Source organism: Macaca mulatta, chromosome 9 (assembly GCF_049350105.2).
Source record: "Macaca mulatta isolate MMU2019108-1 chromosome 9, T2T-MMU8v2.0, whole genome shotgun sequence".
Classification (NCBI taxonomy): Eukaryota; Metazoa; Chordata; class Mammalia; order Primates; family Cercopithecidae; genus Macaca; species Macaca mulatta.
Window position 1 is genome coordinate 79,952,845 of NC_133414.1, and position 71,233 is coordinate 80,024,077.

The following is a 71,233-nucleotide window of genomic DNA, read 5'->3' on the forward strand; positions in this document are numbered from 1 at the left end:
CTTGGGTCGATCTTCCTGTTCTGCAGAGTTGGTAAGTGAGGCCCAAGGAATTCCAGTGGTCTGGGAAGGTTGCAAAGGGAGACTGCCATAGAGCTGGAACTAGAAGCCGCAGTGGTGCCCCTGCTCTCACCTCTCTTAGCTGGTGTGATATGAAAGACAGCAGTGCAGCCCAGTCCAGCTGGGGGAATCAACAGACAGGCTTCCACCTACCCTCTGCCTGGGATGGGCCTCGTCTCCTCCACACCCACCCTCTCTTTATCCAGCTCCTTTGCCACCAGGGCTCCAAGATGAATATGTCTTTGCCTTAGAAAAGACACAGGAACTAATCAAAGATGGTGCCTGGGAGGCAACTCCCCCAAAACGAACTCCCAGCTCTGTGTTTCTGTGGCATTCAACAGGTTACTGAGGCCGTCGATTGCAATGACAGATTGTGAAATAAGTGATACCACTCAAAGCACTTTCATTATCCTGCCACAGATTTTTGGCAATTCCTCAAGTCTGGCTCATTTTATGTCTAATTACATATCGCCATTCATATCCCCTGTATCTTATGTTTCACATAATAAATACATGGAAAATCTTTCTCTTTTTCCGTCAGCCGCTGCCCAGAAATGAACGGATTCCTGGTGTGTGCTTACGCAATAAAGAAGCAGTTGTTTCAGACACTGTGACACTTCATAACCTGGACTTTATGGGCCCCTGTCGCTCTGATTCGGAGGGCTCGAAGGAGGGTTTTCTGCAGGCTATTCCTGCGCTGGAAGCAAAAGGCGATTGTCCGGAGCAATGTCCTGGGATGGCTGGAAAGGCAGCCAGAGCCCCAATCTGGGAAGACAGAGGGGCTGCCAGGCTATTGGAGGGTAACTTGCTTGACTTCTGGAGATGAGGCCTGGCTGCAAAGGTTTTCCTGTACCTCTCGGTGTTAACAGAAAGGCTAGGGTCATTGATCAATCACGGGATACCTCACCTAGCAATGAATCTACAGGCATTATTTAAGCACCTTCTAGGTGCCCAGGCCTGTTCTAGATGCTGAGTTGGGGAGGGGAGGGATGAAGAGTGAGAGAATACTAAAGAGCAGAGGTGTGGAAATAGTTGATGTCATGGTAACAAGAGCGGGTTTTAGGGTTAAACCAGACTTCTCTGCCTACCAGCTGTGAGATGCAACTGAAAACCTCTTTGAATCTCAATTTACACATCCCTGAAGTGGGGATGCCAACATATGGCCCTCCTCATGGGGTTGTTGTGAGAATTAAAATAAATAATTCATGTAGGCCGGGTGCAGTGGCTCACACCTGTAATCCCAGCATTCTGGGAGGTCAAAGTGGGTGGATTGCTTGAACCCAGGAGTTTGAGACCAGCCTGGCCAACGTGGTGAAACTCCATCTCTACAAAAAATGCAAACGGTAGACCGGCATGGTGAGGCACACCTGTAATCCCAGGTGCTCAGGAGGATAAGGCAGGAAGATGGCAGAGGTTGCAGTGAACTGAGATTGTGCCACTGTACTCCAGCCTGGGAGACAGAGCAAGACTCCATCTCAAAAAACAAACAAAGAGAAAGAAAGGAATAAGTCATGGAATGGAAAGGGTTCTGTGTGGGCTCAGATGGTTCATTATTACGATCACTATTATTATTATCATTGTTCTCACATCATCTACTCTGAGGGCAGGCAGTGGGGTGTTGGGAACAAATGAAATAAAAGATGAGGCCCCTAAATTCATGGCCCTGGGTTTCAAGCCCAGCTCATGACTGGCCGAGGAGGTGAGTGGCACACATGGGGGACAATTAGGAAACGATCTGGCACTGGACTGGAACCCACTGTTGTCACCACGGAAGGGCTGGTTGCTATGGGCTGGTGTCCGTGAGGTCTTCCTGGGAAAGCAGTACTTGGACAAAAGACATAGCAAAAAGACAGGAGAAGGATAAAGGGGGATATGGCCAAAAACAGGAAGACAAGAAAGCATGATGTTTTTGTGGGAGAATAAAAGCATTTGCTATCCGTTCCTCAAATACCTACCGAGTGTCTCCTGTTACTGGCACTTATTAAGTGCCAGGCAGACTTCAAGGCATGGGACACAGAGCTCCAATGGTCCTGGCTCCCATGCACAGGAAGCTACAGCACAGTCACCTCAATAAGTCAGCCTCGAACAAAGCTTGGCTATGCAGAGGGTGGGATGCACAATGGGCTGGTCAGGAAAAGGGGGCATGGAGGTTGGGGGCAGCCTTTTGTACTGGCCCCGTTGGTGATGAGAATGTTCACTGGGGACAGAGGGAGGCTAGGCTGGGTATTTACTCCAAACTCAAAGGCCATCCCAACACATTCAACAGAAATGCATCACACGTACACTGCATGAGGGCTGGCATGCAAGAACATTAGTTAGCAGGACATCGATGCTCAAAACCATGTGCTGTGTGGATGAATTAATGGCAATGGGATCCTGTGCCTTCTGTTCTCCTTCCAGGTCCACTCTCCTTCCCACTCCACCTTGCTCTCTGCCCAGGAGACAAATGGGTGTGAACCACCTCAGTAGACTCCCCTGCCCTGACTGTGCTTGGGTTTGGCCAATTGTGAGCCCAGGCAGGAGACCGAAAGAAGGGAAGAGAGTGAGACCCAGGTACCTGGCTCCCTCCCTGCAGCATTGCCTCTGCTGGCCGGGACCCTCCACAGGAGTCTCCTCCTGAGGCAGCCTCTGCTACACAAATATCGTCTCTCCTGAGTGCTTGTAACGGATCCGTGATGGTCAATTTTATGTATCAACCTGAGTAGGCCAGGAAGTGCCCAGACTAAGCATTGTTTCTGGGTGTGTCCATGAGAGGGTTTCCAGATGAGATTAGCATTTGAATATGTGGACTCAGTAGACTGTCCTCCCCAGCATGAGTGGGCACCATCCAATCTGCAGATAGCTTGAATAGAACAAAAGGTAGAGGAAGAAGGAATTAATTGGCCCCTTTTTTTCTTCCTACTTGCCTGCTGGAGCTGGGACATCAGTTCCTGCCCTTGGACGGGGATTAGTACCATCAGCAACCCTGGTTCTTAGGCCTTTGCACTTGGGACTGAATTACACCATTGGTTTTCCTGGGTCTCCAGCTCACAGACAGCAACTCCGACTTCTCAGCCTTGAGTAAGTAAATTCCTCATATAAATCTCTTCCTATATATACATCCTATTGGCTCTGTTTCGCTAAAGAACCCTAATACACTCTCCCTCTTGTAAGCAAGCCTAGGATGGTAACCCTTGTTTTTTAGCCCAGGCTTCTGTACCTTCCATTATGGTTCCCCTCTACCCTGGCCACACTCTATATTCCTTTGCAAATTAAACCTCCTTGAATTATCCTAATTTAGTGCACCATCTGTTTCTTTTTGGGACTCTGATTTACATATTCCCCAATTTCAAATGTTCTTACAGCAAAATTCTAATACAGCGCTATCCTTTTCATGTCAATTCTGGGAGCTGGTAGAAGCCATCAAAGTCTGATGGACTCTTGGCCAAACATAACCTCCCTGATCAAATCTTTTTTCCTACTCCACAAATACTAGAGAACAAGACTCCTAGTGCCCCAAACACAGATCTTACAAAGAGAATTCAAGTGGGTGAAAACTCTCAACAATGCCAATTTTGAATCTTTTCCTTTCCCCTCCGTTTCACTGATCGCCCCAGTGGACAACCCACTGACCACACAAATGGCAGCAGAAATCAAAGAACATAGAATAGTGGACCTGAGAGGAACCTAGAGACCACCTAGGCCAACCCTCCTTGACCACTAGCTCTCTGTCCATTTCCATCCCCTCTACCACCACTACCATCACCACCATGACCACCATCACCACCACCATTTCATTCCACAACCATCATCACCATGTCCACCACCATCACAGCCATCAGAACCATGCTTACCACCACTACATCCTATTACATTACATCCTACATTACATCCTACACCACCAGCAACAACACCTCCACCACAACACAAGCCAACACCAACACCATCATCACTGCACCAAACCAACCACTATCATGACCACTACCACCACTACTACACCACACACCACCATTGTGTAGGAGAGAAGTATATGATGCCCAGGGAGACATGTAATTTACAAAGGGTAGGACACTTAGTTGGTGGTGTAATTAAACTAGAACTCAAGCCTTTTAACTTTTAGTCAGAGAGGCTGATTCTTAAGTAAACAAGTGACTTCAACTGCAACTTAAAATTGAAAACAAAATAAAGTATGAGGAGGATAGTGTGGTATCAGAAGACAATATTGATTTTTTTCATTGATTTGCCACAAACCTGTCTTTAACACAAAGACAAAATTGATATTAAAAACTAGAATCCTTTGGGAGGCCAAGGCAGGCAGATCACTTGAGGCCAGGAGTTCCAGACCAGCCTAGCCAACATGGTGAAACCCCATCTCCACTGAAAATTCAAAAATTAGCTGGGTGTGGTGATGTGCACCTGTAGTCTCAGCTACTCTGGAGGTTGAGGCATGAGAATCACTTGAAGACGGTAGGCAGAAGTTGCAGTGAGCCAAGATCGTGCCACTGCACTCCAGCCTGGGCAACAAAGTAAGACTCTGTCTCAAAAACAAAACAAAACAAAACTAGAATCCTGTTTTTCAGTTATGGTTCTGGTGAGCTTTTAAAGAAATCACAGCTTGGTACATTCTCCTATTTATGCCCCAATTTCCAAATTCAAGCTTCGGTTTTTTTGAAATTCAGTTTTCTGCCCTGATCACTGGTGTTAGCTTGCAAGTCAATAAAGCGTTCTCCCTTGGGTTGAAGTGTGAGCCGTGAAATTCACATGCAAGTTCCCATCAAGAATGATCACAGTCATAAACCTGATAGGTGAATTGCGCTTGACTTGATGTGTAATTGGAAGAAAACAATTATTTGCCAAGTAATAATAATGCTAGCTTACTCATATTTTTCAAAAGGGTTGTATATCCATTATTTTGGTCCTTGAAATAGCCCCAAGAAGATGGTGTCATTGTCATCCTTTTACAGGCAAGGAAACTGAGATGAGAATGTTCAGAGTCACAATGTGAACAGATGACAGAGGCAAGCTTAGAGCAGGACAATGACAATACCAACGCTGGCTGACGTCTGCTGATTTCATCCTCTGTGCTAAGCTCTTCATATGCCTGATCACATTTAATGAGAACTGGGTGTCTTTTTCAATTTCTCTGAACCCATATAACAAATGTGATCATCTGCTAGTCATTCTGCTATGTCAGGCTCAGCCCAACACCTTTGAGTCCTACGAAAGTAAGCTACAAAGAGCTCATGAGTGGAAAGCAGGAAAGTAACGGAAGTGGGGTTAACACTGCTGCTTCTTTGTTTTTGTTTTGTTTTTTGTTTGTTTGTTTTTGTTTGTTTGAGACAGGGTCTCACTCTGTCACCCAGGCTAACATGCAGTGGTGTGATCTCAGCTCACTGCAAATTTTGCCTCCTGGGCTCAAGCAATCCTCCCATGTAAGCCTCCCTAGTAGCTGGGATTACAGGTGTGCACCACCATGCCCAGCTAATTTTTGTATATTTTGTAGGGACACGGTTTTGCCATGTTGCCCAGGCTGGTCTTGAACTCCTTGGCTCAAGTGACCTGCCTGCCTCGGCCTCCCAAAGTGCTAGAATTACAGGTGTAAGCCATTGCGCCAGGCCAGCATTGCTTCTTAAATGTGTCTTGACTGCCCTTTGCCTGAAGAGTTGTCTGCAGGTTCCTTTCAAAGGAGCACTGGAGCAAGAGTCAAAGCCTTCTCTGCCACGTACTAGCCATGTGACAAAGGAAGACATTAACTCTCTTGGTGCTCTGTTTCAGTCTCTATAGTGAAGGGGTTGGAGGAGAGCAAGGGTTTTCAACCGTGCTCTGAGGAAGCCTAGAATCACCCTAGAAGAGCCCTGGGGACAGAGAAAGGGGAGGCCAGGGGGAGTTATTCAGCACACCTACCCTCCGCTGCTCCAGCCTCCAGATCCAGGGCACCCTCTTTCTCCAGGCATACATTGGGCTTCCACAGATTTTATGAGGAAGGAGCTTCATGGATAAAATTGTTTGAGGTTCATGGAAAAAAAGACTAGCATTTACAACTTGGGATGGACGTAAATCGTAATTTCTTGAACAGCAGCATTCATGGTTGTGCCGAAGTTTGCAGCCACGGCCTCCTCTGCTGGCTCCAAGTCATGGTTCAGAAGGTGTTAAAAACAGAGTCCGAAGATGCCCCCTTGATAAAGGCTTCTTATTAACAATGTGTGAGAATAGTGACAGCCTGATACCCATTTCACTCTAGAACAATGCAGACAATGCTAAACCAACATCTGCAGCCATGTTGGTTGGGCAAGTGTGATACCAGGGTGTGTCATTGTCACCATGGGTTGAAGCACATGGAAGTACAGGAGGGTCATCCCACTAGCAGGGCTGAGTCTCAAGAATTTATTCTTCATCCATTTCTCTGTATATTATACTGAGGGAAACCAATTTTAAATGTGTTGGTTTGCAGTAAACCAGCTTAATACACTCTGGGTCAAGTCATCGGTCATTTAACCGAAGTGTTTTTGGTTAAATGGGCACAGAAATTGAAATCAGAAGAAGTAATGTGAATTTTAATTCTGCTCCTTACCATCCATGCCACCCGAGATAAGTCTTTCGGTGTCTCTCGGTGCTATGTATCCCTGAAAATTCACGTATTGAAATCCTAACACCCAGTGTGATGGTATTGGGAGATGGGGTTTTTGGTGATTAGGTCATGAGGGTGGAGCCCTCAGGAATGGAATTAGTACCTTCATAAAAGGGACCCGAGAGAGCTGCCCTGCCCCTTCTACCTTGTGAAGGCGCAGCGAGAAGACGGCCATCTGTGAGGAAGCAGGTCCTCACCAAACACCGAATATACCACTGCCTTATCTTGGAATTCCCAGCCTCCAGCACTGTGAGAAGTAAATTTCTGTTGTGTATCATCCACCTGGTCTATGGCATTCTCTTTTATTATTATTATTATTCTTTAAGTTCTGGGATACATGTGCAGAACGTGCAGGTTTGTTACATAGGTATACACATGCCATGGTGGTTTACTGCACCCATCAACCCATCATCTACATTAGGTATTTCTCCTAATGCTATCCGTCCCCTAGCCCCCCACCCCCTGACAGACTGCAGTGTGTGATGTTCCCCTCCCTGTGCCCATATGTTCTCATTGCTCAACTCCCACTTATGAGTGAGAACGTGTAGTGTTTGGATTTCTGTTCCTGAGTTAGTTTGCTGAGAATGATGGTTTTCAGCTTCATCCATGTCCTTGCAAAGGACACTTTTTTATGGCTGCATACTATTCCGTGGTGTATATGTGCCACATTTTCTTTATCCAGTCTATCATTGATGGGCATTTGGGTTGGTTCCAAGTCTTTGCTATTGTGAACAGTGCTGCAATAAACATAGGTGTGCATATGTCTTTATAGTAGATTGATTTATAATCCTTTGGGTATATAGCCAGTAATGGTGTTGCTGGATCAAATGATATTTCTGGTTCTAGGTCCTTGAGGAATTGCCACACTGTCATCCACAATGATTGAACTACTTTACACTCCCATCAATAGTATAAAAGTGTTCCTATTTCTCCACATCCTCTCCAGCATTTGTTGTTTCCTGACTTTTTAATGATCACCATTCTAACTGGTGTGAGATGGTCAGGTTTGTCAACAATTAGATGGTTGTAGACGTGTAGCATTATTTTTGAGGGCATTTTCTTATAGCAGCTCAAATGAACTAAGACACTCTGCCTCAGTGGTCCCATCTGTGAAATGAGGATAAAAATAACTAGGGCAAAGGGTTATCAATAAAATCTTAAAAGAAACTCTCTGAAAAGCCTAAACAGCATCTGACATTCATTCATGCAACCATTCACTCAAAATATAGATGTAGGCACTACTTTGCACCATATGCCCTGGTGGAACCTGGGATTCCAAAGGAGCAAAAGTAGACCCGATCCTACCTCAGGGAGCTCCTATCTGGTGCAGGGGACAAATAAAAATGTAACTTTACCTTGGGATGAGTGCTCAGAAGGAGAAGAGCCAGGTGCTTTGTGAGAGAATAGCTAGGTGGAGGGCTATCACAGATTGAGGACTCTGGAGGGCCTCTTTGATACCTAAAAGAGAGGGAGCCAGCAAGGGATCAAGTTAGGGAAGAATGTTCCAGATGGGAGGGAAAAGGTTGGTGAGGCAGAATCACAGTGAGAGTGACAGGTGCCATTATTTGCCCATCCAATACCCGTCCCCTTCCTTACTCCAACACAAACACTTCTTGCTAGCACAGCCTCTGTTTCACTGAGTTATTGGGTAGCCATGTTCTTCCATGGTGGGCACATAGCCCCTGTGCAGTCCCATGGATGAACTTCAGTGGTCTAGGCTAATCACAGAGCTTCCCTCCTGGCTTGGGCACATGCTGCAATTCAGACCAATGAGCCAGAGCAGTACTCTGAGGGAGGCTTCTGGAAGAGGTTTCATGACTGATGGAGAGAGACCGTGGAGGAAATGCTTTCTTCTGCCTCTGGATGTTGTCATCCACAGGTGGCCTTGGGACTGTGGCAGCCTAAGAGGCCATCTTGATGGGCTGAGGATGACAGGGGAAAGAGTCGCAATATCGGGATCTTTGATGCTGTGGAGTCTAAGCTAAGCAACCCTGGCACTGCCCTGCCCCAGACGTCTTGCTCCAGGAGATGACATGGTCTCCTTTGTGATAACGCTAGTTGAATCCACTTCTCTGTCACTTGCAGCCTCAAATATGCTGAGTGATGTGGTGAGTGAGGGGGAGTGTTAAAGATGAGAGCAGAAGCCAGGACCAGGTCACTTGGGCCAGGCTGATGTGTGTAAACTCCATGCTAAAAAAAGTTTTGGAAACCAGTGGAAAAAGATGAAGCAAGGGCAGAAAGTCCATGCTGGCTGCTCTGCCGGGAGTGGATTATGGGGCCAGGAGTGAAGGCAGTTAGGAGAGTTTGGCATGAGTCTTGGTGAGAGAGCGTCTAGATGGAGCACACCAGGTAGGCTGGGGGTGACTTGGAACATGCAGCTGGCAAGTGTCTCCGGTGCTGGTTGTGAACTCTGCTGTCTATAATTCCAACCAAATTAGCCTGACTCACCACTGGTCACCACTGTGCAGAGAGAGCCCCGAGTATGGCTCAGGAAAGCTCTGAAATTGGAAATCAAATGCTTGTGCAAAGATTCCTATTTTGACCTTTCTGTTCGCCTTTGGGCAAGTTCCCCTCTTGCCCCCACCCCCATCGCCAGCCTCAGTTTCCTCCCTAGTGAAATGGTAGAGCAGTTGTCAAGGTCATGTGAAAGGACACGTGAATGTCTGTTAGAAGCTCTGGAGACAGCCTGGTAGGGGAAGTGGAGAACAGCATGTGCTTCTCACTCTCCCATCCCTTTCCCTCACCGTTCCTCTGAGATGACTCAGACTAGTTCCTGCTGGGTTTTTTCCACTCTGTCTCTGATGCTCAACCCCGCAGCAAGGGCCCTCTCCTCTCCCCATGCCCTCACAAGTCATGGGTATCAAATCAGCTGCTCTTATGGCCTTCCCCCACGCTGCTGCTGCTCTACGGCTCCGGAGTGTGCTGAAGAGATGTCCAAAGGGCTGACCCACTCCTCCTCGCCTCGGGGAGATGGTGGGACAAAATCAAAGATCCCCCGTTCCACCCCATGCTTTCCCCACCTATCACTGCTTCCCATACCCGTTAAATAAAGGTCTGTGCTCTTCATGGTTCCGTGATGTCTGGTGACACTTTGGTGCCCATCTTTGGGTTCTCATGAAATTTCTGCATGTCTTTACAATAAATTTCCCTTATTTGAGATGGCTTGGGTGGCCCACCCAAGCCATCTCAACCAAACTGGATGAATGCATGACAGTGATGGTTATTGTATGTGTCGACTTGGCTGGGCCACAGTGCCCAGATATATGGTCAAACATTCTTCTGGATGTTTCTCTGAGAGTGTATTTGAATGGGTGTGTTTGAATATTTAAATTGATAGACTTTGAATACAGCAAATTGCCCTCCCTAATGGGGGTGGCCTCATTCCGTCAGGCAAAGACTGATCTCTCGGAGCAAGAGAATTCTGCAGCAGTCGGCTTTCAAACTGAAGCTGCAATGCCGACTCTCCCCTGGCAGCCTTTGGACGTGAACTGCAGTAGCAGCAGCAGCAACCCTTTCCTGACCACTCCCCATACAGGTTTTGGACTTGCCAGCCTCCATAATCACAGGTGCCACTTCCTTAAAAGAAACCTCCTTCTGTATATGCACACATCCTGTTGGCTCTGTGTCTCCGGAAAGCCCTGACTAATATGACGACATTTCAGGCAGATCAGCCCCATGAATGAGAATGAAGCCTGGATTCTCAGGTGAGGACGCTCAGGTGGGGTCCAGGTGGGTACAGAAAACTCCATATTCAACCCCCCAGCAGCTTTTTTTAGAGGCTTTGGCAGAGTCCTGTTCTGGGAGATTATCTGTTGACCCGATTGAGCTACCCCTTCCCAGATAAGATGGATGCCTGCTGGCTGTGGCCGTGGCCTCCCAGGACTCCAGAGTGAGAGCAGGGTGAGCTGAGGCCCCTTCCAGAAGCAGAAATGGCACTCACCTGGGCTGGCTCCTCCCCATGGCTCTGGTGAACTCAGGCTAGGCTATCTTCAGAGTTCTCTGTGTTTTCCAGGCTAGGGCAGGACAAAATTGAGGCCCATCTTCCCAGAGAATGCTCCATGATCACTGCGTCTGAGGCTGTGCCAGACGTCAGGCTGAAAGCTCCAGGTCTCAGGGTCTAGGGAGAAGGAGAGAGATGCTTGTGGAGGTGGTTGGGAGAAGGAGAGGATGGTCATATTCAGATCTCAGGCAGCTTGGGAAGCACCAGAAGCCGAGTGGCCGCTCACACACCCTTTCGGAAGGACAGCCACCCACCTGATGCCCTCAGCAGGGAAGGTGACCGGGACCTGATAGAGAGTCCCAGCTCAGCATCCCATCCGGCTCTGGGACCACCACGGCATCCCAACCACATGGGACACAGCAGCCAGAACCTGGTGGTGCCCAGCACTGTGCGAACTCCTTTGCATGAATGTGTAAGCAGCACAACTCTCAGTTCATAAATTCAAGTGTGCAAGACACAGGACGGTCTTCATTCTCTGTGACTCAGCCTTATTTTCATTTTGAATTCCCTGCCAGTAGTGGGCGAATCTTGAGCTCAGACCACTCAACTTAAAGCCATTTTCCCCAGGAGGCTGTCTGAGTTTCTGTGGGTAGGCATGAGGTTGTCAGAGTGACAAGGTACTGAGTGAGACCTCAGTGTCGTGAGTCCACTTGGTCACCATTGAGCTGCCCTGTGATCCTGTCTCAGGAACCCTCCAGTCTTGTGGGGGGCGGTGCAGGGTGGGGGGGCGGTGTCTCTCCACTTCTTCTGGGCCATGGTTGCATCAGGACCCATCTGCTGCTTCCACAGTCTGGTGGGGGAGGAAAGCCCATAATGAGGCTCTCTAAGGTCCATGACCTCGTCACACTGCTCTGTTCCCTTCTCTGGGCCTGCCTGCCTCCTCAGGGCTCTCACCAGGACAGGAGGCATGAGTGTCCTCTGCTCTCACACGTAGCCCTCAGGTGGGACTGCAACCCTTCCCCAGGCTCCAGTCGTGAGCCGGTGCTCCCCATCTCCTCACTGCCCTCCTCCCCCTCAGGGAGCGCTTTTTTGGTTGGTTGGGCGGGAGGGCTGCTCTTACTCATTCAGGATGTTTGTTCTCAATCTGCCGCCCTACAGCTTCCCCTAAAGCCAAGGCTTTTGCACACAAAATTCAGGAAGAGGCTCCTTCCATTTCCCTTTGCCCTCTTCTGCCATGTCCTTTCCCAGAAGCCAAGGAACACACCGCCGAGGAGCCTGGCTGCAGACCCTGAGAAGGGTGGGGAAGGAAATCCAGATGGGAAAATACCAGTTGATATTTCAAAATGTTATGCATCAGATGTCGTCTCACTGTGCGTCACCACACTGCTGCGATGTAAATGCCACTGTCATGCCCATTTTATCGATGAGGAAACCAAGGCTTGGAAAGAGTGAGCAACATGCCCGAGGTCTGTGTGGGGCGTGGCTGGTGTTTGAACCCTGGTGCTCCCAGCAGCCAGTGCCCTAACCTCATGCTGTGCTTCTCTCCTGCCTCCTTCAGGCTGTTCCTGTGCAGTGTGTGGGCATGGAGCAGGTCTGTAGGGTCTCCGGTCCCCACATCCCACGGCTCCCCCAGCCTCAGCTGCACTCCTGGTGCGGGTCCTCTGGAGGCCCCAAGGTCGCATCTGGCTCAGCAGTGTTCACCACGCAGCACTAACACACCATTTTTCTTCAGGAGCAGATGTTTGATCTGACTGGGACTTCCTGCCTGGTTCAAGGCCAGTAATCAATAAAACAAATATTGGCTGCCATTATTTATAATCTCCTTTGAGCCTCACAACAACCTAGTGAGAAAACTACTCTGATGTTCCTTGTTGGACAAAGGTTAAACTACTTGCCGGCAGTCACAGGCAGGAGGGCAATTGAAATCCTCTGGCGAGGCCCCCAGAGGGTGCCCTGTCTGCCACACCATCATCACCCAGAACAGGAGCCACTCAGGGTCATCCCTCCCAATGATTAAGGCCACGAAGCTGCTCCCTCGACGGCTGTGGGTAACTGGATTCCACATCCGCACCCACACACCACACGGCAGAGGCCCTCTTCCTCTCTTCCACAGTGTTGCTTTCCAAGGCTTTCCAGCAAGAACAGGTGCATAGGACACGGGACTGCGGATCCTCTGGGTCAGAAGAGAGAGTCCCTTCAGCCCTAACAGAGGATCCTCTCCCGCTCCCCAGTCAAACTACAGCAGCCGGGGGCACTCTGCAAACTGCCCTGAGGCTGTCCTCACCCCTGCCCAGCCACCTGCGGCTACAGAAAACCTGGGTTCAGGCTCTGCCAAAGGAGACTCCGTGGAGTTGTTGGCAGCGGGATGGAGAGATGGGGAAGGCAGCAGCTGACTTGGCCTCGGATGTGCTCCTGACAGGGCTTCCTCGCCACCCTGGGGCCTTGGTGATCAGAGCTCCCGGTCATGGCCTTGAGCCCTGACACTAGAGGAAGACCCCCTCCTCCTCCTCCTCTAGCCTCTAATCGGGCTGGAGTTTAGGAGCTCAGCACTTCGGGGAAAGCTGCCCCCTTCCCAGAAAAAACCTATGACTCTCCCAATCCTTACCCTCCTGAATGAGGTGGGTGGGGGTAGGGATCTCATAAGTCCCTACAGAGGTGAATTCCCCTGGCCTAGCTGCGAAGGCACTTACCTCTGCCACCCCAGTCATCAGGCACACACCCACCCCCACCCATCACGTACCTGGGCCAGCCTTCCCCAGAAGACGGACCCCACAGAGCACCCATGAGGACTGTCCCCGCCCAAAGCATCAGTTCCAGGGTCACAGCCTCACTGGCTCCAGTGCCAGGCAAGTGACCAAAGTTAAGGCAGTGAGCTGGAGGGATGCTGATGGGCAAGGAGCTCCAGAGGGGCACCTGCCACTCAGTTGCAGCCCAGGTCTTCTGATTTTTCCAGAGAACCTGGAAATCCAGATTTGTATGTAAAAGATTCTCAAATTTAAGTGCCGACAGCGAATTCAAAATTCAAAACAAAAGTGCACAGCAAAAACAAAACAAAACAAAACAAAACAAAAACCCACACTGCATGGGCCTATTAAAAACCATTTTGTCCCACAGGCTATTGATTTGGAAGTCCCACTCTTTTTTTTTTTTTTTTTTTTTTTTGAGACGGAGTCTCGCTCTGTCGCCCAGGCTGGGGTGCAGTGGCCGGATCTCAGCTCACTGCAAGCTCCGCCTCCCAGGTTTATGCCATTCTCCTGTCTCAGCCTCCCGAGTAGCTGGGACTACAGGCGCCCGCCACCTCACTCGGCAAGTTTTTTGTATTTTTTAGTAGAGACGGGGTTTCACCGTGTTAGCCAGGATGGTCTCGATCTCCTGACCTCGTGATCCGCCCGTTTCGGCCTCCCAGAGTGCTAGGATTACAGGTGTGAGCCACTGCACCTGGGCACGGAAGTCCCACTCTTGATGCCCCCGAACCACCAGCTTGGTCAAAGCACCAGCCTTCTATCCCTCCTAATGGCCTAAGCCACTTCTCGTTAGAAAGCCCAGTGGGCTCTGAGAGGCAGAGCCCGGCATGCCTGCATCCCTCTCCCGTGCATGCCATGGAGCCTTGTGGGTTACCCTTGTCAAGGAAGGGCTTGCCCTTGGCAGAAAAGGAAAGCAGGCTACTTCCCACCTTCTTGGGGCACTGGCTCAGGGGATGGCAGATCCCACCAAGCATGCTGGCAGACCCTGCCACCATCCTTGTCCATTCATGGAATCCAGGGTTGGATTAGAACCCATAGCCGGGGTTCTGCATCTGCCTGGCTTCCCATTATGAGCACAAGGCCATCAGGACATGCAGTCCCTGCTGGCCACATACCTGAGAGGCATTCTCTTAGGCCAGGTCACTGGGCTGGAGAGTGGGATAAGAAGAAGCCAAGGGGCAGAGGTGGGAGGTTAGACTCTAGCCCAACCTTCCTTCAACAGATAGAATTCTGTCCATCAGGGTAGGTTGGGCGCCATCCCTACAGCCAGGGGCCTGCAAGTTAACTCTGTCTCACCCCCAGCTTGCACCCTAGCTGCGCAGAGAGGTGCAATGGTCGGGAGGGTTGGCCCTCATTGGCCCAGCTCACCTGGACCCCCAGGGGAGCCCCAGACAGGAGGACCGGGGTCCTGGCACATTGGACATCTGTCTATTTTCAGGAACCTGGCAGCTCAGGATGACATGTAGACACACAGCAGGACCCAGCAATTCCTTATATAAACCTTCATCCTGCAAGGGGCAGTGTCGAGGGCCGGGGGCAGCTGGAGCTCTTCCAGAAGAGCCAGGCTGAAGCTTGCCTCTGACAACCAAAGCTTTCTGCTGAGATTCACAAGCAGGCTCCAGGAGGACACGGAGACACTTTGGAGAGCAGACCTTAAGCACTCTGACCCAAGGAAGGCTCAGGTTACCTTCCTACAACATTCATTCATAAGATACTAATGACAGCCATTCTCTATTCCTTAGGGCAGGTCCCGGAGGGACTTCTAGTGTCTTGTTTGAATATGCCTTTCACGCATTCCCTCTCCAGGGTAAACTCTAACTCAGACTGGCCTCCCTTTCTGCTACTCAGTCAACAGATATTTAGGAAGCCTCTCCAGCTGGCGGGGCAGGCTAGCCTACTTGGCAGTGGTGTGGTGACCTAGCCACCCCTAGCACCCTCTTCCCCCAGAGCTTTCCATTCCCCTACTGAGAAGACACCTGTGGTGGCAGGAGCCCACAGACAGGCCTCCCCCTTCTGCAGGCCCCATAAAGCTTCAGAATCCCCACCCTCCAACCAAGAGAGGCAGCTGAGAGGGCCGGTGAGTGGTTCTGGAACTATGGCTGCGTGGAGCTGGATACAGGGAGTGCCCATCCTGGTGGCAGGGCACCCACCACTGGGTCCTGCGCATGGCCCCTTAAGTCCTGGAGCCTGCACCAGGTCTGTGAACAGCCCTCCCCGTACCTTCTCCCTGGACCAGGCCCAGTCCCTGGCCCCTTGAATATCTTTATGTCCCTGGAGTTTGCTTCCCATCCAGGCCCGAAGCCTGATAAAGAGCCCTCCAACCCTCACAGTGCCAAGCCCTGATCCCCATTTGGCAAGGCGAGAGTTGGTCTGCAGTCTGTCTCCTCTCAAGAACCTACCTATACTCACCAAGGTTCTATTATGGGCTGACTTGAGGAATCTGGAAGAGCTTCCTCCAAGAGCGTTAAGGGGATGCATTCATTTGAGGAATCACAAGACCAGCAGAAATGGCCCAGGGGCTTGGGTGAGGTGAAAGGGCCACGTGGCATCCAAGCCCCAAGGCTAAAGTGTGGAAGTGGGTTTCAGCAAGACAAGCCATGGGCATGGAGCCAAATGGAACAGACGCCACCAAGATGCTCACGAGTCTCCTGCAGCATCTAGGACTTCTCTCAGCTTCCTCCTCTGTAAATGGGATCAAGTCCGGAACAGTGGGTCAGACCTAGGTACAGAGCCAGATAGATCTGGTCTTTTATGTTGGGTGAGTTCCTTAAACTGCCCAATCTGCAGGTACATGGTCTGTAAAAGGGTCATACTTATCCTTTGTGGCTGTTGACAGGGCTACAGGAAATGTACATACAGCACCTGGCATCCAGCAGGGCTCCATATGTGGGAGTGAACTATGACTTCATAGGCCGGGTTTGAGGACTAAATCAAATGAGATAACATATGCGGGGGCTTGGTGAATTACGGTGCACAAATGGTAGCAATTAATCACTTACCGGTGTGTCTCCCTCTCCCGGGACCTCATGGCGCTCCTTCTTTCTTTCTTTCTCACTCTAGTTTATCTTTTCTTCTCTGACTTAGCCTCATTTTGGCTTCTCTTTTTCTAGTCTGTTCTTTCTCTATCCATCCCCATATCCTTTAGCGCCAACATCCAACACCAGTTTCATCTGCTCTCACTCCAGAACCTACAATGGTTCCCTATTGTCCTGCATTCCAAACTCAGCAGCAGCAGTATCACCCACCCCACGAGCCACCAGCTTTCCCTCCTGTCCCTCCCCAAAGCAGAGGCTTCCCACTGGTGAGCAGCTCTCCTTCCTGCCTCCCCTACACCCACTCATGGCCTCCCCTCTGACTTCTCTCATGCTGGCCCCCAGCCTGGACAGCTCGTGGTTCCTTGTTGCTGTTTCAACAAATGCAATCCCACCCATCCTTGAAGACTCAATTAAGTTCAATTTTTGAGTCAACAAATATGTTTCAAGCAGCTACTCTGGGGCAGGGTCTTTTGAAAGGGTTCTCTTTTTGGGGAAATCACCTTAAAATTATAGTCAGAATGTTCTAGCTGTGTGACCTCAGGAAACTTACCTAACCTCTCTGAGCCTACCTTGTACAGTCATTGTGAAGATTAAGCAGTTTGTAAAGTTTCCAGCCCAGTGCTCAGTGCATAGAAAATAGTTAATAAATAATAGCTACTTGTTTTATCCTGGTTCTTTGACATAGAAAATGAAGCCACACAGACCAGCTGGGAGTGTTGGGCTTTCACTGTGCAAGTAGTAAAATCAAACATCCTCTCACTCGAGTGCTCAGCCAGGCCTCCAAAGCTCCATGCCACTGAGCATCCTTGGAGACCCCATCATTTGACACTCATTTGTAGTCAGCCTGTCTGTGCAGGCAGTTATGCTAGGCATGGAGGTGGGGGTGGCATATGAGGCCGGTACATCCAGAACAGCTTCACAAAAAGAGGAGTGGAAGCAAGTAATAAGAATATGGGGTCCCCATGCCAACTGGAACATCCCTGGCAGACTGGACACAGTCCCAGCTTTATCTACAGGGCCCACCCTATCCGCCTCCAGGACCTGTCTCTTCTCCAGGCCCCAGCTCATTCTCCCTCCCCTGACTCTCTCTGCCCCTGTCATCTGTCCTCCCTTCTGTCCTTTCAACATGGACAGCTCTGTCCTTGCTCTGTTTCCAAACATGCTCCTCCTCCTGTCCCGGACACTCCTTCAGCCCATGCGCCTCCAAAGATGTGTACACTTCTCCTAGAGCCAGTTTCTGTCCACCCTTGTCGGATGCCCTGCTTTCTTTCAGGATGTTATCAAAAGAGCATGGGCTGGGTTTGAATCCCACTCTCCCACCCACCAGCTGATGTCTAGCAAACCACAGCTCCTCTGGGACCCCAGGCCCCTCACCAACACCATAGAGCACCATGATTGCAGTTGTAAGGGCTTCCCGCACATGCTAGGGGCTCAGAAGCAACAGCTGACAGTGAAAGATGGAAACACCCTTTGCAGCCACTGGACATCAAATGGCTTCAGCGCCAGGCTGAAGTGCCAGGAAAGCAGAGTAGAGAAGGGTTAGCAGGAATCTGTAAGGTAGACCGCCAGGAGAGAGCAGGCAGGACCCCATGTCCAGGCCTCTAACCACACTCTGTCTACCCTAGGGCCTGTGGCTGGGCCTCATTCATATGTACCAGGTCAAGGGCTCCTGGGGAGCAGAGCCTGTGCCCCATGCCTCTGAACTCCTCAGGCTTCTGAGCTCCCAACACAGGGCTGGTACACAGGAGGCCCCAGTAAAGATCTTTCACCCTGAGACTGTGTTTGTGTGGCTCTCAGGGGGCCACATGGCACAGGCTTTCTGACATCTCTGTCTCCTGCCCAGCAGCCTTCCCAGTTTAAAAAAGGCAAGGTTTCACTGTGTTGGCCAGGCTCGTCTTGAACTCCTGACCTTGTAATCTGTCCAGCTCGGCCTCCCAAAGTGTTGGGATTACAAGCGTGAGCCACCGCTCCCGGCTACTAAAAATACAAAAATTAGCTGGGGGCATGGGCGTGGTGGTGCATGCCTGTAGTCCCAGCTACTTGGGAGGCTGAGGCAGTAAAATCGCTTGAACCCAGGAGGTGGAGGTTGCAGTGAGCGGAGATCGTGTCACTGCACTCCAGCTTGGGCAACAGAGTGAGACTTCATCTCAAAAAAAAAAAAAAAAAAAAGAGGATCCTTGCTCCCCACAACACCACCCCTCCTCTCCTCTCAATTAGATGATGTCTACAAAGCCCCCTGGAGCCAGAAGCACTGTAAATCCAAGACGTTACTGTTAGATCCAGGCCAGGGAAGCTTCAAGGAGCCAAGCACTTGGGAAGGGGCTCTCGGGGGTCTGCACCAGCTGAACTGAACAACGTTTCTCCTGACCCAGATGCTTTTAGTCACAACGGATGGCTGCTGCTGGCTCCTCGAGTTACAAGGAACCCGGCAGGGCAGAGCTGGCCGGATTTCACGCGTGTTGAGTGCTTCAGATTATTTGTCTAGTGTTTGTGGTTGGAGCAAGTTCAGCTGAATCTCTTAAAATTTATCTTTTGGCCTATGTGAATTTAAGGGCTGGGGGATTCTCCTGGTTCTCAGTTGTTTGCACCGATGGTGGCCTGTTCTCAGAGCCCCTTCCTGCTGTCCCTGAGGAGGAATTGGGATGTGTTGGCACCACAAGCTGGAATTGGAGCCCCAGAGCCGGGCAGTATAGGATCTCTGGATGCTCTTGAGTGCATTTCTCACCCCGTTCCCTCCTTTGATGACTTCTCCCTGGGAGGTAATGGTAGCTGCAAGCCTCAGCATCCTCCTCTCCCTTTACCAGCTGTTGAATATTAACTGCAGGTTTTAATTCCTGCTGGTCTGGTTTACCCACTATGGGATACACAGCACATGGGAACAGGACATAAGCTAGGCATTTAACCCATCTTTGGTCTTTAGATGAACACGTTGGCCAGGAGATCTCACCAGCTGATCACCGATAGATCCTAGTCTGACCTGGTGGATCTCCCAATTGATCTCTCTTTAGCAGAGCATCACTGATGCAGCCACACTTCCGTCCACCCTATTGCTGCCATTAACCTCCCACCCCACCACAACCTCCCCATCACTTTGTCCGCCACCCACCCTCCCCTCAACACCCTCCCCCTAATCTCCCACCCTCAAGGAATACTTAAGATGCTAATGCAGTCAAAAGGAGGCCCTTGACGGGAACACTTTAAGGAAGGGCCATTTAAAACAGGATCACGGCTGGGCACAGTGGCTTATGCCTGTAATTCCAGCACTTTGAGAGGCTGAGGTGGGCAGATCACCTGAGGTCAGGAGTTCGAGACCAGCCTGGCCAACATGGCGAAACCTGGTCTCTATCAAAAATACAGAAAAAAAAAATTAGCCTAGTGTAGTGGTGGGTGCCTGTAATCCCAGCTACTCGGGAGACTGAGTCAGGAGGATTGCTTGAATCCGGGAGGCGGAGGTTGCAGTGAGCCAAGATCACGCCATTGCACTCCAGCCTGAGCGAAAAGAGTGAAACTCCATCTCAAAAAATAAAATAAAATAATAAATGCACAAACCAGAATCACAATCTGTGAGCAGAGAGGATCCCTAAGAAATCAGGAGTTCCAATGGGATATACAAAGGACACTAGGCTTGTAGCAAGCCTGGCCTATGGCTAGAACCTTGTGCCTCATGCTACATGTCCCTGGCAGCCCAAAGGACCACAAAGGCTGGCGTGGTTGATCAATGAACACCCATTTGAAGTGTCTCTGGATTTAGAGTAGTCCTTGTCATCTGAGAGGAAGAGCTTTGAAATTTTTCTGGTGTGCACAGAAGGACATATCCCTGTCCTCAAGGCGCTCACAGTATGTTTGAAGACACAGGGAGTAAAAAAACAAGACAAAATGAAAACCCATGGGCATAAGGATAAGGTTGGGCCCATGATAAGTGCAATGAAGGAAAGGTCCGTGGTGCTGTGGGAGACCCAGAGGAGCATATTCTGACCTCACCGGGTGGTCCCGGGAGGCTTCTCTGAGGAGGCGTCCGAGCTGCCTGCTCCAGCCCTCCTCTCTCATCCTCCTTGCATGACCCTTGTCTGAATGAGTTGCACCACATCCCTTCTCCATGGAGGGTACTCCTATGGGTACCACATGCTAATAAAAAGCCCACAAATGAAGAAGCTGTCCCCTGCCCCAGCATCTGGACATCACACTTATTAGACCTGACAACTGAGACCTCAGTGGCCACCTGCCTGTGATGCACACCTGGCACCAAAACCCCCAGGCCCTGACTTGTCCAGGCAGAAAAGCTCCTGGCATTGTGGTAACTCTGCTACTAATGTAACTTCTCAGAGCCTCAGTGCTTTCCACTGTAAAATGGGCCTGTCTCACACGATTACAATGAGGATCAGCCAAGACAAAGGCAGGGAGTGTCCCTTGTGAGTTAGGGAGCTGGGTATTGGGGATAGAGTGTTTCTAAGATCCAAAGGTGGCCGATGGAGGCTGGGAAGGTTTTCTTTCAGACAACTCCACCCCCAGAGTCGCTGGTTCTGCTCAGTGACACTGACTTTTCTATCTCTGACTCAGAAGTGACCTACCTCAGAGGCGCGAGGCTGCTCAGCGGATCTGGGGAGGAAGGAGTTTGCAGCCGTCCTGGGAGAGGCTTGTCTGATTGTCCATCAGTAACAGCTTCAGGGTGCAGACAGCTGGAGACAGTGAGGTGGGGCAGCTGGGAGACCAGGGAACCCAGACAGAGGGACAGGAAGGTGAAGGCTAAGACAGGAGGGAGAGGAGCCAGGGAGGAGGTGAGCATGTGGTCCCCCAGGCTGGCCCCGTGTTAAATATAGCCCCAGCCCATTGTTCCTCAAGTAATTGTATTTTGGCTTTTTCCCTCTTGAGAGGCACCTAATTGAGGAACTGGCCAAGACAGGGGCTGTCTGGAAGTTCCAAGAACACAATTGTCTTCATGATGAAAATTAAAATTGTATATTTTTAAGTTTAAAAAAGCAAACACTACAAGGTCATACACTGGCCCTGTGCCTCCTGAAATCCGGCTTGTTTGCTATTCTTCCTCAAGGTGCCTGGGTCTGGGGGCCCAGAAGCCAGGGTCAGCTGAGGGCCATCTCTGGAAAGATGGCAGAGAAGCAGACCCAGTGGAACATTAGGTCATCCTGGTCAGCTGAGACCCAGATGGCTTGTCAGCACCAAGTGGGCCTTTGAGGGCAAGCTCAGTAGATGTGTCTAGCTCAGAGACCCCCAGCAGGTGCCAAACACCCTCCCTCATCTCAATGTGAGCTAACCAGCCTAAAAACAATGCTTGCTGGCCTGGGGGGACCAGACCCAGGGATAGGAGGCACTTCTAGGCACCAGGTCCAGAGCTTCCCCTCCTAAAGCCAGCATGCCTGTGAGGATGGGATAAATAACCTGAGTAGACGCACATCTGCGCTGGTCCCTGCTTGCCTGTATTCATGCCCCTCCCTCCCCGTCTCTCTTTTTTTGTTTCTCTCTCTCTCTCTCCCTCTCTCTCCCCACCACCCCCCCCACCCCCACCCCGCCACTCTTGCTCTCTCTCCTATTTTTGCTCATCAGAGAATCTCTGTTGCATTCAGGAGTCTTCATCCCATTTGGCAGAGGGGCAACAGCACCCCAGAGGGATGACTGAGGACTGGCCGGGGATCAGCCAGTGGGCAGAGCAGGGCTAGGAGTCCAGGGTTTGGAGTCCACCTGGTGGCCTCCACTCCCCACCTCTCCCTCTCACAGCTCAACCTGGCACACTGTCCCTCCTAGCGCCACTGCTCCAGGGAAGAGGGCAGCCCCAGCCTTCCCCTCCGCTCCCCTATCCAGGCCCCCAGATGACCCTGGTGGCCTTCCCACCTCCACACTCCAGGGAGAGTGGCTGAGGGGTCAGACCATCGGGTTCACGAGGCCAGGCTTCCCAGCAACCACAGCTGTGCACTCCTGGAGCAGGGGAGTGGATTCTGCTGTGCCAGCCCTGGCTCACGCTGGCCTGCTCTTGACAGAAGACAAGGTGAGAGGGCGCTGGGTGGGCCTGGGTCCCAGGACCCAGCTTGGCCTCTAAACATGACCACTCTCCTGTGCCTAGCAGGCAGTTGGAGCCTGCAGGGGGCAGGTGAGGAGGCCCAGATGTGAGCCAGGAAGGTGGAGACAAATATTCACCTCCATAACAATAACAAACCTTGGCATAATCTGACTATGGGCCAGGCACTCGGCTGAGCAATTTACATGCTGACTCACCAAATACCCACGATGACCCTGTTTTTATCTCCATCTTACAGACAAAGGAATCCTGAGGTCTTGTGGTTCTAACCCAGTCTGGCTGCAGAGACTTGGGCTCGTAAGCACTTCCCCGAGCCAGCTCCTGAAGAGTCCGATAAGCAGCCAGAGCCCTTCCCCACATAGAGACGGCACAGACAGGGCAGGTTTCATGGGTGTGACTGCGGTTGCCCTGGCCCCATTCTGGGTTTAATGCTCTGCCATTGCCATTTTGAAATTCCGAACAATTTTTGACAAGTGGGGCCGCATCTTGCATTTGCACTGGGCCCTGCGGATCACACAGTCAGTGCTGGGAGCCAAAGGCGTGGCAGACAAGGTCATTCTCGGGAGGGAAAGCCGGCTGCTCACCCGTCTGCCCTCTACTTTCCATTCACTAGTCTCTGCCTGGTCTTTCTCCAGCTCTGTTTGGGCATCTACTAAGAAAGACACATCTAAATTTGTGTCTTTCTTGCAACAGTACCACATGAGAAACGCGGAACACTTCCATCCCCCTGCCCGGTGCCAAGGCCCTGGCCAGCGCGGCAGGGAGGTGAGGCTTCTGGAGCCCTTCCTCCCTCACCTCCTGGTGATGGATGTGTATATACATGACCCTCCCAACCTGAAGCAGCCTGCACAGCTGCAACCTTGAGCTCAGTTGCAGAACCCCACCTGCTCAGAGCCAAGCAGTGTGCTAAGCTCGCCCCCTTCAGGAGTTCCCCCGTCCCCACCCCGCTGTCTATGGAAAGTGATCAGCAGGGTCAGGGCCTGGCACGCTAGGCTCTGGGCAGTCTTCACCACAGTTCCAGCAGGCCCAGAAAGGCAGACCTCTCCCCTCAGAGAGGAGGACAACTTCATGCTGAGATGCTGGAAGGGACAAGAACAGGTGCTGGGTATGGTGAGTGGGGAGTGGGGCAGGTGGGTGCTGGCATTCCTTCCCACCTCTGCCCTGCTTCCAAGAGGACCTGAGCATGCCACCCAGCCCACCTGGGCCTCTGCTTTCTCACCAGTAACATGAGTGGGCCAGACCCGAAGAGTTGGAGGTCCCTTCTTGCTCCCAGATACAACAGTTCTGGGACTTATGGAGATGGGCACATCACAACCTCCAGCAGCAAATTTTTTTGTTTCTTTTAGAGCCACCACACAAAGACCTGAGTTCCTCTGGTTGGGAGGAAGCCCTAAGATGACCCCAGCAGCTACGAACATCCTATCATCCCACCAACCCCAAGATTCCAGCCAAGGCCCAGACGACACTTTCATTCGTCTGGCTTGGGGTCAGGGGCAATCCTGGAGTCAGTCCCTGTGCCAGACGAGAGGAATGCTCTGATTGCCCAGGCCTGGTTCCCCCGAGTGAGAGTTGGCAGTGGGGGAGGGACAGCTCTTGGAGGAAAGTCAGGGGAGGGGAGTCAATATGGCCCAGGCTGTCCTCACTGACTTCCCCACAGAGGGGCTGCCCCCTCCTCTCTGGGCCACAGAGCCTTCCATGCGTCCCTGTAGCAGTGACGGGCATACCCATCTGGATTCCCTGTAAGGCATGAGCTTCTCCAGCAGGGATCATAGGACACCATCTCATTGATCTGTGTATCCCAGCATTCTGCTGAGGACAGGGCATACGGTCACTGCTCAGCGAAGATGTATTGGATGAGGGCTTAAATCAGAGGGCTGCATAAGCATAGAGCATCTGCTTCAAGATCCATCTCGAGTGCCAGCTTGGTCACGGAGCAGGAGCCCACTTCGTTTAGGAGTCTGTGTTCAAAATAACAACAGCAGCAACAACAAAAGCTATCTCAAAGTGGTTTAAATTAAAAAAGGAATGTATTATTCACATAAGCAGGAAAATTCAGAGGTAAAGTGAATGTTAGGACTGGTTTTGTTACAGGATCCTTGGGGTGTTGCTTTTCTGGCTGGAAACTTCTGTGGCCGGTGGTGCCTTTGCCCCAGTTTTACTCAGGCCCTTTGGGCTTGTTCTGCCCACTCAGCCTGGCAGTCTGCACTCAGTTCGCACAGTTTGCACTACCAGCCTGGATCCCACACCTCCCAGGGAGACTGCAAGTCAGGTGTGGAGCAGTGAGGGGTGTGTGAGCGAGTGTGGGTGGGGTCCAGCCACTGTGCACAGTCAAACACATGAGCTGCTGCTGTGGGGTGGGCAGTTCCAGGTGCCAGCAGGCACAGGTGCCGGCTCTCTGGGAGGCTGTGGCTGGACCAGGTGCACCACAAGCCGCTTCCCCAGATGACACTGCAGAACGTGGTGGTGCCTAGAAGCTTGGAGATGCCAGGAACCGTGGGGCCCCAAAGAGGAAGCCACAGCCCTGGCTCAGGGAGCTCCCAGGCTTGGGGTCCCCAAAGGGCCACAGCCCTTCTCTCCTTCTCTTCATCCACAACTTGGAGAGCAAGGGGCATGTTTCAGCCCTGTTTGTGTTACAGGTCTTTTAGCCTTGCCACTTGAGAGCTCCTCAGTTCTTGTCCCGTGTCCAGGAAGAATGAGGTACACAGACAAGTGGAAGGTGAGCAAGATGAAGAGGAGCTTTATTGAGCAACGGAATAGCTCAGAGGAGACCCCCAGTGAGCAACTCCCCTCTGTAGCCAGGGTGTCCACACAAGTGTTCAGCTCTCAGCAGAGAGGGTAGCTTATCTCTATAGCTGTAACGCTGGCTGTCCCATCATCTCTTCAACTCTCAGCAGAAAGGGTAGCTCCTCTCTGCAGCTGATTGTCCCATCCTTTCTCCATCCTCTAGTTGAGTCTCACTGAGTCTGGGGTTTTTATGAGCTTGAGAAGGGAGGAAATGTGTGCTGATAGATCCATGGGCAGCCATGGGTGGGCCCAAGGAAAAGCACCACAAGTTTGCCCCTCTGGTTCTTAGGACTGGTGGCTCAGCCCCCCGGCTTCAGGCCCTCCCCAGCTTGAACGTGGGGCTTCACTGGGGACCTACCCTCTTCCATCCAGGAGCCTGTCTGCCTCCTGCCACTGTTCAGGGCACCCAGGCTGTTCATACCAAGGGGTGCCTGCAGGCCAGTGCTGAGCTGTCCTCACACCCCCTTAGCCTCCTTCTCATGCTTGTCAGTGCCCAAAGTCCAGAGGGGGCTGAGGAGGCAGGGGGCTGGCATGTCAGCACTACCCTGAGCGTGTGCACACCCAGCTGGGCTGTGATGGCACCAGGCTTGGTCCCATCCTTACTCTGAGATCACAGTGGGTGCTGGTAGTGGGGAGAGGCCAGGCAGCGGAAGAAGACACCTTCAAACCTGCAGGGGTAAGGGGGGCCTTCCCAGGCCCCGGAGAGTGCAGAGATGTCTGGGTCTGCAGTCACAGTTGGGCGACTGCAGCCATGCCCAGGAGGGCAGGACTCTTGCCTGCTCCTGGCCCCCAAAAGCACGGGGAGGCCAAGGAGCGATGGAACAATGAGCAATTGCCAGCTCTACCCTGGGCCCAGCTCTGCCTCAGGGCCCCTCTCTCCTGGCCCCTCTGCCTCTAACTGTGCTGTTCCCCCACCATCGGGTGACTCTGCCCGGCCTCCTCGCAGTGGACCCCAGGGCAGTGGACTCTGGGAGGCTCCCAGGAGTGGGCTCCAGGGACTGTCTGCCTCCTCCCTGCACCCTCCCTGCAGCAGTGGTGGGTGAGAGTGGTGAGGTAGAGCCAGAGTCCGGAGCAGCAGAGGCTCCAGGCCTGGCAGTGGGTCCTGCCCAGCCACGCAACTGTGAGAAAGGTGCAGCCATGTGCCTCGGGTATGGGGGACACAGGGGTTGCAGGGCACAGGAGTCCCACTGCCACCACTGCCACTACCACATCTGCTCCCACGGCCACCACCTGCACCCCCCTGCCGTAGCCAGCGCAATGGTAGCAGCCACTCCGAACAGCCCACCGCTGCTATCAGCTTGACCCAGTGGCTCAAAAATGTCACCAAGGACGTAGTTTCATTGTTTCACCTCTGCTTTTCATAGTTTTATCTTTATCATAAGGCTGCCTTCCTGTGTGGTCTCAAGGTGACTTTTAGAATCTCCCTTGACTACACGCTCATCTCTCACATCAGAGACAGACAAGAGACGAGAGGGAGAACCTCTCAGCAGGCAAAGCAGATGTCCCGAGATTCACTCTGATTGAGCCACACATCCACCCAGGAGCCAGTGGCCGAGGCCAGGAATGGAATATGCTGGCTGGTGTGAACCCAGTGGGATCCATTTCTACCGGAAGCTGGAGCAGAGTTTGCTGCCTCCGCAGCATAAGGGCTCTGTGCAGGACAGGTGGATCCTCAGGGAATAACAGTGCTCTGGGAGGAAAGCAGAGGGGCAGGTGGTGGCAGCCAGAAAAGCCCACTGTACCTTCCCCGGCCCCCAGCAGGTGGGCTGCTCACCCTGACTCTGAGCCCCCAAGGGCCCTGTTTCCTGCTTTCCCTGCACTGTTGTCACACTCGCATTAGACCATGAACGTGGTGACGGCAAGAACCACCACTTATTGACCACTATATGCCCCAGTCTCAGGACTTTTCTCAGGCCCTGTACTTGACAGGCATTCGGTCAATGCTTGTTCAATGGCAAAACCCAGACAAAGCTGCTCACGCAGGACTCCCATGACATAGACGTCCCTCTGCCCAAAGTGGCCATAACAACTTCCTGTTTGTTTTAAAACATGGATGCTTATTCTTTTCCTTGCGTGATTTCCTAATTTGGGAAATGAAGTATGACTCCAGGAAGCGGGTTTGTAGGTGCCTCACTGCCTGTGCTTCCTGCTCCGGGCAGAGGTGGGACGGCGGTTCGCAACTTCCTCCAGATGCCCACTTCCCCCGGGGTGACGGATGACATAAATGTGGTTCCTCCCAAGCCCAATCACGGCATCCACGCAGCAGAGACACTGGGGCAGCCCCAGGAAACCCGGAGTTCGGCACATCCCAAGCTTGGACTCTGGGGCTAAAAACAGCCTCAGGCAAGGATCAAAGAGTTCTTCCCACCGTGGAAGAAACCCCAGGGGGCATGAGCTCATCACATACTCTCCAGATGGGGGTTGGCCAAATGTCACTGTCTCCTTTGCTACATTCTTTGTCTAGTCCACAGGGTTCCAATAGTGGCCGGAGATCCACAGCTTCGCCCCTACCCCACCAGCCTCACCAGGCCTGTTCTAGGGTGGTGAGGGCAGAAAGGACCCTAGACTGGCTCCTAGGCCTCAGCCAGCCCATCAACCAAGGAAGTGCTCAGTCACATGCCCAAAGGGACCTAGAGACTGTAGGGGGCCACTCCCAAGACCTCCCTGCACAGACCAGCTGTGTAACCTCCTGCTCCTATTCCTCAACCTCCCCTCCCCACTGCACCCTACCCCCAGGGCTGGTCGGTAGAAATAGGGCCAGAACACAAGAACTTGTTAAGAATTGAGTAGCATGCAGCCCTGAGACACACTCCTGCTCTTCTTCAAGGCAGCTGTAGACACCACTTACTCTTCAACCAATCTTTGTCTTGCCACTTGAAAAGCGTAAACAAGGAGGGACACGGCAGTCACAGCCCCAAGGAAGGGGCCGCAAGCTAGCACTGGTGTCCTAGGAGCCAGGCAGCTGGAGTTTGAGGAGAAAGTTGCAGGATGCCTGGCAAGTGGCCTCACTCCTCTGCACCTTCTAGGCCTTTCCAAGGGCAAGAGCCGCAGGGAGATGTGGAAGGAGAGGGAAACATTTTGCACTCCAGGCAGGGTTCAGGGCAAAGCACAGTGAGCAGGAGTAAGGTCTGTGTTCCTGACTTCGAGTGGAGGGTGGGGCAGAGGAGTGACACTGAGACACCCACTGCCCCAGAGCCACCCTCATCCCTCAAAGACTTAGCTAAGCTGCAGCAGCTCGGCTTCTGTCTGCTTTACACACGGGGCTTCTGAACAAGAAGGCGAGGGAGAATCAAAGGGGTCTACTGCACATGCTTTTGATGAGCATCTCTGGGGCTCCAGGGCTCCAACCGTGGCTGGAAAGGAAACTCAGGCTGGAGAGGAGTCATTGGAGGGCAGTGGGGGCAGCCAGGCAGAACTTCAAGAATTGCAGAGGGACATCCCCCCGTCAACCCTGTCCTCACTCATAGGAGAGCACGGCACTGGGCAACAGCCAATGACAGTGAAGGGTGTGGGCTGCACTCCAGTCTGGGCGACAGAGAGAGACTAAGCTGCATTCCACGGGACTGTGTACAAACCCCACTTTTCAAAACCAGTTTCAGTTCCAGGCTTTGTCCTGTGGGTTTGTGGTGTGTCGGGGCTTTGGCCTGAGGGGAGGCAGCTGAAGGCACCTGGTGGGGTCAGGTTTCCCGCTGAGCCCCTCGTCCAAGCAGGCCTGGGTCTCCCTTCAGAAGCCACCACAGCCAGGCCTGTCAGGGCTTTCATTTTTCTTTGGAAAATTCTTTAGGCTACTTTGCATTTATCCCCATAGACTGCTTCCCTCAACACACACACAAACACACACGTACTCATAAAACACAAGCAACTCTAAACACACACACACAAGGCCTTTCTATGCTACTGTGGATTCCCACCCATGCTTCTCAGTGTACACACATTCCTTTGGGATAATTTTACGTATTGTGGATAAAAAGTATGTGTGTATTTTTATCTTGCTCTGTCCACCTGATATATCACCTACATATTTTTATGTGTAAACACTGAGTGATAGCACTGGCTATTTTAAAAAAGAAAACCTCGGCCGGGCACAGTGGCTCATGCCTGTAATCCCAGCACTTTGGGAGGCCAAGGCAGGCGGATCACGAGGTCAGGAGATCAACACCATCCTGGCCAACATGGTGAAACCTCATCTCTACTAAAAATACAAAAATTAGCTGGGCATGGTGACAGGCGCCTGTAGTCCCAGCTGCTCGGGAGGCTGTGGCAGGAGAATCACTTGAACCTGGGAGGTGGAGGTTGCAGTGAGCTGAGATAGCGCCATTGCACTCCAACCTGGCAACAGAGAAGACTCCGTCTCAAAAAAAAAAAAAAAAGAAAGAAAAAGAAAGCAACTGGAGAAGGTGATCCTTTAATCCCAAATGATTCTTAAATGGGATTCTTCAAGGCACTGCAGCCTGAGGACAGGGGGTAGAGGAAGAGAAGAGAGGGTTGAAAATGCCAGTTCTGAAAAGTTCTAAGTGTCCGAGGAGAAACAGCTGGCCCTGGCCCTGGGCCTAGGGCCTGTTCTATCTGCCTCCTGGCCCCACCTCCCCTAGGTGAGGGAAATGGTGATGCCTAGAAGCAGCCCCAGAAGCCTCCAGGTTGGGGACTCAGCCAATCCCGCCCTGAGGACATCCCCTTGAGCACCATTCAGCCACAAAGGAGAAGACAGGCTCAGCAGACAGCGGCAGAGCCCAGATGCCTGCTGAAGGGTGGAGGGCACGGGTTCCATAAAAATGAAATGCAGGGCCCAGCACAGTGGCTCACACCTATAATCCTAGCACTTTGGGAGGCCAAGACAGGGGGACTGCTTGAGCTCAGGAGTTCAAGACCAGCCTGGGCAACATGGCAAAGTGCCATCCCTACAAAAAATGCAAAAATTAGCTGGGTGTGGTGGCATATGCCTGTGGTCCCAGCTACTCAAGAGGCTGAGGTAGGAGGATCACTTGAGCCCAGGATGTCAAGGCTGCAGTGAGCTGAGATCACACCACTGCACTCCAGTCTGGGTGACAGAGAGAGACCTGTCTCCAAAAAAAAAAAAAAAAAAAAAAAAAAAAAGGAACTCAGAATTCAGAATTCAGAAATTCAGAAACTCAAAAGCAAAATTAGGCATACAAGTGAAAACTTGTTTAGAATGAGAAAAGTCCAAACAAATTACAAGTTTTAAAAAGCTGACAAATTCCACAAACTTCACTAAATTCAAAACAATATTCCAGACCCTGAAGCTGCCTCTGCACCTTCCCAGCCACATGCTGCTCCATGCCCCACCTGCCACACTCCCCGCCAGCAAAAGGGCCTGCTCTGGTCAACCCCAAATACTGCACCTTCTTGCCCAGCACAGTGGGCAGGAAGAATGTGCCTGGGAGCCATTCCCACCCCACGATGGCCTTGACCTTGACCTTGACCATACATGGAAGTGCCACAAGCATGTAAATACATCTCCCTAAACCCAAATAGACTCCCCAGCTCAGCATTTCCTCAGCCAAGTCCCAGTGGTTCCCTACCCAGCCACTTGTCAGTGCTCTTAACTGATTTCAGTTAAAGAACTTTTTGCAATTTTTACAAAAACATATGACCATGTGGACCCATTATTGCTAGGGCCACCCCCAAAGGCTTGTGAGGCTCTAGTGCACTGAAGGGCCCCGAGGCTGAAGCTTCATCAGCTTCTGATGGCTCCACTCCTGCTGGGGACCGTCACTCTTCACTGCTCACTTTGTCTGGCTGGCTTCTGCTGCAGTGTAAATGTCACCTCCTCCTGACCCCCAGCCTAAAGTAGGCATGTGCTATTCTCTATCAAAGAACCTAGGTTTTGCCTGCGTATTTTTCACAATTTGTGGCTATATTCTTGTGTATTTATTGTTTGATGTCTATCTCTCCCACCAGACTGTCACCCCCCAGAAGGCAGGGACCACATCTGTCTTGTCCACCAAGCGTTTCCAAAGCCTGGTGCCTACTAAGCCCCCATTCATAATGACAGAGTGAGTAAAAGGTGTGCTGCTTTGTGATTCTGAGTTACACTTTGTAAGCGGCAGAGCAGATGCTGGATGAGCTGCTCCCTCATCACCCAACTCTGCTGAACCATCTCCTCTCAACAGAAGAGCTAACCGCCTGCTAAGCCCACACATGCACAAAGATATAAAAACCCAAAATAAAACAACAGAAAGGAGGAAACGATACCAGGGATATCATGGGGAATCATCTATGGAGCACCACCCCTTTCTAATGTGTATTAGAAATATGAAAAAGATCATAAAAAGTATAGAAACACAAGAGCGGTGCTTTTGAACAATCGGAAAGTTCTGGAAGGCTCAAAAGTAAGCAAGACAGAGACACAGGGTGGAATGGGTTAAACCCACTATGCACACATGAAACACACTACATGATATGAACATTTCTTAGAAATATGAAATTCAGCTAGAAAAAAGATCAGCCAAAGGCATAAGAAAGAGAGTGAAAGAGAGGGAGAGAGAAAGGGAGAAAGCAATCATTAAGAACTCAAAATTTAGCAAAATGAGAAAAGTTACCTAAAAGACTAATGATTCTCAGCCTGAGCTAATACTAGCCTGTCCTGTCTGCAGTGTGGCACATGTGAGGAACAAATCTTTCAGGCTTGTCATCAGCCTGACAATGCTCGTGTGGAGTTGGTTTTGGGCTTGGCACTGGAGTGGGGAGGCCACCACCCCTCATGCCACTCCACAGAAACGCCTCCTGGGGCCTTAACTCTGCTCACTGGGAACTCTCACTCCCAGAGGGGAATCCAGGAGTCCAGGAGCAGAGGGCTGATATTCCTCCTGCCCCCAGGCCTGTTTCCATGGTGACAGCGACCCTCAGGCTGCGAACACCAAGAAGGGAAGTCAGATCACAGGTCCTTGGAAGCAGAGCAAGCTCTCCCTCCTGGGGGCCTCCTTGCCAGCTCCTCTCAGCCCCGGCCCCCAGCCCCCAGCACGGAAGTCCTTTGTCTCTGGCTGTGTCTGTAACTGCCTTGCTGCCCCTCGGCCTCCCCTCCGGCCCCCCTTCTCTGTCTGCCGAGTAGCACATGTTCTCCCGCCTCCTGATTGATCTATTCGGAGAGAATGGGGGGAAACGACTCTTTAATTAATCTCCTGCCTTAATTAATTATTGTAATGGCTTTCAACTTGGGGGGAATGAGGGCCACAATGTACTTAATATGTTTTTATGTCGGCGAACACATTTTCTACTTGGCAGAGAAAGAAGAGGCCTGTTTTGGGTTTGGAGCTCCGGAGTGATTTATAAAGGGCATTAACACCAGAGGAATACTCCTGCTGCGGACTCACGGGTTGGCTTTCTCTGGTGACCAACTTTCACCCTCCACCTCTCCCTCTCCCTTCGAGCTCCCCCAGTCTGCCCACCTCTCATTCCTCCCTTTCTGGTACTTCTCCCCCTTCTAACCTACCTCTTTTGCCTGGATTCACTGTGCTCATTATTTCCACCTTACCCTCTCACTGTCACTGTTTCTCCAAAGACGCTTAAGGAAAATGGCCACCGAGCAGAAGCTCTCAGGGTTGGCGTGCATTGACTGCATGGAACAAGTCAGGGGCGTGGAAGGACACTGTGGGCAGAAAAGGTGGGCATCGGGTCAGCTTTGGCCTGTTTCTCTGTGGTGACCACTCACGCACCCTATGAAAGGCGGAGAAGGTTATCAGGAATACCTCATATAAATAAAATTCTTTCCAGGCCTCAGTGACCCTGGGTGGGAAGCCCTTTGGAGAAGGCTCCCAGGTTTGCCAGGAGTGGGGAAAATGCTGTCTGGGCTGGCAGAATTTCTGGACAGACGAAGATGAAGTAAAGAAGAAAAACAGTCCCACAAATCACTCCTCAATGAGGTGAGAGTCTCCACGGCAACCTGTCCAGGGCTGAGCACCAAGGAGGCAGGAGATGTACCGTCACCATGGAAACCACATCCTAGAAATTCACTGATATTGGTCCCTGTTTGCCTCTGCAGATGAGGTGTTGGGGGTGGGGACTAGACCCGCAGGGTCCCTGGGGGAACTGGGACGAGGTGAGCATGAGGAAAAAGAAGGGGCAGGAGAGATGAGCGAGGTGAGAGGACAGGAAGGAGAGGTGGAGAGAGAGCAGGAAATGTGAAGGGAGGAGGGGAAGTTCCCAAGAATGAGACAGCCTCTCTCAGGGGCACCCTGAGCTCTCTGGCCCTTCCCCAGCAGGGGACGAAGTGCTCTGTGCCATGCAAGGGGTGCACCTGGGAGCTGAGCCAGGTGGAAAGGCCTGAGCTGGAGCCCAGGCTGAGTCTCGCTGTTGGAGATAGGCACCCACCCATCCTGGCTGCTTTTATTCCATCTCTGGTTATCATCTAGTCAAGATGAGTAAATGGAGCACATCTGGGCGCCCATTCACTGCCCATACTGCAACCTGTCAAAGGATCTGGGACTAGAGGAACCCAATGTGCAGTCTCCAGTTGCTCCCCTGCCCCTGGGTGCCCACACACAAGCGTGCCAGGGCGGGAGGGTGATTGGAAGCTGAGCTCCAAAACCGGCCTCTTCCCCTAATTATACCCAGACCCCGGGTTGCCATTCTCTTTTTCTTGAACTTAAGTGGCAACTGGGTGCCTAGCACCACCTTCTGGCAGCCATGATCAGAACTGGCTGGTCCCAGCAGGACCTCCACAGCAGAGCCAGGAACCCGATCTTCAAGCCAGGCATCAAACTAGGACCCTCCACCAAATGCCCCTCCAATGGCCTGTGGGCCGGATGAACTGTTCAGTCAAAGGAGCCACAGAGCGCATCCAGTTTAGAGAGCCAGCGCCAGCTCTGACACTGACGGGCTGTGTGATCTTGGCAAGCCCGTTGCCTCACTGGCCTTCAGTGTCCCATCTGTGCAACAGAGGCTTAGACCAAATTGCCCAGCAAAGCTCTGAGCACCTTGACTCCAGCCAGAATCTAGTCCCTACCTGGGGTATTCTGTGGAGTCTGAGGGGAGAAGCTAGGACCCCTCCTCCAGTGGCCCTCAGAACCTCTCCATGGCCCAGGGTCTCTATAAGCCCCACATGGTTCAAGGGGGCCCAGCACAGACAGGTATCAGTTTCCCATCACCTTCCCCTTATTAGGCGGGCCCGCCAAGAAGTGGGCAGAAATGGAAACCACAGCACACACAGCACCCACTGCAAGGCATGCTCCAACCCTCCTCCGAGAGCACAGCAGCCCCACCAGCCTTCATCTGTAGTCTGAAAGAACCCCTGGACCACAAGGCTCCTAGAAATCTGCTCGAAGAGGAGGAGCGCTGGAGAACTGGCATTCTCCCAGTTGATGCTGGCACCTCCTGCCCTTCCTCCATTTTCTGCAGGTGAAGCCCCACTTCAGGACAAGGGGCCAAGTGTATGATGCTTCCTCAGCACTGTGACTGAACACACGGCTACTGAGCTGCCTGCTGGCAATCGAGGGAGCTAGCCAGGGCTGCAGGAGGGGGGCCTGGAGGGGACTGTGGTCACCCTGGTGTCCTGGACAGTCACTAGGTAAGTAAATAGAGGTTCTGAGTTGGAGAGCCAAGTTCAAATCACAGCTTTCCTGTTTAGTGTTCCATAACCTCATGACGTCTTCTCATTTGCTAGTTGAAGAAAATGGCAGAATCTTCCCCTGAGGGTTCTGCTGAGGATTAAGCAAGGTCATGTATGTACAACCCTTAGCAGCACTCATCATCATAGACTCAATTCAGAAGATTCCAGATTTGGGCCAGGCCAACTCTGACTCATCCCAATATTAAGAGCACGTTTAAAGTGCAATCTTGAGTGTTCCTTCCATCAATAACTACTTATTGAGCACCTATCACATGCCAAGCACTGCGGTGGACCGCAGGACTAGAACAGCAAAGAAGAGAGACACGATGCCAGATTTCTTGGAGCTTCTAACCTGGTGGGAGGCAAGGGAGAGTGGTGAATAAACATCAAACAAGGACACAAAGAATGAGTTTCTCTGCATGGTGATGGGGAAGCAAAGGTGCCAAGAGAGCATATGAATAGGAAGCTGACCTCGTCTGGGTGGTCAGGGATGATTTGTCTTTGCCTCTTTCTTCTTCCTGCTGATGGGAATGACAGCACAATGGCTGGAGCTTTGCAGCCATCTTGAACGATGAGGCACAGCTGCTGGATGAGGGGCCTGCATTCCTGATAACCTTGTGAAGGTACCTAAGCCCCCTCTGTATTCTCTATTCCTAACTTACAGAGAGAAAATGACTTTTATATTGTCTAAAGATGGTGTTGTTTTCGTTGAACTGCTGAACTGGAGTTAGTGTTGCACACACCGCCTCTTCATTAGACTGTAAGAACCCTGGGGGAAGATGGAGGGCAGCACCCAGCACAGGGTCTTCCTATAGAAGGGAGTATCAGTGGCTATTTGTGGAATTAGCTGATTAAGCAGGAAGGAGTTGAGAGGAGACAGAAGAATCATTGGACAGACAAATCAAGGGACAAGAAGCTTGAACCATTTCTGAGACATCTGAGGACAGAGCCGAAGGAAGGTGAGACAGAGACTCAGCAGCCAAGGACAGGGCCTGACTGAACAGGCCCTGGGAGATAAGTGACTTCTGAAACAAGTACCTTAAGGTATTGGAGGACTCCTCGGGGACAGCTTGATGCTGACCGTGGCCTTGAGTGTAATGTCCAAGGAAGACCCAAGACACGGGGAGCAGAGGGACCTGGGTTTAAATCCCGCCACTTAATAGCTGAGTGAGTTCAGGTAAGTTGCCTGGCCTTTCTGAGTCTAGGTTATCAATACAACAACTTAAATAGACGGGATAATAAATGTGAAATCCTCTACACCCTGCCTGGTACATGGTAGGCACCCAATCAATTGTAATCGTGGCCATCAAGCTATCAGGAGCTATGGTGGATGGACTTAACGTGACCCCATGATCCCAGCCTCTGGTGTTCATGCGTTTCTGTGATCCCCTCCCCAGGTGAGTGGGGCCTGTGAATGGCTTCCAACCAACAGAATGCGGCAAAGGGGAGGCGATGCCTAGAGCTAGCTCTGGAGTCTCTCTCCATTGCTAGCTGTGAAGAAACAAGTTGCAATGAGTCCTATACCCGCAAGAAAGTGCAGCTTATTCTTTCAATAAGTAATCTAGGGGGCTTGGAAGTGGACCCTCCCCCGTTAAGCCTCCAGATGAGAATCTAGCTCTGACTGGCACTGTCGCCAGCTCTGCAGAGGACTTGCTAAGCCATGCCCAGAAACTGTGAGATATTAAATGTGTGTTGTTTTAAGCTGCTAAATTTTTGGTGATTTGTGACACAGCACAGAAAACAAATAGAGGTGCTATATCAAGAACATATCAGTATGAAATATGTAAGGAATATAAAACTTCCCCTTTTCCTGCATGTCAACCCCACGAGAGGGCATTATTTTCCCCATTTATAGAGAAAACTGAGGCTTAGGGGAGGGGCTAAATTCCCTGAGGCCACGCAGCTCCTGGGGGAGGAGGAGCCAGTACATAGACCCCAGGGCCTGCTCTGAGCCAGGAGGAGCGCCAATATCCCTGCTGCAGTGGCAGCGGCCTTACCCCGCAAGGTGTTGTGCAGCTCCACGAAGCCTTTAGGAGGGTCTGCCCCGTCCAGTCCTCCACAGACCACACCCCTCCCTGGTGCCTGGGACCCAGCTGCTTCACACGGTTCTCTGGCACCTATCTGGTCCCTGAGGGCATTTGAGTTTCTAACTCCAGCATAACCAGGGCACTGGTAGTTACAGCCCAAGTAGATCCGGCCCTGGTTTCTCAAGGGCTTGGGAGCAAAAGGCAAGAGTCTAACTCCCCTGGAATAAGGCAGAGGCAAGGAGACAGCACATGCATCCCCTTCCTGAGCTGCGAGGCCACAATGAGTCACTCCCATGACATCCCTGTGTCCCAGGGTCACTGCACCCTTTGCACCCTGGGCTGGGCCTGCCCTGTCACCTGACTCCAAGGAGAAGCAAGTGGAGCAGAGGAGGAAGAGAGAAGCCCTCCCCAGGCTTCGGGAGTGGGCAGCAGTTCCCAGCTGGTGGGTCTTCAAGGAAGGCTGCTTCTTCATTTAAAAGAGATGCTGGGATACAGGCAGATGTCACGGGGAGCCTTGGGACGCCCGGCTCAGGGCTACATTTATACTACTGACCTAGGTTCTTTCATTCCTCCCTCCCTCCCCGCCTCCTCCCTCCTTTCTTTCTTCCCTCCTTCTTTATCCCACACATGCTGCGGGGTAGAGCTGCCTGCACTTACAACTTGAGAATAATGTTCCTGAGTGCACAGGTGACAGAGAAGTCGCCAGGATCCAACCCAGTCAAGGCAGGAAGAATGGGCTCTGCTTTTGGGGTCCCCTCCTCTCTTTAGTTGGGCTGGTGACTCATGCCTACTCATGCCTTCTCATGCAGTTTGCAGAGCAGTTCCCAAGTTTTGACAAAGGGCCAGGGCCTCTGTCTGGGACTGGGAATACAAAAAAGAACGGAGCATGATCCCCGCCCTCGGAAACTCAGTCTGGCATGTGAGAGGGAAGGAGCCACAAACCCTGCTCCCCGGGGACAGGGCGGCTCTCACCTGGAGGAAGGCTGGCTCATGGCTCTGGAACTGGAACCCAGGCTGCATGTTTTAAAGCTGCCCAGATGAACTGGTGGTGTGGCTGGGTTGAGAACCACTATCAGAGGAAGAGGAACACCCTGTCACAGGCGCTTGTGGTTGGCTTGTATGTTCTCTTGCTGACAGCATCCAGATTTTAGCCACTTCATCAGAAGAAAGTGATTTCTCAGGATTCGTTGGGCTCAAAGCTGCAAAAAAGAAAAAACAAACACACCTTCTCATAGACCGACGAGCACACTCACACAGACCCATGCCTCAGAGGCAGATGTCTTAACTGCATGATACTGGTAAGCAGACATATTGGGAAATTTTTCCTTTTTTTTCCTCCCAGAATTTCAAAAGCAAATTGCATTTTACGTTTTCTTGACTGAGGGCAGACAATTTTCACTAATGGGCCTTGCAGGAGGTGATCTGATACAAACCCTCATCCATGACATGCTGCTACCCGACAGGAACTGCATATGCGTCTTCCATTTGGAGTTCAACACCACCCTAGATGACACATCATCCCCATTTCACAGATGAGGCACAGTAAGGAACTTGCCCAAAGGCACACAGCTACCAAGTGGGGAGCCTGTCTGATTCACGTGCTTCTTGCACGAATGAAAAAGACAAGAGCTAGGCAATGGACCCCATGCCACAAATATCACGTTCATCGAGAGGAACCACCCGGCACGAGGCCCTGAGTAAGGACAGGCAACTGTGAGGTGTTGGTGGGTGCTGCACTGGGTGAGGCCGGGCTAGATGTAGCCACCCCCACCTAGAGAGAGTGCAGCCTTAAACAGTGAGCAAGCCCCTCCCACTGGGGTCACCTAACATGATCACAGCAACCCTGAGCTACAAAATAACCAAGTCTAAAACTTCTCACTCTGTCTCCTAGGCTGAAAACTCAAATCCTGGAAGGTCTGGTTCAAGACTGGACCCCAGTGACAAACCCTCTCCCTGGGGTTCCACAGCCATCTTCCGCCCTCCCTAGGGCTCCCAGATTCAGTTTGCTGGAGGCTGGTGAGGCAGGCTGCAGATCTGCTGCCTGCCAACTGTGTGGCCACATATAAATTACTTTAGGAAGGACATCTATTTTTCTTTGCTTGGGAGAAGATGAAATGAAACAAAACTTATGAATGTTCCTGGCACTAGGCTCAGCCCAGGACGAAACCACAGTGAATGAGAAATTATAATGGAGTTGTGCATGCTCTCCACCAGAAAGCTTTCCAAAATACAAGGTAATCCCAAGCCCAGGCTGACTGAGGTGAGCACTCGCCGGGAGCAGGAGGGCAGATGAATCCATTTGTAGTGTTATTTGCCGGAGGGAGTTCCTGCTCCTGTCCAGAAATTCCACCAGATGGCGCCACAAGACAACTTCCACAGCCTTTCGGGTCTGCACACCAAGGCGGTGGGGTCCCTGCAAAAGGGCATTGGGAGCTCATCAGCCAGTTCAGAGCTAAGGAAAGCTGTGGTCCTGGTCGCTCTTCAAGGCTTTTCTTAACCTCCTTAATCCAGATGTTCATGAAAATGGGTTGTTACATGGACACATAAAAGGGAACAACATACACTGGGGTCTTTCAGAGGGTGGAGTGTGAGAGGAGGGAGAGGATCAGGAAAAATAATGAATGGGTACTAGGCTGAATACCTGGGTGATGAAATAATCTGTACAACAAACCCCCATGACACCAGTTTACCTATACAATAAACCTGCACACGTACCCCTGAACTGAAAAATTGAATTTCAAAAAAGAAAGAAAATAGGGTATTAGAGGAAATGGGGACAGCGACGTTGGCAATGCCAAGCCAGGCAGCAGCAAAGTCCATCAAGTGTCTACTAAGGGCAAGGCCCTCCATGGTAGGGGTCAGTCTCAGAGCTGAAAGCGGCCTTCGTGGAAGTCTAGCCCAGCCTGTTTGTTTTTCCAGAATGGAGGAGGCCAGAAGGGGGTCACTCCCTGCCTGTCAGAGGTTGTGGAGAGGCCCTCTCAGCTCATCTCAGAGTGCAGTGTGAGCCAGGAGGCAGTGTTCAGGTGAGGCCACTGCAGGGAGCCAGTTGAGGGCAGAAATTGCACCCTATCCAACTGCAAAGGAGACTGAGAAACCCTATCAGGTTGTGACAGCCCCCCTCGGGCCCTGGAAAAGGGGAGACAGTTCTGTCAAGATCCCCACATTTCAGAGAAAAACCCCGTGGGTTGGTTCAGTCAGAGCTGCAAGGCCCTGAGGGTCAACTGAGTCAATCCCCTATGGTACAGGTGAGCCCAAGAGAGGGTCGACAACTCAAACACCAAAATACTGCAGGATGAAAACGCTCTTCATGTACTCAGACAAAACATTCCAGGATATATTATTGCTGAATGAAAAATGCAAAAGGCAGAGAAAACCGTGCCAAATTTTCTATTATTTGTATTTTTTAAAAAAAGAAAAAATAGTATATTCATGTTTGCTCATATTTACATAACTAAATTCTGGAAGTATTTAGAAGACACTAAGAACAGTAGTTATAGTGGAGTGGAGGAAGGGTGGATGGATGGGGACAGAGGAGGGAGAAAGGCTTTTCTCTATATACATTTGTATATTATATCATCTTTGAACCACACAAATGCATTACTTTACAAAGAGTGAGACTTTTAAAATAGCTTGCTCAAGATCATACCATGTTTCCTACAGTTGTGGGGTACTGTTACCTGCCAGGGTGTGAAACAATTTGGAGTGGTGCACACGACGATTATAAACAATTTACAAACACAGCACCGAATCATACGGTGAGGAAGTCATTCTTCTTTCATTTCTCTTCCGTCCTCTGAATCTATCGAGGAGAATGTCTCAGTGAGGGGCCAGTGAGGCTTCAGTACCACTCCCAATCTTCATAAACTGACTTTTGTTTTAACAAAGAAAGCAGGCATCAGGCTAAGGGCTTGGACAACAGCAGTGACTAGCTAAAATGGAATATCATTCGTTTTTCTGTCCTGAATTCATGTGTACGAATACCTACTGTGAACGGCAAGTAGTGCTGGCTTTCCATTTACAATAGTAACATGAAGCTTCCTTTTAAAACAGTAATTTAAGATGTGAGCCACCATTAAAAAAAAAAATGTTAAGTGAGTCCTAATACCATTGCTCTGTGAATACAGTAACATTGAGTACTAACCTGTGCCAGAAACGGCTAAGTGCTTCCCATGAATTAATGTACTTGATTCTCTCACCCTGGGAGGTGCAGATGAGGACACGGAGGTTTAGGGAGATGCTGGGTCGTGCCAAGATCTCTGGTTAATAGAGCTGAAGCCAGGAATGGGAAGCAGGCATTCAGCCCCCAGCAGGGCCCCTGCCCACCAGAGGGACTGAAGCTGGCCACAGGGCCAATGCAAACCAGCCCTGTGCCCCACCTGCCTGGGCACTTGAGGCAGTGGCCCTCCGGCTTCATCTCAAGCAGCTCCACCCTTCTCCTTCCAAGTTCTGAGTCCCTAAAGCCATCTGCTTTCAGCTCTGCCCCCAGTCTCAAAGCAGAGGCTCAGAGGCACACACACACCCCTCCATATACACCCCCTTTGTAATTCTTTGAAGCTCTCCCTCTACCTGCTTCTTGAACTTTCTCTTGCTGCTCTTTTGTGCACTGGGTGGCAGCACCAGGTGGGGTAGGCTTGCTTGTCCTACTGTCTAGACAGGCTGCAGATTCTCTATCTAGTTTTGGCAGCAGAGCTCTGCTGCCTCCCTCCCCTGCCCCCACTCAACCCTTTGAGAGATAACTGGATTTGTCACTTTGCAATTAAAATATGCATTCGGGAATGCAGGGAAGAGAGCTAAATCTTCATGACTGCGGCCCACGGCTGGGAAGCCACTGAGGCCACCCAGCTGGGCAGCTGCAGTCAGTATCCTCGCACCCACCTCTGTGCCCTCTGCCCCCACACAGCTGATCCCATGGGGCTGCAGGCAGGTCTCAGCAGATAGTGCAGCTGGGCATCTGCATCTGCAGCAGGTTTCCAGACGACGCTGATGCGGGTACAGCCAGAGGTAAAACAGAGGAGTGGTCAAGAGCATGGGCTGTGGGCCTCTGTTTGAATCCTAGCTCCACCCAGCTCGCTTTGGGTCCTACAGCAAGTTATAAACCCTCTGCCATGTCCTCTGCCATGAAATAAAGATGACAGTGACAGTACTTATGTCATAAGGTGCTAGTGACAATTAAATGACATAAATGCTTAGCACAGGGCCAGGCACTCCATACACTCTCAACAAACATCATCCAGTCCTGACACTCAACACCAGCAACAAGCCCCTCAGCTTCTAGGAGCACAGCGAAGTGGCTCTGTTTCTTCTCTAACAGCTGCAGGAGGGGCAACCCTGCTCTCAGAAGCCCAGCACTGCCCCAGTCAGGGCTCCCAGGTGCCTGGGACAAGGCGGCCACTCTGGAGCCAAAGTTGCCAGTACAGAAGCTGTGGGCCATGGTGCAGCACCTGTGGAGGCAGCTCGGGGGTGGGTGCAGTCCCCCTCTCCATGGTCCTCTGCCCACCTCTCACCCACCATGCTTTGGGTGATCCCCTGAAAGGCTCTGAGAGGTGGGCAGGGCCCAGATCGTCATCCCTTCACAGGGATGAGGAAACCAAGGCTCAAGACGCTATGTGAACTGTCCACAAAGAGCAGAGCCAGGCCTGCAAACAGGCCTCCTGTACTACCAGGTGAGCCATAGAGTGCAGGGGCAGCTTTCCTCCCGTCCTCAAGTTCAGGCATCCAAGTGGACAGAGGCCCTGGCCACTGCCTCAGGGCTTCCCCTCAGACCCATAGAGCTAGAAAGGCCCCAGAGAGGGAGCCCGACATCCCCGGCCCCCACCTATGCTAAAAGGCCCCATCCTGGCCCCAGTCAGAGGGAGGCAGGAGCTGGGAGACAGTTGCTTGGGGGAACTGGCAAAACCAGAGCCACTGTTTCACCTGATCTCAGGCTTGGTGTCCCCTTCAGGGAGATGATGGTCCCCACTTCCAGGACTAGCTGGAGGGTGGAGAGGGAGGAGCTTAGGGAGCCAAGGGCTTGGAATGTGTGGAGGGGACCAGGAGGCTGGCTGGTCCCGAGATTGAGCAGAACAGACGAGTCGGACCCCAGCAGCTCTACTCACCGGGTGGCCCCAACCAAGGAGTCAAAGCAACTCCCCACAGTGGGGCACTCCGCTCTTCAGCCCCACAGAGGCTGTGGAGGCCCAGTGGATCTGAGCTGCTGGCTCACATGGGTGGGAGTAGGAGCAGCTCTCCCCAGGAGCAGGGCTGGAAATCCAGCCTGCCACGGAGACGCAGGGCTTCGAGGATCAGCAGAAACCTCCCTGGAAATCTGCCCTCTTGGGCAGGATTGGAACAAGACAGGCAGCTCAGTGTGGGGGTCCTGTCACACAGCGGGCCGAGCTGGCGGTGGGCAGACAAGGAAGAGCCCACCCCCTCAGTGAACTTCTGATTAGGATGCTGAGTAGACCGAGGCAGAGGCTCACTCAGGCCCCTCAGCTCTGACCTGGCCTCCCAGAGGACCTAGCCTCTGCCTGTGCAGGGCACAGCCACCCCCTGTGAGGCCTCAGTCAGTCGGTGCAGGGGAGAGACCCGTTGAGCGCTTTCAGGCAGGCCAGAAGTACGCAGCCCCAGGCCACTCCCAGCTGCAAGCTGCATGACCCCAGGGGGCGCCTCCCCACACTAAGCTGCCTCTGTCTGCGTACCTTCAGACACTGGGCTTAGGAAGTGAGGCAGAGAAGACAGGTGGCTCAGAGAAGGGCCAAGAGGCCAATCCAACCAGAGCAGCTCTATGGGGCCTGGAGCTCAGTCAACAAACAGGGCAAGACTTCACCGCCTCTTGGTCCCCACCAACTGACTTCCAGCCCCCAGCCCTGCCCCTTAGGCCGGCTAAGCACCAAGCAAGCCTCAGGAGAAGCCATCTCTGCCCACTGTGGCCCCTGCCCACCTCCACCATGCTGCCTAAAGCCAGGGAGGCCCCTCTCCTCCCGCTCTTTCTAGTCAGGTGCAGAGGGAAGCCCTGCTCACCCCTACCTTCTCTAACGGACCCTAATTCTCAACGGGCTTGGACTTTGGGAAAGGACACTGAGTTCTAGAAAAAGGTATTGTTCTCAGCCCTGAATGTGAGGACTCAGATTCATATCCCCTCAAGGTATTTTATATATTGGGGTTTTCCACTCATCATTTATTTTTTCAGAGTCCTGCAGCTTTGCAAGGGGAAAATGAAAGGGAAAACCCACCCCTAAGAGAAGCTGAGGGAGAAGGGAGTTAGGAGAGTGGGGTATGGCCAGAAACTTCCCTGTGGCTGGCAGGCTGGAGTTGCAGGGGCTTGGAGCCAGGCGAGTGGGTGGGCCGAAGTATCAGGACAGAAGGAGATGCCATGGGGACCAGCTGAGACACCAGCAGGGCTGAGCCCCCAACTCCCTTTGTCCAGGTCCCAGGTGAGGAGCTTCTGTTCCAGACAGCATGGCAGGCTCTCAGATGGAGGGGTGGCCTCAAGCTCCTTCTTGCTCCCATCCTCCCCCGCAGACCCAGCAACTCCAAAACATGCCTTCCTCCCTGCAAACAACCAAACCCAGCGGATCCCAAGGAAAGGGTAAGAAACCTGGTGCCAGGAGTCCTTGGCTCAACCAGCCTCCCTCCAACCTATAAATAACCCTCCTCCCTCAGTGGCCAGGAGCCTCAGCCACCCAGTGCCTCCCCAGGCAGGGCTTCCACACAGACCCAGGGCTCACATGTCAAAACTCAAGGCCTCCTCTCCAGAGAAGCAGGGCATCCTCGTTCCATATGCACTGTTTTCTAAGGAGAATGCGCTGCAGCCAGGGGTAATGGGAGCCTCTGGAGGGTGAAAGAGGCTGAGTAGCCTCTGGTCAGGAAGGTCTCCTTAAGCAAGGGAGACCTCGGACCTGCACCCCGGCTCTCCCGACCCTGCAGCCTCACCAGTCATTCTGGCCACAGGAACCCTCCCCACAAAGCTGACCATGATGTCTGGCATCTCAGAGTGAGGCTGGAAGTTATCCACACATCAGGCAAGGGGTCCAAGCCAGATCTCATCTAGACTTTCTCTCCTAGTTCTACGATCCTACTGAGAAAATCTTAGAAACCACCCTGTGAGGTCAAATGCTTGCTGCTGCCCGTTCCCCAAACCCAATCCCTCTTTACCATGTTTTCCAGATCTGCGTGCAGGTGTACAGTTATTTATACATTTCTTTATATGGAGTCATTTTTACTTAAATCTATTTATTGAAAATGTCACAATAAATAGAATGCCAGTACCACCTGTCCTAAACAATAGGTAGCCAATAAAAATATACCATTAAAACAAAAACAGTGCTATAAAAGTCTGGAATTTTCCCCACCTGCCCTAAGCCTAAGTCCTGCTCCCTAGGCAGAGGAGACGTCGGCAAGTCTTCCACAGGCATCGGAACATGTTGGCATCCAGCTGAGATCTTCTCGGCATAAAGGGATTGAGACAACTGGGAAGGGCATCACGTTCTTGCTCTGATTTTGTGCTACTTAATGCAAGCCCCATTCCACCTCAGAATATGTCAGGGGAGCCAAGGGATCTACCCACACTTTGGAAATGCTGGACTAACGTCTCCCTCTGCCTCATGCTTACCACAAGGGGAAACACACACCTGTGGTCCCCTCTCTGATCACACTTTCGAGGCACCACCAGATCCCCTCCCAATATGCCTGCTCTCACACCAAGGCCCAGCAAGTCCCTCTCAACAGGCCCACCCGCATCAGCCCCCAGAGGTCACCGCTGACTCAGGTGGGACACCAGGTAGACAAGGCCCACCAGGAGGAGGCCACGAACACCAAGCATCATGAGCAGGAAGAGGAGCAGGATGGAGGTCACCGGCTCCACAGCATGGTTGCCGAGATGCCACTGCGGAAAGCCCATGTTCACCAGCTGCCGGTTGAGGTCATTGAAGGGGGACTGAGCAGCACCCAGCCTGGCACCTGCCTGCTGCTGGCGGGGGCCAGGACCTCCTGGGGGAGCACCATGGCCCCTGTTGAGGAAGCTCTAGAACATGAAGACAGAGACAGATGAATGAATCCTTGGGTTGAGGCACCAGCCAAGAGGCAACCTCTCTAGGCTGCGTCCTGCCCTTCCTACAGCCACCCAGGGTCACACCCTCCTTTCTCAGCAATCCCCCATGCCACTCATAAGAATCCCAACAACCAAGTCACAAGCTTTCAGAGCACAAAACATGCCAGTCTATATTCCTTACATCAGGCCCAGGACAAAGGAGAGAGGAAATGGTTGAGGCAGGTTGGACTACAGGGCATGGCTCTAGGGCCGGCATTTTTAATATTTATAATCACTCCTTTCTTTTTTTTGAGATGGAGTCTCACTCTGTCACCCAGGCTGGAGCGCAATGGCACGATCTCGACTCACTGCAACCTCTGCCTCCCGGGTTGAAGCAATTCTTCTGCCTCAGCCTCCTGAGTAGCTGGGATTACAGGCATGCATGACCACACCTGGCTAATTTTGTATTTTTTAGTAGAGACGGGGTTTCACCATGTTGGTCAGGCTGGTCTCAAACTCCTGACCTCGTGATCCGCCCACCTCAGCCTCCCAAACTGCTAGGATTACAGGTGTGAGCCACCGCGCCCAGCCACTCCTTTAAAATAATTATTCTGTGCCCAGGGCTCATCTCCTCTACTTCCTCTCCAGCTTCTCTGTCATGTAACTCACTCTTAAAAGAAAGACGCCAGCTCCAGTGAGATTTGCTAACCAAGTTAAAGGAGAGAGAGCTCTTGGGTGTGAAGTCTGGGGAGGCTGCCTGGAGAAAGGAGATCTGGGGAGGTAGACAATAAGCCACTGCATCTTCCCGAAGTCTTACCCAGCGCTCTGCAAAAAGGGTTTCAGGCTAGAAAAGGTTAGTGACCAGCAAGAGAGACTCCTGGAAGCTAGGAGTAAGCCAGTACACAGGAGGTCATCTGTCCCACTCCACAGGAAATGAGTACCTACCTGTCGAGGAGTGCTACCTCTTGGTGGCTGGGTAGTGGTCCTCACTCGGGGGTCGTCATCCTGCACGATTTCCCCATTGGCCAAGATCCGCACCATCCTCCCAGGCGCTCTGGGTCCCTGATGGGCTGCACCTGCATTGTGTGGTCAGGGTGGGTAGGCTAATGGAAGCCAAGTGGCGCAGAAGTTCTCCCCACCACAAAACCTTTAACTGTTAGTGATCTGGGACCAGACTCATGAAGATCCGTGGAGGATTCTTCCCCTGACCTCAAAAAGCCTGAAGGAAAAAATTTACCAGAAATTGAGGGAGGCTTGCGGTCAGTGATGCTCACAGCGGTGACCCACGCTGAGCAGATGCTATGTCTGATTCACAAAAAGGGGAGAAATAAAGGCAAGGTGTTTGCCAGGCAAAAAGATTTCAGACATGGAGTCCACCAGGAAAACTATCAAAAGGATCCTTGGCAAAGGAAGTTTTATTGCCAATCACTACACTGCCAACAGCACAACTGGGACTGAGCCCCTGCTGTGGCCCACGCCCCGTGGAAAGTTCATCCTGCAAGGCTCACCTCACTCAAGCCTCACAACACTCCCCCGTGGAGGGTACTAGCGCGGCCACTGTGTCACAGGCAGAGGCACAGGGAGACTTAAGTGGCCTGCCCGGGATCACACCTATGGGCAGCAGAGAAAGAACAGGAGGCCAGAAGCTCTGGTTCTAGGGCCCTCTCTGGGTACTAAACTGGGAGTCCAGGGCACCAGGATCCCCAATGGGGTTCCACTTCCCTTCCACTAAAAAATGGGTCGAGTGTGTTGCTCCCCCAGGGAGTCAATGTCACCACCTGGGCCTTCCCCAGGAACACCCAGGGAGATGGGGGTCACTTCGGGGTTACTTTACAACCACTGCCTGGTAGCGGCAGACCACACTAGCCACCATGCACCTCTGGGCTGGCTCAGAAAAGCATACCTTTGCTGCAGAGGGCACGCCCCTCACCTGTCCCTCACTTCGCAGGAAACACCAGTCCAACCTTGGCTAATGGGCCCAGCGCCCAGCCTTCCCAAAATATGGGAGGGGGGTTGCTGCGGTGACTCTCGAAAGGCTCCACTCCGCGGACGCCTGGACTGCGGGCCCCTCCACTCCTCCCCTTGAGTCTGGGTAAACGCCATTCGTTCTCAGGAGATAAGCCTCAGTGTCCATCTACGTTCTAGATAGCACTGGTGACATATATGCCAAAAAAGGTCAGGAGCCCCTGTTGTCTCGCCCGTAGTCCGGAGCCCGGGCCAGGCGCGTCCCCCTCCTAAAGCCCGCTGACCCTGGCGCAAGCCGAGCAGATGGTGGTCGCACGCAGTCCCTTTGTGCTTTGTCATCGCGCGGCCCGCAGGGTGGGCCAACCGCGGGCCCGGCCCGCGGCGCACCTGACATTCCAGGCCGGGGGCGGGAGGGACGCTGCCCAGGCCGCCACCCCAGCCTCTGGAGTCCGACACCGGCTCCAAGTCCCGGTCCAGGCTGCGGCGAGGGATGCGCTCCCTCCCCGGCGCGGCGACTCACCTGCAGGCGCGACTCCCGGCCTCGGCGGCGTCCACTCCCAGCTGCTCCAGGCGGTTTCCTCCCACCTGACCTCACAGGAAGCGCGCGCCAGAGGGGCGCGGCCCAGTGGTGGCGCACATCGCCCTCTGTAGGCCGCCTGAGGAATTGCACCTGCTCGGCCCAGGGTTGGGGGCGGCGCGGGGTGGTGGGGTTGGGGGAGGTGGGGCGTGGGAAGGAGTGGGAGGTGGGGATGGAGAGAAGAGAGGATGAGAGGAGAAGACACATGGAAAAGAAGGAGAAGAAGGAGGAGGGATAAAAGAAAGAAAAGGAAGCAGAGTTCACGGAGGAAAAACCCAAGGGGTGGAGGCGCAGTGGCCTGGGAGGAAGGGCGGGCGCAGTCTCAGATGACCAGTGTACGCTTGCTGAGCCAGCTCTGTGGATGCCCCTTGAGTAGGATCCAACCCTGCCCTCGAGGAGTTCCAAGTTCAGCGGGGAAGATGAGGCAGGAACGGGGCAGACCCCTCTATAGCCTTCCAGGAGAAGATGCGTTTGAGCTGGGACAGGAGGGTAGGTAAGGATAGGTAAGGTCACTCTTGGCAGAAGGAGCCACCTGCGGGGAGTGAATGATCTACCTCTGCCTCTTTCCTGATGTTTTAAAATCCACCCCTCCCCCACCACCTTCATAAGCTGTTCCCTGTGGACCTGCTCACCAGTGAGGGAGAATGAACTGTGCAGTCCCACAGTCTCGGTTCAGGTTCTGAACTCTGGCAAGTTACTTAGCTGCTCAGTGTTGCAAAACAGGTGTAATCATAGCCTTACAGGACCTCTGTGAAGATTAAGTATGATGTCTCTGGCACACTGGTAATGTTGATAAACGTTAGCTGTGATTATCATTTAATAAATGTTTCTGGGAGTGGGCAGATATTTATTGAGCATTTATTAGAACCCCGATTCTGCTAGCTGCTGGGCAGAAGGAACAAAAATAAGAGAGAGATTTAGACCTGGTCTGGAGGACTCATAGTCGGCCACCGTAGTCTGATTATTTGATCATGAAACCTTATCAGCAAAAAAACGTTTTACGGGTCACCCTGGTATCTGTATCTTTTTTATATGTTATGATTTTTGTTTGTTTCTAAATTACACATGCGTACTTTGAGAACAGATTGGCATGATGGATAAAAGGTGGCTGCTGGAGTCATCCTGTGTTTAAATGTTGGTGTGACTGCTTTCTGGCACTTTCGTGTCAAGTGCTTGGATGAGAGCCTGGCCGCAGTAAGTGCTCAAGGGCTGCCGACTGTTATGATCATTACCTCTTCTACTATTAAGTCAATTGTAAAGCATGCACATTTTAAAAGCATAGGATTTTGGCTTATATTTATAATCCTAGTGCTTTCTCCCTGCATCCCAATGTGTTCCAGGTATGCCAAGTGCATGAATGAAAGCCGTAATCATAAAGCAGGATGCCCGATTATCACAGGTGGCTTGTGATCCCAAGTCACAATGTGCACATTGGAATTACCTGAGATGTTTAGAAACCATCCCAATACCTAGGTCCCACCCCAGAGATCACAATGTCGTTGATCTGGGTTACAATCTGGGCATGGAGACATTTTAAAAACCCAGTCTTCTAATGAGCAGCTAGGGCCAAGAGACACTGCCTTCCATGAACAGAGCCCCATAAGTAGGTCACAGAACTCAGGAGCCCCAAGAAGGAGGTAACCTCTGTGGGCTGAGCAACCAGGGAATACAGGCAGAAAATCATGGATGTTTTCAGGAAGATTTGAGCTGGTATAACTGCTGCCAAAGAGATACACTCCAGCTGGAAAGAACCATAAGAGTCCAGAGGAAGAAGCAAGTGCCTCCAGAGAAGTCAAGAACAGCTTTGGGATGGGGAGTGATAGTGTTTGACTGAACTTAGAAACAGCCTATTATTACCAACTAAAACAGCCTAAGGAGGTAACCTGCCACTTTTGCTATCTCTCCACCTTCTTCAGATGTCTCCACTGCTCAAGAACCTGCAATGGTCCCTACTGTCTGCTCCAACAAGCCCCCAACTCATTGGCAAGGCTTTGACAACCCTCCATCTCTAGCCCCAGCACACTCTCAGCACCTCCCTCCCTCAGCTCTGCCCACCTGGTCTCTTTGCTTTCCCCAGAGTAGATCACCCAAAGGCCTGCTTTGCTTGGGCCTGAATATCTGCTGGAAGGCCAGCTCCACCACATCTAAATCCCTTCATCCACAAATGTGATAGTTTCATGTAATAATAATAATAATAAACCCAATGTGTGCAGAGTCCTTACTTCTGAAGTGTTTTCCCAGAGACCACTTCATTCTTTTTTGGATTATGAAATAGAAAGAGTAGGTATTATTGTTCCCCTTTTACCGAGGCAAAATTGAGGCTCAGAGACAATGTAGATGACCATCCCAAGGTCACTAACAGAGCCAGGGTTCAAATGAAAGCAGGTCCCTGGGCTCTGCATTCCAGGCTTGTGCATCCACCAAACAGACTGCCCTGAGTTCATCTCAGCTCTGCAGCCTCTTTACAATTGTGCCCCCGCCTCCCCCATGCCATCAGCACAAGATTGGGCTTTGGGTCATGCCTTAACCCCAACATGTGGTCATAGCAGAATTCATAATTTTTAAGTCAGGTGCTCTGGCCCCTTGTCTGACTCTGCAGGTGAAAACAACTCTTTCTGCCTTGAAAAAAGAACGGCATGTTGATAATGGTGATGTCATATTAAATATATTTATCTATCTCTTTCTCCTGCTATTTCCCCTTGTCTCTTTCCCCGACTCTGGCAGACACTATGCCTGTGTTTATTACTCAGATAATGGTGTGGGAGAAAAGCAGCACTAGCCTGCCAGTGCCCACTGTTGGTGCCTCCATAGGCCTGTGAAGACAGTATGTCAGGGGCCTCTTCAGAGAAACACTGGGAGATGAGGAAATAATAGGAGCATAGGTGTTGTGTGCTAGATCTCAAAGGTGGGCATGAGGCTGCCAGATAGTGAGTATGACAGGTAGGGCCTTATATGGCCTTGTGGAAATCCTTGGGTCCATTGTGGCTGAGGTGTGGTGAAAGGATTCTTGTGCTCCAGCAGTGACAAGGGAATAGTGGGAAAATTGCCAGACTTGAAAGGGTCAGGTAGACAGGTATGAAGGGTGGTGCAGTGATGGCCTTCATCCATGGACAGATGATGGGGGACCAGAGGATTGATAGAGGCCTCAGAAAACACCTTGCATGGTCAGAAGACTGGAGTGGCCCCACAATATCTTGGTTATATGTAAGTATGTAAGTCCCCTAATACATAAACCCACTTAGGTATAATATATTAGCTTGAGTACAGACTATGCTGCTAGAACAAAAAGAATTAAATATACAGTGACTCAGTCAAGTAGATGGGCAGCTCTGCTTCACAAGGCTATCCAAGGACACCCACTCTTTATAGCTTATTGCTCCCCTACACCCTGGGATGCCATCCTTATTTGCATGGTCAAAACTGCCTCACCAACTTCTTCGCCATATGCAGCTCATGGAAAGGTGAGAAAGAAGAAATGGAGGGCTAGTGATTTCTTTTAAAGAAAGTATGATAGATGTAGCACATATTACTTCCCTCACATTCCATTGTGAAGAACGAGTCACATGGCTACAGGGCAGGAAGGCTGCAGAGTCTGCAGTGATAGCCCTATGTCATTCCAGATATTGGTACTTGTGTCTTCTATCTTTTGTCTTTCACTTTTGCTAGAGGTTTGTCAATCTTATTGACTGATATTTTCAAAGAACCAGCGCTGCTTCACTGATTCTTCTGTTTTTATTTTCCTGTTTTCAATTTCATTGATTGCTGCTCTTACCTTTATTATTTCTTTCCTTCTGCTTGCTTTGGGCTTATTTTGCTCTTCTAAGTTCTTTTTTTTTTTTTTTTTTTTTTTTGAGACGGAGTCTCGCTCTGTCACCCGAGCTGGAGTGCAGTGGCCGGATCTCAGCTCACTGTAAGCTCCGCCTCCCAGGTTTACGCCATTCTCCTGCCTCAGCCTCCCGAGTAGCTGGGACTACAGGCACCCGCCACCTCGCCCGGCTAGTTTTTTGTATTTTTTTAAGTAGAGACGGGGTTTCACCGTGTTAGCCAGGATGGTCTAGATCTCCTGACCTCGTGATCCGCCCGTCTCGGCCTCCCAAAGTGCTGGGATTACAGGCTTGAGCCACCGCGCCCGGCCTCTTCTAAGTTCTTGAGTTGGGAGTTTAGATTATTGATTTGAGATTTTTCAATGTAAACATTTAGTGCTATAAATTTCCCTGTTAGCACTCTTAGCTGTGCCTCACACATTTTGACAAGTATTTTCGTTTTCATTTAGCTAAATGTATTTTTAAATTTCTTTTGCTACTTCCCCTTTGATCCATGGATTATGTTAAAAGATGTCGTTTAGTCTACAAGTGTTGGAGATTTCCTGTTATCTCTCCATTGTTGATTCTAGTTTAATTCCATTGTGGTCAGAGAACACACTTTGTATGAGTTCAATTCTTTTAAGTTTGTTGAGGTTTGTTTTAGGGCCCAGGATATGGTCTATCTTGATGAATGTTTCATAGAAGGTTGAAAAGGATATCCATTCTGCTGGTTTTGGATGGAATGTTCCATAAATCTTTCTTTTTCTTTTCTTTTTTTTTTTTTTTTTTTCAGGTTCTGACTCTGTCATCAAGGCTGGAGTGCAGTGGCACAATCACAGCTCTCTGCAGCCTCGACCTCCTGCCTTAGCTTCCCAGTTAGCTGGGACTACAGGTACGTGCCACCATGCCCAGCTAATTTTTTAAAATTTTTATATAGATGGGTTCTTGTTATGTTGCACAAGCTGGTCTTGAACTCCTGGGCTGAAGCAATCCTCTTGCCTCAGCCTCCCAAAGTGCTGGGATCATAAGTGTGAGTTGCTATGTCCAGCCCATAAATCTTGTTTATGTGCTATTGTTTGATGGTATTGTATATTTTTTATGATTTTCTGACTAATTGCTCTGTCAGTTGTTGAAAGAGACATATTGATATATCTAACAATAATTATACATTTGTCTATTTCTCCTGTCAGTTTTTGCTTCACATGTTTTGCAGCTCTGTTGTTTGGTACATACACATTTAGTTTTGATATGTCTTCTTGGTAGATTGATTGTTTCATCATACATAATGTCTCTTTCCATCTCCGGTAATTTTTCTTGCTCTGAACTCCTGCTTTTCTTTAATTCATGTTTGCATAATATACCTTTTTCCATCATTTTACTTTCAACTTGCCTAAATTGTTATATTTGAAGAGAATTTCTTATACACAGAATATAGGTGGATCATGTTTTTAATCCACTCTGCCAGATTGCTTTTTATTTGGATTATTTAGACCATTACATTTAATGTAATTAGTGATACATTAGGGCTTAAGTTGCCAATTTATTGTTTCTGTTTGTTCTGTTTGTCATTTCTCTGTTTTTGTTTTTGTTTTGTTTTGTTTTTCATTCCTGTGCTCCTGTGGGTTACTTGAACACTTTTTAAAATTCCGTCTTGATTTATTGATAGTATTTTATTAAGTATATCTCTTTGTATAGCTTATTTAGTAGTTGCTCTGGGTATAATATATGCACAACTTATCACAGTCCACTGGGGTCAAGATTTTATTCATTTGGGTAAAATATAAGAACCTGCTTCCCTTTATGTTCCTTTGCTCTCCCCGCTATACTGTAATTGACTGAAAGATTCTCTCTACATGTGTTTTGAGCCACATCAGTGTTATAGTTTTTGCTTTAACTGACAAATATAATTTTTAAAATTCAAGAGGAAAAGGAAAACTTATTGTACTTCCTCATATTTTTGCTTACCATGTTATTTTTTTCTTCCTACTATTCTAAGGTTCTTTCTCGTATTGTTTCCTTTCTATTTGGAGAACTTCCTCTAGCCTTTTTGTTTTAGGGTAGGTCTGGTAACAAATTACTTTCATTTTCTTTCATCTGAGATTGTCTTGATATACTCTGCATTCATGAAGAATATTTTCACTAGAGTGAGAGTTCTAGTGTTGACTAGATATTTTCACTAGTGTTGACAGTTCTTTCTTTCAACCCCTGAAAAATATTGTACCATTTCCCTCTAGCCTCCATGGTGTCTAATGAAAAATCTGCTGTTATCTGAATTGTTTTCCCCTAAGGATAAGGTGTCATTTTTTCCCCTGGCTGCTTTCAAGATATTTTATTTGTCTTTGATTTTTCAGAAGTTTAATTATGATGTGTTTCAGATGGATTTCCTTGGAGTTTTCCTATTTGGGACTCACTCTGTTCTTGAATCAGTAGATTTATATCTGTTGCCAAATTTGGAAAGTTTTCAGCCATTCTTTCTTCGACTACTTTTTTAGCCTCAGTCTCCTCCTCTCCTTCTGAGTCTTCAATGACACAAATGTTAAATCTTTTGTTGTAGTCCTACAGGTCCCTGAGGCTCTGGGTTTTTCTGTTTGTTTGGTTGGTTGGTTGGTTTTAGTCTATTTTCTATTTGTTCAGATTGGGCAATTTGTATTGTTCTATTAAATATCTTCCAGCCCACTGATTCTATTCTGCTGTTGAGATCATGTGCTCAGCCTTTTATTTGAATTATTATACTTTTCCATTTCTCCTTTCCATTAGTTCTTTTTTATATCTTCTGCTCTATTGTTGAGGCTTTCTATTTTGTCACTACTTCAAGCGTGTTGATAATTGCCCAATAAAACATTTATATTTTGCTTGCTTTAAAATCTTTGTCAGATAATTTTAACACCTTTGTCTTTCAGTGTTGCCATCTATTAATGTATTTTTCATTCAATTTGATGTCTTCCTAGTTCTTAGTTTTGACAAGTGATTTTCTAATGAAATCTGGACATTTTTGCATTATATTATGAGACTCTGGCTCTTATTAAACTTTCTGTTTTAGCTAGCTTTTTCTGTCAGTGCTCCATCAGGGGAAGGAGAGACACTGCATCATTCATGATCTGTGGAGGTAGAAGCCCAGGTTTCCCACTCAGCCTCATTGGCACCCAAGTTATGGGGAGGGAGTGCTCCTCATTACTGCTAAGTGGTATGGGGTTCCTATTCCCCAAACTGTCTCCACTGACATCATGGTGGGGGAGAGGTGCACTACCAGATAAGGAAGACAAAGGTACTGACTTCCTATTCAGCCTCTGATACCATTCCAGCAGGGGTGCTGGATGGCTTGTTATAGCCTTAAAAGGGGGTAAGTCTAGGCTTGCCACTTGGTCTTTGCAGGTTTGAGTTTTTCCTGCGGTGTTTGGCTAGAGTAAAGCAGCTATTGACTGAAAGCTTTCAGTCTTGCTAGGTACTTTCCTAGTACTTTGGCTAGAAAGAGGTGGCTTTTAGGGGGCTTTTGTTGTCTACACTCTTGGCTGCTTCCAGGTTGCTAGCTTCTTCAGCTGCTAATCTAGAACATATGAGCCAGAAGGGAAACTCACGGAATTCACCCCATGTTGTGTCATTCTTCAGATTCCAAGGCCCTCAAACTGCCTGCCTTCTTCTCTCCATCTTTCAAAGTCTTCTTATGTTTGTTTTACACCTAATGTTCAGGGTTTTTAGTTGTACTGAGGAGGAATATAAAAAAGTATATTTTCTCCATCTTCCTGGAAGCATACATTCAATTTTAAGGTTATAGAAATTAAGAGAATAAGACATGGTGACCTAGGTACAGGAATAACAAAATGACCAATCAGTAGAGTCTAGAAACAAACCCATAAACTGAGATTTATGGCAAAGTGGAATTTCAGAGCATAGAAAAAGGAATCTTTTAATTAAATGGTGCTGTGATAATTGTGTATTCCTATAAGAAAATAAAATGAAATTGGACCCCTACCTAGTATATTTGTACGTATACCAAAAATAAATTCTTGGATCATTGGCCTAAATACAGAAGGCAAAACAATAAAGAATTTAGAATATAAATCATATGTATAAATATATAGATATTCTAGACCTCAGAATAGGAGACATTTTCTGAACACATTGTAAGAAATGCCAACTATAAAGAAAATGATTGATAAATTGTATTACATTAAATTTACATTAAGAACTCATTGATCAAGACTTTTGGGCCGGGCGCGGTGGCTCAAGCCTGTAATCCCAGCACTTTGGGAGGCCGAGATGGGCGGATCACGAGGTCAGGAGATCGAGACCATCCCGGCTAACAGGGTGAAACCCCATCTCTACTAAAAAATACAAAAAGCTAGCCAGACGAGGTGGCAGGCGCCTGTAGTCTCAGCTACTCGGGAGGCTGAGGCAGGAGAATGGCGTGAACCCGGGAGGCGGAGCTTGCAGTGAGCTGAGATCCCACCACTGCACTCCAGCCTGGGTGACAGAGCGAGACTCCGTCTCAAAAAAAAAAAAAAAAAAAAAAAAAGACTTTTTTAAGTAAAAAGGCAAGCTCCGTATCCAAGAAAAGGTTTTTTGCAATGCATATAGACACAAATGATTCATATCCAGAATATACAGAGAGCCTCTAAAATGAATAAGAAAATAGACAATCAGTAAAATAGTGGGCAAAAGATTTGATCAGACACATTACAAAAGAAGAAACCCAAATGGCCAATAAAGTTTTGAAAAAGTGCCCAGCATCATTAACAATCAGAGAAATACAAATTAAAACCTTCATGAGATACTTTCACACACTCATCAGATAGATAGACTCTAATTACCAAGTCTGACAACACCAAGTATTGGTGCTGAGGTATAGCAATGAGAGTTTCCATACGCTGCCAGTGGATGTGTAAGTTGGTACAACCACTTTGAAAAATCATTTGGAATTGCCTACGAAGGGGGAATATTTGCATTCTTCATGACCCAGGACACAAAAGTGAATGCTCATGTGCACCATGTCATGTATACAAGCATTTTTCATAATAGAAGCTAGAAAACAATTCAAATGTCTATCAGAGTAAAATCGATAAGTTATAGTATACAATATAATGCTACACAGTAATAAAGGCTATGAACACCAACTATATGCAATACCATAGTTGAATAGAAAAATATTATATTCAACAAAAGAAGCCAAAAGCAAAATAAATTTTATTGCATGGTTTCATTTATATAAAGATCAAAAGAAAGTAAAATTAAATTATATTGTCTAAGGATGCACACTGGGGTGGTAAAAGTACAAAGAAAAGCAATGAAATTATTACTGAAAACGTAATGGTTAACTCTAGCAGACAGGAGAAGCTGTGCCCAGAAAAGGGCTTGCACATGATGGGCAAGGAGACTATGAAGTGCTGGCGGTGCTCAATTTCTTGACCTGGCTAGTGGTTTCACAGACTTTCACTTTATAATAATTTGTTGAATTGCACAAAGAATTCAGAGGAACAGAATTGAGGAAGGAGTCAGTTTATCTGGTGGTGGTCAGATGGGTCTGTTCTTCCATTAGAAGCAGCCTAGGCAGGTATTAAGTGTATGGCCTCTGAGGCCAGTTCACTTGTATTCAAATCCTCTACTTGCTGTGTGATCTTGTGCAGTTTGCTTAATCTCTCTGTCCCTTGATGGTCTCATGTGCAAAACAGGGATGACAATACCTAATGTGAGGATTAATAGGTCTTAGGCATCCAGTACACAGTACATGAGCTTTGTTAAATAAGTAAAACTTCATATATTTATTCAACATAAAAATTCCTTGCATCCCTGTGCCATGCTTGGCCTTTTGACAACCCTTCACAGGCCAATAGACCTGGACCCAAGGGTGCAGCTACAGAGCCCTCAGAACTGGGGCTCCACCTTAAAGTCAGTGCAGCCACCTGTTGCAGAATCTTCCTCCAAAATCCAGATCAGATTGCAGACCTGGGCCAGGCTGACCCCACAACTTAGCCAGAGAGTCCCAGCCCAGGGAGGGCAGCGCTGCAAGCACTGGAAGCCAGGCAGGCTCTCACTGCCTGCCTGTTTCTGCAGCTGGGCCTGAGGGTATAGGGCAGCCTGGCACCAGAACCCAGGCAGCCTCCTCTCCTACTTCAGGGCTTAGAAGAGTGGAGGGAGGGCAGACTGGAAGAAAAGAGGACCAGGGAGTGTGGAAGAGCCCAGGTGTCTCGAACGCCTTTCATCCTTTCCACAGAGGAAGTGGCAGAAACAGAAGAGTGGGGGTGGTGTTGGTGAAAAAGCAACCAAAAGCAGAGAATAAGGCCAGCCCAGAAGGGCTTTTTGTGGGGTCTTAATTAAGCCTGGAGGCTTGCTTTATTGTTCCTTTCAGGGTGGAACATATGTTTAGGGCCTGGCTGAGGTTTGGGAATGAAATTTCAATGGTGCTGGGACCTATGGTCTGTAGGGGAAAGGCAGGAGAAGGGGGTCGACAGTTCATAAGCCATACAGGAACCAATAGTGTCTCCAGCCCAGCCTCTCCCAGGTCACCTTCTGCTGGAGCAGGAAATAAAATGACCAGGAAAGGTAGCAAAGCCCCCACCCCAGTGTGAGGCAAGTCCATGGGATAGGACAGAGCTACCTCTATCTCCCAGCTCGGTGCTTAGGCAGCGTGACCTTCAGTGGGCCTCAGTTTCCCCATGCATGCTATTCAGATGGGGCTGTCTGGGACAGTAGACAGTCACTAGTACCTGCCACTACCATAAGAGGAGCCACCCATGAGACCAGACAGCCCAATATTAAGGGCGTGAGTTCAAGGTCAGTCACACTGCCATACAGATGCTTGCTCTGTGGCTCACCAACTGGGTCACCTCGTACAAGTAACTCAATCCCTCTTAGCCTGTTTCCTCATCTATAACATGGGGGTGATGATTCCCATCCTCTGTGTTTGCAATGGGAATTGATGAGGACGACAGTATCAAGCACATGAAGCCTGATGTGGTTTGCTGTTACCTTCAACCCATTGTTATTACTAGTGACCCTTCCCCTCCTGGAGCCCTGATGGTGCAAGGACAGAAACACAATTCCATAAGGACATTCAGAGTCAAGTGAAAATTTAGACGATCAGAGAGGACCACAGCACAGGCCCATCTAGGCTGCAGGAGCTCAAGATGAAGAGTGAGCTCTGGAGATGAGAAAGTCTTGCAAAACCCAAGTAAGTCAAGGGCAGGGTGCCCTTGCAGGCAATGGAATTAGCATTGGCAGAGGTGTGAGGCTGGGACTCTAAACGACATGTTCCATGACAGAGGTTGACCTGGCAAGATGGAGATCATCTTGGGGAGTGTTAGAAGAGGAGGTTTGGAGAACTATTTGGGTGCTATGGTTTCAATGTTTGTGTCCCCGAAAATGTGTACATTAAAACCTAATCCCCAAGACAATGGTATTTGGAGCTGGAGACTTTGGGAGGTGATTAGGTCATTAGGGTGAAACTTTTATGAATGGAATAAGTGCCTTTATAAGAGAGACACAAGGGAGCTCATTTACCCCTTCCACCATGTGAGGATGCAGCCGGAAGGTGTCCTGTATAAGACAGGAAGAGGGCTCTCACTAGACACCCAACCTGCTCAACCTGCTGGTGCTTTCCTCTTGGATTTCCCAGCCTCTAGAACTGTGAGAAATAAATTTCTGTTGTTTATATACTACCCAATTTATTGTGTTGTATTATAGCAGCTGAATGGACTAAAACATTCTTCAGAATATGAAACATAAATACATAATAAAGCCAGGACTCTGGGCACTTCTTTCCTCAGCTACCCAAAGACACCCCTGGACTCAGGGATTTCCAAGACCACCCCAGCTCTTACATTCTCAGTCTGTGACTTGAACAGTAGGCCATAGGAAGCCATGGAAGTTTTGGAGCCTGCAGGCACTGTGGGGACAGCAGGACTCCAGCCAGTGACCTAAGCTACACAGGATCTGCCTCTGAGGCTTAGGATGGAGGAACCTCAGGGAGGATGGAGGCCTGTGACAAGGCACTGATCACAGAAACAAGTGTGGAATCCTCAACAGTGCGAAGTCCCATGCCTGCACGATGCCTGTGACACCAACGCTGACTGCAGAAACAAGTATGTGAATCTCCAACAGCACAAGGTCCCACCTTGGCCCTGCCTGGGAAGCCACAGAAGTGAAGCCAGCTCTGGGGGTCAAATGAGGCCTCAGGCCAGGTGGTAGGCACCATGTGCCCTCCAGGGAACCTCTGCCCTTCTGAGCCTGACCGTTCCCCAAAATGCTGCCACCTGCCCAGACTTCTGCCTTCCAGGTGGTCTGAGTGCCACCATGAGTCAGGGTGGGAGAAGGTGGCCTCTCCCTCCCTCCAAAGCTAAGTCAATCAATCATCTTATGTTTCCAGAACCCTTTCTGTCTGCCACAACCAATGGCCAAAAGGGTCTCCCTGCTGAATAGCAAGTGGGCAATGCTATGTGTTCACCACACCATTTCTTATTCCTGGGCACAAAGGAAAACCATATTTGCCTTAAAATAAGATCAGGGCCATGTGACTGAGTTCTGTCCAATAGAAAAAGGATGGCAGATGCATAAGCCACTTCCAGACTTTGTCTTTAAAAACATCCCCTATGATCCCTGCTCTCTCTTTTCCTTATATAGTGACCATGGAGGTCATGTGTTCTAGATGATAGAGCCCAAAGAAGAAAGGCCCACCCAGCTCACATCAGACAGCACGGCATGAAAAATAGCCTTGTGTGTCAAATCCCTCAGGTTAAGCATTTTTGTGTTTGTTGCAGCAGCATGGCCTAGCTAGCTGGACTGATATGTTACCATTCACTGAGCATTTATTATGTGCTAGGCCCCAGACGAAGCATCACACACACACCTCTCTCCAATCCTTACCATATTCTGCAAAATGGATGGTGTTAATATACCCATTTTATGACAAGGTTCAAAGTACAAAATTAAGTGACTTGCCCAGAAACTGTAACAGCTAGAAAGAGGCAGAGCCAGGGTGTTTGTCTCTAAACACATGCCCTTAACCACACATTGTGCTTGAAGAAGTTGAGTGTCCAGTTGGGAGCACGGGATGCTGCCTGCAGCAGGGGAAGGCTGCCTGTCAGCCCCAGGAGTCAGGAGGAAGAGAAGAACTGGAATCTTTCCAATAGGAAAATGTTGGGCCACAGTAAATGCTTAGAAACAGTTTTTGCAACAGAGCAGCCCACAGTTCCGGGTCTTGGTGGCTGATAAACACACCAGAGCTAAGAATCTCTGTTTTAACAATTACTATGGGCTGTGGAATGAGCCACTTTGTCTTTCCCACCAGCAATATGAGAAAATAACTCAAATGCTACATTCAGAACACAACTCATTAGAAAGACAACAGAATATGAAATCCCAGCCCTTTGGAAGGCCTAGGTGGGTGGATTACTTGAGGTCAGGAGTTAAAGACCAGCCTGGCCAACATGGTGAAACCCCCATCTCTACTGAAAATACAAAAATCAGCCAGCCGTGGTGGCACGCCCCTATAGTCTCAGCTACTTGGCAGGCTGAGGCAGGAAAATAGCTTGAACCCAGAAGGCAGAGGTTGCAGTGAGCCGAGATCACGCTACTGCACTCCAGCCTGGGCAACAAAGCGAGGCTTCATCGCGAAAAATAAAAATTAAAAAATAAAATGAAATGACAGCTTTTCTTAAGCCTCAGAATTTTGGCAGCAGCCCCAAAGGCCCAGAACAAAGTGACAGAAGCTCATATTCCCCAGTTCTAAAGTGGGATGCTAGACAACCTCTACAGGATATGTGTGGTTGTAATGCCAAAACTGGGTCTGCCAACACTGGTCCATCACCCACCTCCATGCCATAAAAACAAAGACAAAAAAAATGTTTGAAGATGTGGAAGAGTCCAGTGAAGAAGAATTTTTGGAGAGATTTGGCAGCGTGCTGGGCATTCTGGCACCTCCAGCCAAGTTAAGGAGTTTCAGGAAAACCACATAGAGAGTTTTTGACACATGTTCCTTAGCATTTGAAGGATGTAGATGTGTGAATTGGATGTGTCCAATTCACATTTGAAAAGTCTAAGAGAGTCTGCATTGCAGCTGCCCTAGTTTGGCGGAGTGAAGAGATGCAGCTACCCTGGGAACAGCTACTGCTTCCAGAATCTGGATGGGCAAAGGATCCCTAAGTTCCTAGCTTATATGTGGAGGCTGAAGAAGGAAACGAGGCTGGGTCACCTTGAGAGTGTGAAGGGACCAGGTGTCTCCCCAGATACCAAGGGCTAAGTGATGACTTATATGGGAATAGCAAGTGGGATAATATCTGTGCCTAAGGAACTATAGGTAAGTGATCCTTAGTGATAAGATGGTCTCCAAAGACCCCAGAAAGCTACCTCTACAGTGAGACAATCAGCATTTGGAATGGCCACACCCAGAGAACACCAGCACCCGGTGACAACTAGAGCAGCTAAGCAAGAACTATCCTGTGTCTTCCCACTCTGAAGAATAAACCAGCAGCTGGGAGGGCGGGCAGGGGAAGGAAAAGAGAGCAGTTGATAATGCCTCCCACCCACACACTTGTCCCACGGCGGGGTACTCAATCTGCTGTCGGTCTGAGCTGAGGGAGAGGGAAAGCTCTAAATAAAGTTGGAGTTTTAATATCACACTGGACTCAACATTCTAATGTTTGGGGAAAGATGCTATTCACTTGTTACCTGTTGGTGACTGGGATAACCTGAGAACAGCTGGAGATTTCACCCAGGGGCAACAAAGAATAAAAGAAGAGCTGGTTTGGAGGGGAAGTGGGGAGAACCAATATAGCTGCTTCCTATTTGCGTCTTGGTAAGTGCAGTTCACCCAGAATCCAGTTATAGATACACAACTATGGAATGAGGGTCGACAAGGGAAAAAAAGCAAAATACAGAACAGTATATAGCATGGTGCCTTTTATCTAAGAAAGGGAGAATTTAAGTACAAACAAGAAGAAATAAATGAATAAATTTGCTTATATTTTTAACAAAGAAAGGATAAAACAAAAACTAATGAAAATGGTTTCCAATAACAGGACAGAGGAAACAGTATTGGAAATTAATCTTCTCTGAAAATACCTTGTTGTAGTTTTGACTTTGGAGCCATCCTACATAATTATAAAACAAAATTAAATGTTCAAATTAAAAGTAACATCAAAAATAAAAGACCCAATGAATCCTATAAACTTTACTGCTATGGTTTGAATATTTGTGTCCTCCAAAACTCATGTTGAAATTTAATCTCCAATGTGGCAGTATTGAGCAGTGGGGCCCTTAAGAAGTGATTGGGTCTTGAAGGTTCTGTTTTCATCAATGGAATTAATCAGTTCATGGATTAATGGATTAGTAGGTTAATGAATTAATGGGTTATTGTGGAAGTGGAACTGGTGGCTTTATAAGAGAAAGACCTGAGATGGCACACTCAGCCCATTGCCATGTAACACCCTATGCTGCCTTGTGACTCTGCAGAGAGTCCCTGCCAGCAAGAAGAACCTCAGCAGATGCCTCTCCTTGACCTTAGACTTCTTGGCCTCCAGAGCTGTAAGAAATAAATTCCTTTACTTTATAAATTACCCAGTTTAGATATTCTGTTATAAGCTACAGAAAACAGACTGAGACTACTGCATATCAAGGTTGGGGCTTAACCACAGAGAATTAGTTCAAGTGATTTTAAAACACAGTAATTTGTCATAAGGATTTTTAAAACTTCAAAAATATCTTAAATTGTATTTAGTAAGTCTATTTAATAATAATATTGATTTGTTAGTTTGAAATTATTATTATTATTATGCATAGTGAGATAAAGCAAATAAGTAACTGTGCTAATATAGTTAGTAGTCAAGATTTTTGCAGAAGAGAAAAGAAGTACAAATATAAATTCAAAGAATTTAACTAAAATGCATGGAATGCTAAATTAAAATGGAATTATCAGTAGAGACTCATGATGTATTCTCCCTTTAAAAAACTATAAAAATAAATAATTATAAAAAGCAGCCTCTGTTCTTATACTAACTGAAAAGGCCTACAAGTAACAATCAACTCAGTGGCAACAAACACCCTGAACCCTCAGATTGTGAACTCTAATTACCATTGCCTCCTAAGAGGAATGAGGGCTCTGTAGAGAAAAATCTAGCTGTATACATGGACAAGAAATATACAAAGTGAATCTGAGTAGCAGGGAAGCTACCGTGAGGACTCTGCCAAAAGAACAGAGAAACCAACCTGAAAGGACTTCCACTGGCCAAAAATGGAAAAATGTGGACATTAGAAACAATAATGACTGCATTGGGTTGAAACTCATCTGTGAGTACATATCTGAATCTGGTTCTGATGATTGCCTTGTCTTTTCAAATTGCTTTTTTTTCTTGCCTTTTAGTATGCTTTGTTATTATTATTATTTTTTTTTTTTGAAAGCCAATGTGATGTATCAAGTCATAGGAAGGGAGGGAAATAGGCCTTTGGAGTGAGGAGTTATGTTATGTTAATTTAGCTAGGAGCTGAACTAAGTTTACTGTTTGCTCTACCTGTAGGCGCCTTAAGCTTCCATTCCCTGTAGTGTCTTTGTTGGATTTTTCCCCCTCTCCTGTTATCTTTGGGTTTCCCTAAGAACTCCTTCTTAAATACAGTCTGTGTCTTATAGCTCTGGCAGTTACAATCCACTGTTACTAGAGTCCTGTTGATGTAAAGTGAGAGGAGAGGAAGCAATCTGTAACCTCATGCAAATCTCTTCTACTGGGCATAAGTCACTGGCCTGTGACTGCCAGAAGTGCTCCTTAGCTTTTTGTTTTTTCTCCCCTTAGGTGAGACAGGAAGGCTGGAGGAGGCCGGAGTTGCCCTGAGGTATATAAGGCTCTCCCCTAAAGAGCAGGCCTTAGTTGTGAAGAACACTGGACAGAAGGGGATTTCTCTTAGATCTTCACCTTGAGAACCTGGTGAGGTTACTGAAAGTAAAACCATGAAAGTGTGGAGACTCCCCTAGGCCTGGGCCCCCAGGAGTGTCTCACTCTCAAACTAATACACATTCAGTCTCCAGCAATTCATCAAAACTACCATGTAAGTGTACCTACCATTGCTCCAGGAGTTTCTGCTCTGATAAGCCAATTCTGCTTGTTCCTCTCTATGTACCTGTCTCTCCAGGGTGGTGGTTTGCCCTGTGACCTCAATTCTCTGATGGATCTAAGAAAAGCCACTGATTTTTCAGTTTAGCTTTTTTCTTGTTTTAAGTATACAGCATTGACTTCCAAGTCCTTCGCATGTTAATGCTGAAATCGGAAGTCTCATCTATAAGTAAATAAGTTATTATTTTTTTAAAGTAAATCGCTGATTACTTTGGAAGTTGCTAGGTGTATCTTCTAGAGTCATCAGAGAGGCATAACCACCAGGAGATATTTGAAATAAAAGATTTGTCATAGGGTTTTGACCTTACTCAACTGTGGGAGCTGGTTATGCCATCTGTGTGAAGCTGTTGCTTCTAAGTCAGCTGCTGGCGCCTGAAGACAAAGACAGGCAGGAATGTAAGACGGACATGAGGTTGGGGGAGCAAAGACAAATCGGAACCTGTGAAAAGGAGCAGAAGCCTACATCAATCTCTCACCAACTCTAAGCCTCCATCAACACCAATGATGTTGATGACATGCACCCTTCATTGTGGAATTAAACACAGTCTAACCATGAAGTCAGAGAAGCTGAAGTACCTGCAGGCCTGACTTCTATCCCACATGGACAATTAGCCAGCAGATATCAACAATGTGCATAAGCTGCACAGTGCCTGGCCTTGACCTTCTGAGCATACACAATTATATATGGCTGCTGCTTCACTTCTGCATTCCAAGTCTTGTGCGAAATATCTACCATGATGGACAATAACCTGGAACTCTGCAGGGAAGGAAATTCTGGAAAACATAGTTCCAGCTTAGCTAAGTTAACCCAATACACATACCCCATACTAGGGTAATAATTCATTTTTCTGAGCACTGGTAAATAAATAAGTTGAGCATTTAACCTGCCTTTCCCACAGACTTTATTTCAGGGTAATCCACCAATTGAAGTTAACTCACGGACATCTCTGGAAGTTTGCAGGCAGTTGGCCAGGGTGCTTTGTTTCTCCTCCACATGAACTCCAGCAGACTAGTTCAGGCCTGTGAACATCATAGTCTCAGAGTTCTAAGTTCAGCCAAAACAGCAACTCCTAAAGAATAAATGCTTTTTTCAAAATAGACTTTATTTTTTAGAGCAGCTTTAATTGCCTAGCAAAATTGAGCAGAAGGTCCAGAGATTTCCCATATACTCCCTTCCCCCACACATACACAGCCTCCCTCATTACCAACATCACCCACCAGAGTGGTGCATTTGTTACAGTTGATGAGCCTAAATTGGCACATCACTATTACCCAGAGTCCATATGTTACATTAGGGTTCACTCTTAGGGTTGTACTGTAGCAGGATGAGCCGCAGACAAAACTCCTCAGACACCAAGTTAAAGAAGGAAGGGGTTTATTTGGCCGGGTGCATCAGCAAGACTCCTGTCTCAAGAGCTGAGCTCCCCAAGTGAGCAATTCCTGTCCCTTTTAAGGGCTCACAACTCTAAGGGGGTGAACGTGAGAGGGTCGTGATCAATTGAGCAAGCAGGGGGTACGTGACTGGGGGCTGCATGCACCAGTAATTAGATTGGAACAAAACAAGATAGGGGTTTTCACAGTGCTTTTCTACACAATGTCTGTAATCTATAGATAACATAATCGATTAGGTCAGGGGTCAATCTTTAACTACCAGTCCCAGAGTGTGGCGCCGGGCTGTCTGCTTGTGAATTTCATTTCTGTCTTTTAGTTTTTACTTTTTCTTTCTTTGGAGGCAGAAATTAGGCATAGGACAGTATGAGGAGTGGTCTCCGCCCTTATTCCCCCCTCTTTGAGACTCTCACTCAATAGTGGGAGTTCTCACTTTCGTTTTTACTACCCATGTCTTCTTGCAAGACAGATCGGTAGTGATTCATATAGTACACTTGTACTGAAGCATTTTGGTGAACTAAGGTAGCAACGAAGCTTTTTATCATTTGAAGAAGTACAGGTCGCAAACAAGGGAAGAGTAAGTAAGTTCCTATTACTATTATAACTCTTATTATAAGAGTTTTAAATCCTCCTAGCACTGGAAAACATTTTCTAAACATGGCCCCAGGATCAAATCCATGCCACACTTGCACGGGCACATGTGCCAGTTTTGTCATATCTCGAACTATGTCTTCAACTACTTGCCCTTGATTATCTATGTGTAGGCAGCAATTAGTAAGGTTAAATTTCCTACAGCCCTTTCCTTCAGCTGCTAGCAAGTAGTCAAGAGCTAATCTATTTTGATAGATAGCTTTTCTCATCTGAGTTTCCTGCCGGGCCAGAATAGTCAAGGCTCTGCTGGTTTTATTAGTGATTATTTTTAAGACAGCTTGTAACTGTATGATTCAGTTGATCATGTAAATAGGTCCAGTATCCCCACGAGCTGTCTTGTGCCTAAGTAGCAGGCCTATAATATTGTATGATTCTCTCAGGGGGGCATTTATCATTTTTTCAATATCCTATAGCTATGCTTCTGTTTTCACGGGAAGCATACACAGGGAAGCCCAGGAGTTCGCCTGTTTTTATGGGCAGTAGGAAGAAAGATGGTTTAATAGTGCCAATAACACAACTACCTGCCTACTGGTCAGGTAATTTGGCATAAACTCTATGCCTACATGTCCAGTATAATCCAGTGGGGACTGTCCAGTCCCGGTGGAACTCCAGGTGGGTCCACATGGTTTGCACCTTTGGGAATTTACTAAATGGATTCCTCTCTGTGTGATTTGAACTCTACCAAGTGACTGTTTTTGTGGTACCATTATACAGTTTCTGTCTCAGACAACTAAGTCATCCTACGGGGTGAGTAAATTCTTTTCCATCTCTAGCTATGCAATATTGTCCAATAATTGAGGCTTTTAGGACCCAGAAATTATCAGGGTGATTCTTTTGAGCCAGGAATTCATCAGAAACTGGGTCTGTAGGTACTAATTCTCGGGCTTGCCATGGCCATTGATCTCCTTTTACAGTTCCTCCACATACATAACATGAAGTGACATTGAGAGACTGGGCTACATGCTCGGTTAATTGCAAAAACAAATTTCTTGCTTTTCCCGGAATTTCTGGCACTGGCACATTTAGTTCATCATAGAAAGTTTGAAACACTAGCTCAGGAGAATGTTTGGAAACTTCTCCTCGAACCAAGATATTTACTTGAGGATCCAGTCCGGCCCTGTCAATTCGTAAGGTCACACACTCCTCTTTTTTCCAGCGAGGATCAAAGGGATTTGTTATTACTATCTCTAAGGGGTTACATTGTCCTTTAGTACAGGAAGGGCCATTTTTTCCTTTCGGAAGGTGGACTGGATCCTTTTCATTTTTTTTTAAATCTAAGTGGCCTAAATGACACAAGACCAGTATTTACATTTATTTCCACACAGTCCTAATTTATAAGTACAGATGTACTTATTTTCTGCCATATAGCCTCTTTTCTAACTAAGAGAACCACACATTATTCTTAACTTATTACTATTAATGACAGCACAGGCATCACATTTTAAGGTGACTTGTTTGGGCACTCCTTTTTCTTCCGTTTTGGCTAACACTTTACTCGTATCGTTTATGAGCCCCTACCAGTCCTCAGTCCTTAATCTTATTTTAAAAACTGTGGTCATGGGAGGCTCAGATGGGGCATAACATACATCAGGTTGGTCATTTCCTGGGCTACGTACCTTGTATAGAATAACATTATACAAACAAGGTCTTTTTAGAGTTCCAGTACACTTATAATAACCATAAAATAATAGGACTGTAGCAACCTTTTGTCCTACCTCAGTGACTTGATGTATACACTGGGAGCAGTCCTCAGTCTGAGGAAGGTCAGTTGAAGTCCTCACTGCAAAAGTCCAAATTTTAAGGAAAATGAGTTTTCTCATGCTTCAGCTGTGCGTGAACCAGTCAGCTTCCGGGTGTGACTGGAGCAGGGCTTGTCGTCTTCTTCAGAGTCACTTTGCAGGGGCTGGCGAAGCTGCTTGTGTCCACGTACCTCTCACAGTCTACTGATGTTTAAGGATGGTCTCAGAGGTCGGGCCTACTAGAATAAACTGAGTCCAACACCTCTACACAGTTATGTTTAACTGGGCTCTCTGATACTGGGAGCAAGGTGGTGGGGTTTAGGGTGTTGTAAACTTCAGTGGTTATGTGGGGATTTGCACATAGCAAGCTTTGGTACTTGGTTAATCTAGCATTTGTTAACCAATGATGTCCTTTGGTGGTCATTAAAATTACCACAGTATGGGAGGCCTTTATATTCAGGTTTTGCCTAAGGGTTAGTTTATCTGCTTCTTGTGCTAACAGGGCCGTTCTGCTAGAGCCCTTAGACCTGGGGGTCAGCCTTTGGAAATCCTGTCTAGTTATTTTGAGAGACAGGCCACTGCCCTTGGCCAGGGCCTCACAGTCTGGGTTAAAACTCCAACTGACATTTTTTCTCTTTCTGACACATAGACTGTAAAGAGTTTTGTCAGGTCAGGTAGCCTCAGGGCTGGGACCAACATGAGTTTTTCTTTTAACTCATGAAAAGCTCATTGCTGTTGGTTGTAATAGATGTAGTTTATCTAATCTACATTTTTATTAACTGTCACCTACCAAAATATTGACTTAAATTCTGCACCTATTTTATTTCAAGCTTTAAATTGATCTGGTATTCCTTGTGGAACTCCAGTTGCGTCTAAATAGATATGAGAGTCGAAAGACCTATAAGGGGCTTCTCTCGCTTTATGATGTCTTGTTTTTTTTCCTTCTGGGTGATGAAATGCCGGGGTGAAAGGGACAGCCAATGGACTAAAGCACAAGTGCCACTCCAGTTATTCAGCAGAGTGCCTAGTAAAGGTCCACCACAATACCACCACACATCCGCTCAGAGATGAACAAGGGCTGACTGATAAGCTCTCAAAAATTCTTAAGCTCATTGCACCCTTTCAGGTCTCCAAGGAATGCTAAGTTTCCTCCTTGTTGTGAGAGACATGAAGTGAACTCAGTCTTGGGAGACGGAAGCTGGATGGCCCTCGGGGGCCGACCCGCAAGGTGCCAGACTTTGGGATATAGCAGAGAGAGCTTGGCATGACTTATTACTCCAGGCTGTAGAATCCTGGAAAACAGCTACCAAGCAGCCTAGGCCTGGTCGACTGGAGGACCACCTTAGTGGAAAGGGGACAATCTGGGCCTCTGGTCTGCCATGTGCACAAGCATAACAATTGCTTTTGTTTAACGTGCAGATGGAATATTTGATCCATTTTATCCAGGCATTTGCATCTTGGTATCCGGACTTAATTGCTAAAGTTTGTTTTAAGTCTTTAACTTCTATGATCCTCTAGTAAAATGAATGTACGATTTTAGGAAATTACAAAAACCGGTTGGGGCAGTTCATCCTTGCTCTTTAGTGGTCCACAGAACGCTGGACCAATTATGGTATAAAAGCTCTACATCGGGGGGCAAGACTCCTGGTTGGCACTGGGGTCTTTATTGAAATCTCCCCGGATTAAATGGTCCTAGTTTACTAATGCCCAGTCTGAGGAGAGTCAGGAGGGAGAGAAGTACTTTTCCGAAGTAGAAAGCTGTCTTTGACTTGGCAAGTCCCCACAGGGTATATAACAAGGCAAGCATTAAATGCAATAGCTTGAGGCGAAATTGACTTGGTTATGTTAATAAGTAGATGGTCAGTAACAGAGCACGGAAAGAAGAAAGAGTAAGAGAATAGATGAAAAGAGTTAGATTTTTCTTAGCTTTAGTTTGATAGGGTTTTCCTCTGGGACTATGGCCCACAACTCTGGAGGGAGTGGTGCTTTCTTGACTCGGGTGTGATGTGTCCATCCTTTTTTGCTGTACAAACAGCAGCCTTGATGGTTAGCAGCACAAGGTAGGGTCCTTCCCAGGCTGGCTGGAGATTTCCTTCTTTCCACCCTTTGATGAGAACGTGATCTTCAGGCTGGTGCTGGTTTACCGGAAATTCTAGGGGTGTGGTACATGTGCTAAAAGACTTTTAGTTTTTGAGAGAAAGGAAAGTGGAAGGTAAACCAAGTA

General features: G+C 49.1%; 1 protein-coding gene and 1 long non-coding RNA gene across 3 annotated transcripts; both read right to left on the reverse strand.

The window, feature by feature from the left end:
• Positions 1–25,127: 25,127 nt before the first annotated feature.
• On the reverse strand, positions 25,128–37,981 carry LOC107000176 (uncharacterized). Its single transcript, XR_013398099.1, has 2 exons — positions 37,760–37,981; positions 25,128–25,390 (listed from the first exon to the last, which is right to left on the reverse strand). It is a non-coding gene; the product is annotated as an uncharacterized LOC107000176 (long non-coding RNA).
• Positions 37,982–44,981: 7,000 nt separating this feature from the next.
• FAM241B (family with sequence similarity 241 member B) lies at positions 44,982–48,346 on the reverse strand. Of its 2 annotated transcripts, none has more exons than XM_015147364.3 (3): positions 48,280–48,346; positions 46,740–46,870; positions 44,982–45,788 (listed from the first exon to the last, which is right to left on the reverse strand). In XM_015147364.3, exons 2-3 carry the CDS (start codon positions 46,833–46,835, stop codon positions 45,519–45,521), a joined length of 366 nt encoding a protein of 121 aa, XP_015002850.1. In that variant the 5' UTR covers positions 46,836–46,870; positions 48,280–48,346; the 3' UTR covers positions 44,982–45,518.
• Positions 48,347–71,233: the final 22,887 nt, after the last annotated feature.

Coding starts and splice junctions, on each gene's coding strand:
- FAM241B (XM_015147364.3), bottom strand. CDS start 46,835: ATGGTGCGGATCTTGGCCAATGGGGAAATCGTGCAGGATGACGACCCC. Junction 45,789..46,739: donor GAGGTAGCACTCCTCGACAG/GTAGGTACTCAT, acceptor TTCATGTTCTAG/AGCTTCCTCAACAGGGGCCA.